At 32.8% G+C, this 72,089-nt stretch overlaps 4 protein-coding genes across 4 annotated transcripts in view; 1 reads left to right on the top strand and 3 right to left on the bottom strand.

Annotated features, from left to right (window-relative positions):
• Nucleotides 1–1,656, bottom strand: part of LOC101205335 (lysosomal Pro-X carboxypeptidase) — a 7,358-nt gene extending 5,702 nt beyond the window's left edge. Inside the window, exons 1-2 of the mRNA XM_031883763.1 lie at nt 1,219–1,656; nt 772–958 (exon numbers count right to left, since the gene is read on the bottom strand). Of these exons, the coding sequence (XP_031739623.1) occupies nt 772–958; nt 1,219–1,608 (577 nt within the window). The 5' untranslated portion in view covers nt 1,609–1,656. The remainder of the gene's footprint in view (nt 1–771; nt 959–1,218) is intronic.
• A 9,831-nt stretch (nt 1,657–11,487) lies between these two features.
• On the bottom strand, nt 11,488–15,832 carry LOC116403170 (crooked neck-like protein 1). Its single transcript, XM_031883668.1, has 5 exons — nt 15,667–15,832; nt 15,363–15,581; nt 12,355–12,574; nt 12,050–12,245; nt 11,488–11,738 (listed from the first exon to the last, which is right to left on the bottom strand). Exons 2-5 carry the CDS (start codon nt 15,381–15,383, stop codon nt 11,630–11,632), a joined length of 546 nt encoding a protein of 181 aa, XP_031739528.1. The 5' UTR covers nt 15,384–15,581; nt 15,667–15,832; the 3' UTR covers nt 11,488–11,629.
• Nucleotides 15,833–34,451: 18,619 nt separating this feature from the next.
• Nucleotides 34,452–35,249, top strand: LOC116403291. Its single transcript, XM_031883904.1, has one exon. The coding sequence runs from the start codon at nt 34,497–34,499 to the stop codon at nt 35,247–35,249; it is 753 nt and encodes a 250-aa protein (XP_031739764.1). The 5' UTR covers nt 34,452–34,496.
• Nucleotides 35,250–54,333: 19,084 nt separating this feature from the next.
• On the bottom strand, nt 54,334–71,649 carry LOC101209162. The gene is given in 14 exon segments (XM_031884834.1): nt 54,334–54,891; nt 55,968–56,135; nt 56,138–56,157; nt 56,265–56,323; nt 59,640–59,749; nt 67,318–67,808; nt 68,404–68,728; nt 68,888–68,998; nt 69,103–69,243; nt 69,811–69,862; nt 70,055–70,152; nt 70,953–71,044; nt 71,114–71,158; nt 71,383–71,649. Coding segments are annotated over 14 exon segments (1,947 nt in total). The 5' UTR covers nt 71,429–71,649; the 3' UTR covers nt 54,334–54,702.
• Nucleotides 71,650–72,089: the final 440 nt, after the last annotated feature.

The raw sequence follows: 72,089 nt of genomic DNA, 5'->3' as shown, positions 1-72,089 counted from the left end.
TAATATGTAACTTTTATCATACATGCATAGAAAATTTTAAAAAATCTTATTTAATCCTTATATATTTTGAAAAGACTTCATTCGGTTTTTTTCGATAACTTATTTTAAATGTCTAAAATAATAGATACAAATAGTTATAAAGGTAGACATATCTAGGTGTTTTGAAGGAATAATTTTATAGGTATTCGAAAGTATTTTGATATTTGTGTTTGTTTTGTAGGACTACTCTTAAAAAGATCTTAAATTTATATAATGATCCAAAAATGCCCTTATTCCTACTTGTTAATTCAATATAATTTGAGATTTACATTAGATGATAGTAGTCTACCAACATATATTTGTTTCAAGAGGGCATAAAGGCATCTTAAGATGCCATGAATCTCCAATTGTCAAGACAATTTATAATACTGCAAAACAAATGTGGCAGTCCATATGCTCATTCCATAAGAATCTAGGATGACTATGAAACCTAATTGGCCCTTTAGTCATATAATTTAACTGTTGTTATACTCTCAAACATTTAAAATCTCCATACGATATCTGATCATGAAGATAGAAATTAAAAGAGCAAATTTGGATAGTGATTCTCGCATCCTAAATTTTTGTAGTTGATGAAATGAAAATTGCATTTAAAATTATAAAATTATATAGTAAACTAATTTGGGTTGTTTAAAAACATGTTTCAAGTGATTTTAATGATTTATAGGAAGAGTGAACTAAATATTTGAAAGGAGAAGAAATACATGGTAAAAGAATATTAGGGTAACTTACTTCCACCATACGAGGCTCCCATAACTATAATTGGTGAAGTATCATATGCAAACATTTTCTTGATGTGCAAAAGCAATTCAGCATAATCTGCTAAGGCTTGAGCTGAATTAAAATACCCTCTAATGCTTCCATTTTTCATAGCCTTCTCTAGTGAACCAAATGGTATTGATTTTCCATAAAATCTATGCTATAAAATTACAACACATATATATATATATATATGTCATATAAACCATAAAATTAGAATGAAATTCAAACTAAAGGGACTATAATTATAATTATAACGATATTCTAACATTTTAACATTTATATTAAGTTATTGCTAGTTCATTCACACGTGAGAATTATTAAAAAACTTGTATGAATCAAAATTTCTATTTCTATGTAGTAGTAGTTTCAATGTGATCAAATTAATTATTAATTCGGTATTTTACTTAGCATGCATACCTCTAAATATACTGACATAGCCTTGTATTGAGAGGCGAAACGAAGAGGAAAACCAACGTAGGGTACGTCATTGTCAATGTCACTTTCGGCACCGAGGTAAGCAAAGATAGGAGTTTTGGGATTGATACCTTCCCAATACTTAAAATCAATGATATATCTTTGATCGAATGTAACGTAACTTTGAGGTTGATAATTGAAATGATCAAGTGGTTGTTTGTAATAGAAAGTCGCAAGTCCATCTGATTGTTGGGGTGTACTTTGGAATGCCCTCCTTTGCACTCCAAGTACTGGGATGTGGCCACGAGCACATGAAGAAATAAAAAGAAGCAGCAGTGGTGGAAGAAATATGGATTGGCTCACAATACAGTCCATGTTATTCTTCCCCCACATCTATCTACTTTAGCTTAGGAGATGTATTTATATAGCTTCGCAAAAATGTTGAGGTACACAAAAATTTTAGGAATAAACACGTAGATTTACCTATTTTTAATAGTATGATATTGTGTCCATTTTAAAAATAAATTATTGTAACTTTACTTTTCGTTCCACATCCAAAATGTTAACTTTGGTTCCATTTCTAACTATTTTCACTCTTTCTACTTGTTACCAAAAGTTTTCTTTCTCCTTTTACTGTTCTAATAAGTTTTTATCGAAAGTTCAAATTCTTTACCCTTCCTTATTTTTTTTTATAAAGATGATAGAAAATATATATACGTGAAAAAAAAAATCAAGTCTAAAAAGCTTCTATCTCTTTGTCGTAGTAGTCTTATCTCCGAAGAGAATAAGCTTCTAAATTTTACCGTTTCTTTTATGCCTTTATATCTTAATGTATAAATGTACTCTTTTTCTATCTCTTTCTACTCTTCCCTTAAATTTAAACGCTTTCTCTTCTTGTTTAGAACAAGAATGCATTAGAACAAGAAATGAAGTAATTTAATGAAGATATGAGTGGTTTGTTACCAATTAAGAGCTAAAAGATTGTGGTTTTTTCTAATAGCTACTTGCTAGATTTAGGTTCATATGACTTCTAATAACGGTTGATTATATAGATTCTTAATATATGATGTAATTTCCCCCCCCCCCCCCCCCCCCCCCCCCCCCCCCCATGTCGTTTAATGGTGAAAAATTATTAGTTTTGAGTTATTTAAACCTCTCCCCATCATGTTTTTTTAGTCAAGGAAATAAATAAAATATTACTTCTTAATTGTTTAATAGATGATTATTGTTTTACCGCGTCAAAATTGAAACCAATTGTGAAAACGAACTTAGCTCAACGGTTATTGACTTGATCTTTCATTCTACAAGTAGGAAGTTCGAATTCCAAACCTCTAATTAATGTAATTGAAAAAAAAAATCCAAAGAAGTTGTGTGCTAGAGTTAGCACGAAGATTAATTAGATTACTATTCAAAATAAGGTTCAATGCTTCTTTGTTCGTGAGAGGTAAACTGTTGGGTGGAAATACGATCGAAGTTTCACATCCTCTTGGTTACCATTTAGTCTCTCTTCTACTTTTAATCTATATTAATTAAATCCTTAAACTTTTACTAAGTAACAACTGAACCTTTAAACTTTATGATTTGCAATGATTTAAGTTTACTAAGTAACAACTGAACCTTTAAACTTTATGATTTACAATGATTTAAGTATCTGTTGACACAAATATTATTAATAATCTAAAGGAAACTTTATAGAGGTTTGAATATTAGCTACCTTAGTCCCTTTAATTTTAGTTTAGTTTTATTTTATTTTGGTTCGTCCTATATTTTCTAAAAGTTTCATATTTATACCTATATTTTCAACTTTTGTTCATTTACGGTTGACTTGGCTTAATTTTGGTTCTTATACTTCTAAAAAATTGACTATTTTGGTATTAACATGTTCATTTTCATTTCTTTTTTATGGTATATCAATTGATTCATTCTTTGAAGGTTCAACGTCTAAACCAAAGTTGAAAGTATATAGAGACTAAAACAAAGATTTTAAAATTAGATGATCAAAATGAAGAAAATCTAAAAGTATAAGAACCAAAACAATATTTATATCATAAAGAATTGTTATTTAATTTTAATGAATATTTTATCATGGAGACTAAAAATTGAAAACCATGTTAAAATATATAGATCGAATTGTTACTTGTTAAAGTTAATAGCTAAATAAATGGTTACAAATTGCCGCTCAACTAGCACCTGTATCTTTCTCTAGACAAGAGGTCTCAGGTTCAAATCTCCACCTTAGCATTTCATTTGCTAAAAAAAAAAGTTACAAATTTGAAAATTCTCACAATTTATAACTTGTTTGGTGAGCATTGGTTTTGTTTTCTCTCTTTCCAAAATCAAAATGCATATTTTTAAATTTAATTTATAACTTGTTTGGTGAGCATTGGTTTTGTTTTCTCTCTTTCCAAAATCAAAATGCATATTTTTAAATTTAATTTATAACTTGTTTGGTGAGCATTGGTTTTGTTTTCTCTCTTTCCAAAATCAAAATGCATATTTTTAAATTTTTTTCTTTTCATTTTCAATTTTCCTACATAATTTTAGAAACGAGTTTCCTCTTTAAAAAAACAAAAAAGTGAATTATTTATCCAACTCATCCAATTTTAAAAAATAATTAAAAAAAATAGAAAACAAATGAGTTATCAAACAAACTATTAACTTTTTAGTTTTTGTTTATAAAAATTAAGTCTATAAGCACTATTTCCACTACCAAATTTCTTCCTTTGTTATCAACTTTTTACCAATTGTTTAATTTTCAAAAGCCAAAAACTAAAAATGAAATAATTACCAACCGGGACCTAAATTACTAGATCGATCAAAGTTGAATTGGTAAGGGTAGTCAAATAAAATTTCCATAATCAATCTAATGGGCCATTAATGGTGTTGGTCAACCATTAATAGAAGCTCCAACCATTTAAAATGATGGATTTAGAGAACATTAGAAATACATGCATCCACCAAGAACCCATCCATATAGTTCCACCCATTCACATTTTAACACTAACTTTTCATACTTTTATCATAGTGGCCATCCATTCTATCCCTTCTTGTACCCCTCTCAATCCTTTCATCACTAAACAAATAAATCTAAAGTAGTTTTATTCTACCATATATGTTTCATTCCATTATATGGTGCGTTTTTCACCTTTTTCCTCATCAAACAAACATATTTGTAGTTGCGGTTTTATTTGACTAGCTATATGTAGAAACGAAGATATCCAACCTTTAAATTCAAGATCCTTTACGATCAAGTTTTAACGCCGTTAATTGAACTATATTTATTTTGATATCATTAAAATTCTTGTACATATTAAAAGTTTACAAATGCTATGTCAGATCTTTGGTGGATATTGGTTTCCATAAGATTAACTAGTCTTAGAAGATTAGGTGTTAATTATTGGAGATGAAAGCTAAATCTACCCTCTCATTAAGTAGTTCATTCTTTTCCATCAAGAAATCTAATCAAGTTTTAAAGAAGGCCAAGTGAGAGAAACAAAATTCCTCAACGATGTGTTATTTTTTTAACTAAATTTAATTTGTAAAATCATCTAGTTCAAAGATATTGATACTTAATTATTGTTATATACAATGTTAGAGTTTTATTGTATAACCATGAAACTAAAGTTTACAAGCTATCGAGGAAAGGCAGGTATCTCTTTTGCCTTAACCGTTGGAGGTCTCTTCTTTTATTACTGTGGTTGAGTCTAATTAAGTTGAGGTGATTGCATCCCCTTGAGATGTAGACTCGGATTTGTCCAAAGTGTGGGTGTTCTTGCGATTCAGCAGCGCATTGGATGGCAAGAGCGCCCCTTCTCTCAGTCTTCAGTTCGTCTTTTTTGGGCTCTCTTTTGCTCCCTCTTTCTATTCTTGGGAAGATTATGGGTATTGTTTTTGGGGAGAGCATATGGTCCTCTCAGGTCTCTCTCTGCTTTTTCTGAGGGGAGTGTTTGTTCTTAGTCTACTTCTTTGTTTCATAACACATGTAATTGAGAGTACTTTTATCTTTTATTCTTTTCTTGTCAAAGGTTTTATTTTGTTTGCTTTTGAACCAAAGCTTAATTATTTTAAGGTGTAATTTTTAAAAGAAATTTAATTATGTTTATGTTTATTTTATGTTGGAGTTTGTTTCTTAATCATGATTTCTATTTTACTTTTAAAATAATTATTATTTTAATTTTCAAACTAGCTATATTTGTTATTCAAGATATTGTATATACATACCTACCTAATCCCTATATCTACCAACTTAGTTACATAAGATTCCATTACATCATACCCACTTTAGCACGTGTTACACATTTAAAGTTATGCCATTCGTATATTAAATTAACAAACTTGCAATAATATAATGATGACTATAAAAAAAATTGTTTACAAACTAGATTGTTAACAAATCGACAAAGATAAATAGAAAATGTAAACAACTGAGAACCAATGTATAGATTTTACTTGGTTTACTAACACTTTTTAATAATTTTATTATTAGAGAAAAAATATTACATTGGATTCATACCGGCTAGTTGAGTTAGATATTATATATCACATCTCTGTATATACCCCATTCAATTCTTCCATCACTACACAAATTATAAATCTATCATAAGCAGTTTTATTTGACCATATATGTTTCATTCCTCCATACTGTGCACTCTTCAATTCTCTAACAAATCTATCCTCAGTCGTTTTATTTGACTATATGTAGAAGTGGAGAAATCAAACCTTTAAATTCAAGGTATACTCATCATGTGATTGTTGGTGTCATTTGACTTAGTCATCGCGTGTTAAGTTTTGAATGTCTTCTTTCTTTATAATTCTTAGCTATAGTGCTCGTGTAATATACTTCTTTTTTGTCATTTCATGCATTCGTAAACACGAAAATTCATAATAAAATAAAATTTTGGATTTTGTAACCATTAATAGGATAATAGAGCTTTTCTCATTAATTTATTCCAAGTTTGGGCCTTTTCAACTCATTTTTTCTTCATTATTCTAAATAAAAAACTACAATATCTTGTATTTCTAAAAGTTATCATTCACCATCGGTAGAAATGCCCTTTAGTTTTGAATGACTAGCTAGTCCATTACATTGTTATTAAAGACTATAAATTTTTAACATGGGTTGCACGTGAAACCTTGTTAATATATATTTTTGCTAAAATAACTAAATAGTACGTAGTGGTAAATTTAAAAAATAACAATATTAAAGATATATCTTAAAGCTTAAATGATTACTTCTTTATATACAATGTTTTTTTTTTGGTTACATTTTTAACATTTAAATTTTTTATAATATTTACCTTTCTCTATAATGTTATTGAACTTTTTGATCAAGTCATTTTATAGACTAATTTGAATCTTTGTTGCTTGAAAAAGAAAACATATTACATTTTTTGGTTGATCGTCCATATTACATAGTCATTTTATAAACTATAAATATGTTTCTTTAAAGCCAAAAGACGTGATGGTATCATTAAACTTAAAATATCATTATTTGGAAGCTTGTTTAAGTCCCATATATTGACTTCCTTAATTTACACATCATATGTTCCTTTCCTTCAACGCATTTTGGTTTATCCATGACACTTCTTCATCTAAATTTTCATTATAAGAGAAATTTTCACATTCGTTTGATGAAGCTTTAGATCATAATGAGCTACTAAAGTCATAATAATTCTTAATGAGTCTTTTTTTCGAGATAGGAGAAAATGTCTCTTTGTAGTCAATATTATCTTTCTGAGTATAACCTTTGGACAACAAGTCTACCCTTGTATCATTCGATATTGCCATTTGAATCACGTTTGATATTAAAGACTCATTTATCCCCAACTATTTTACTTTCTTTAGCCAATTCTACAAGATTCCAGACTTCTTTATCATTCGTAGATTTTAACTATTCTTCATGGTATCTAACCATTTGGCAGAATTATCTCCTTTAATGGCTTGTGAAAACGAAACTGGATCATTATCAATACTTAAGTCAAATTCTGACTGTGCAAATAAACCACACAGTCATCGAAATAGTTGATCTTCTTGATCTTACCGATCTTCTTAACTCTATTTCTTGTGGTCCCTCAAATATAGGTTCATTTGTAATAACATCATTATGTGGTGTTTCACCATTAATTTGTTCGTCTTGTCGATTGTTAATAGAGTCAACAACTATAGGAACAACAACTTGAAAAGAAGTTATAGATAAATGAATTTTCACTCTACCTAATTGAATTTTCACTTTACATGGTTCCAAAATCCACTAATTATGTCATTATCAGTGAACCTTATATTTACATATTCAACTATTCTTGTATTATGGTTAGGACAATAAAATCTATATTCTTTTGATTTTTTTGGATAACCAATGAAGAAACCTCTGGTTGTTCTTGAATCTAATTTTCTTTCGTGTGGATTATAAATTCTTATTTCCACTTGACAACTCTAAACATGTAGGTGTCTTAAACTAGCTTTCCGTCCTGTTCACAGTTCAAAAGGTGTCTTTGGAACTGACTTACTATGAACACTATTTAATAAATATTGAGCATAAACATTAGGCTCAATCTATTTGATTTTTCCCTAGCTTTATAAAAAAATATATATATTCTCATCACTGCTACCAAAAGTAATTGCAACAGGTTTATCACTTAAGATGTTAAATCAAGATCCAAAACTCCAAGATGGAATCGTTTGTTCGCACCAATAAGAGAAATCAAGTCCATTAAACTTAATAATAGACGTAGTATGTGAAATGAAGAGAAACAGAAGCAGATGGTGCAGTTACAAAATAAATATGTTTATACATTATTGCATAATGATAAAACACGAAATCAAATAAAATTAAATAATTGAAGTTCTTCTTTGGAAGATACAACAATGTATAATATTTATACTTGACTAATGCTAGATTTAATTTCACATCACTATAATTTAAATGCTTAAATTAGATACATTAGTTATGTTTGGATATACTAACAATATCTAACCAAACACCTCAATTAACCACAATAAAATTTAAAATTATAAAACTATTGATAATTTGGTCACTTTGATGACTAACATATTATTTATACTATAAATATCAAATAATCACAAACAAATACATGCTTTGAATTATTTGTGATTTAAACATAACACAAAAGGACAATAAAACATAATTTATTATACCAAACTTTATGAAATTTAAACATGAATAATTTATTATATGTTAAATTTAAACAACTCAATCCTGAGAAAAATAGTACCATTAATGGAGTAATTAAATATGAGATAACTTTAAATGCAAGAAAAAAAATTGAATCTTGGAAAACTGTAATCTTGATAGGGTGATTATGTTTAAGTAAATTATCTCTTGATGATATCTTTTTCTTCTTTTTTTTTATTTTCTTTTTCTTTTTCACAACAGGAAGATAAAAGATTTTCAATGATAAGAAGATAAAAGACTTTTCTTTATCATAATAAGAAAATAAAATATTTTTCTTTAATTTCTAAAACTTATTTGTTTTCTCCAATTAAGTTGAATTTGATATCTATATAACATACTAATTTGATCAGTTTTGTGTCTAACATATAGATATCGAAAAACATAATTCTCAAGTGATTTTAATTGTAAAATTTGCAAAAATATTAATATTGCAAATAATTTTATGAAATCTTTCATTCAATCTAAACGATATAATTTAAATCACTGGAATAAGGTAGATACTTTAAAACATAATATATGCATAACACATAAGCTATAAATAATACATAACACATAAGCTATAATTAATACATAATAACTGGTGTTTTGTTATATTTATAAAAATTTACTAATCACATAACCTTCGGTAGAAACTAATAATTGAATAAGCTATTAAGAAAGTTCATAATTTCACCCGAGAAAAATTACTTTGAAGTCATATTACATGCCCCATACATTACATGAAAATAACTCTTTTTAAGTTGCAATTTGATGAAAATAAAATTTTAAGATAAGAATTAATACAATTGATTTTCTTCCACTTCTTTTCATGTACTTTTTAATGTACAAAATTAATACACTTTTTTCCAATTTCTCTTCTTCTTCTTCTTCTTCTTCTTCTTCTTCTTCTTTTTTTTTTTTTTTTTTTTTTTTTTTTGCATTTTAAGATTTTCAATTGTACCCTGATCACATAACAAAATACAAATTGAATTGGTCAAGTTTCAAGAAGCAAGTTGGCCATCTAAAAAAATAATGTCACACCAAGCTCTAAGAAGTTGGCAAAAGTTTGAAATTTGATTGAAGTATACAAAATTTGTCCAATTTTCTAATTGCTCGAAAGTTGCTTTCCTATATAAACCTCCAAATTTCCAAAACATATCAATCTAGGCGTCCACAAAATAAATGATAATAGTCTGCTCTATTAGCTTCAACTAATTATCATGGTTGCTTATAAAATCTGATGTTTTTTTTTTTATGTTTAAACAATAGACTCTAAACCTCCAATCTCTTGGCCAAAGGCTTAATAAAGCTTTAACCAATAGGTTGGCACCTTTGAATAACCCTACCATCTTAATAAATGCATCACCATTCTCCCAAAACTTTTGCTCCTGAAGTCCTTAAGAGCTTTGGATCCTTTGCCTTTTCATCATGTTTAGCTGAAAAAGTTATTCATTACAAGTACATGTTGTGCAATGTTTTCCAGGAAGCCTTTTCGAGTTAACAAAATGAAGTGCAGAAATTGAGCAAAGAAACCATAGAGAAAAAAGTTGAACAGGCACTAGAAAATGGGCTATGGTCAGTCATGCAAATGTTGAATATGCTATGAAATTTATATCAACATAAGCAACAATGGAGAAGGCAATAAGCAAGGTGATTGAATATAGTTCCAAAGTATAAACCATTCAGCTAACAATGCATAACTCATGAACTTCATCTCCAGAATATGCACTCGAAGAATCTATGTGGTTTTTCTTTTTCTTTTTTTTGAAATAGTTGGTAAATCTTTGGTTAAGCTTAACGAAGAAAAAACTCAGCCATTTTTGGTTTCAGAAACAGTTCTTAGTTCTTTTTTTATTATTATTAAAAAAAGAAAAAGAACAGTTTTCACATTGTTGAAAACTTTGAATTCTTATAAAACTGCTTTTGGAATGTGACCAAGAATTCAAACCTTTCATAAAGAAAAGTGAACGTCGTACCATTCAAACAGTGAAGAAACAAGCATAAATTTCAAAAACTAAAAATCAAAATCATTAGAAAACGGAATTTTGAATGTAGACACATTGACGCAGCACAGTCTTTGAAGAAAGAGAATAGATATTTAGTACATGTGCTGTTCATTCTTCATATTCTACTAGGTTTCCTTGTGAGGGTAGACACATCATATATAGTACTGGAACGCTCAAAAAACAAAATTGTACAAAAAGGCAAAAAAATATAGAATCTATAGAACAGATACTTTCAAGTAAGCTGTCAAGAAAAAGGCAATATTTCTCCAGACAAGTTTGAGAAAAACAGATCCTGCTCAAGTTGTCAACAAATTGACAATATTCTCCAGACAAGTTTAGATCCTCATTGAATCTCAAAGCCCTACCTTCCAGAAAGTAAAGAATTGAACCATATACTCATATACAAATTCCTGAGCAAACAGTAGTATAAACACGATTGAATACTATACAGAGAGTGAAGGAGACTATAAATTGAAAGAAAAAAAAATACTTATAAAGAAACAATTGCAAATTAGAGAGATGTAAATTGATTAGCTATTAGCGCTTTCAGATGCATATCGGAAAAAAATAAGAAAGGGAGATATCTCAAACCTCATTCATAGATGTGAATTCCGTGTTCTTCACTTTTCAGATTTAAAATCTGAAAACTTTGAAATAGCCTGACATGTCTATTCTGAAATTAGGCCTTTCTAAGTTAGAAAATCTGAATTTTCTTTTCAAACATGAGCCAAAAAATGTACTCAATTAATCCTCTATATCCATTATATTCAAGAATACAAAGATGAATCAAACATAGCATAGCATACAGGCCCTTCCATCTCCCTACCTCCTACAGGGATATCAAGTAATCTAAAGCTACTCTTGACAAATTGCTACAAGAAAAAACTAACAATTTGTATGTACACCAATTACTAGATTTTTAATTTATAGGTCCAGAGGAGACGATTTAAAATTGTAATTTAGAATTCAGAAACGTATATGTCTTATTCTCATTGAGTCAAAGCAATGTTACATATTTATATAGAGAATAAACTAAACCCTAGAGACTAAGTAAAATTACAATAAAGGACATATGTATATATATATATCATAACAAAAATTACCAGTCACATCAGGCAACTCCATCGCACCAAGAGTATCAGGTGCACTGCCAGTTCTGCAGCGAAGCCCAAAACCTTCTTTCAAAATACACAAGCAAGGACCACTGTGAGGGGCAGGGAATGAAAGAAAGGCCAAATTAATTATCATCAACTTTCTGCTTCTTCCAACGGTAGGCAGCTTCAAGAATCTTGAGATTTGTAGTTTGTGTTTCTTCAGGAAACAAGTAATCTATGTATTCCTCAAACCTGTCAAAGAAAACTTTAACATCAGTAAATGAAATACTTCAAAAGAAACTATGGATAGTATATACGCTACAATAATGCCTCCATACAGTGAATGTGCAACAAAAAGCCATTTGTAGTTTGTATAGAGATGTCAATTTTTCTTTTCCTTTTTACACTGGCTCAGTCCGTTGGGAGGAGATAACAGAAATGGAAAAACAGTTCTCGACTGCAGCATTTTACCCCCAAATTTAAACAGTACAAAGAATCTAACTTGACAATTTGCCAACAAGATAACAATTGACCCTGGAATAAACATCAAGTTAGTCACATACCCTGCGGGACCATCCTCACTAACAATTTGACGCCTCTTCTTAAGCTTCTTTGGAAGCTTAGACTGCACTAAGCTGACATCACCAAGCTCACCAAAACTCGTCTCCATATTCAACCATTCCTCAAGGAGCATAGCTCTCTCCTCTTTCAACTCTGGAGCTGAATTTCTGTAGTAAGTAATAGCTTTTTCGAAGACCCCTGAAGCATGAAACTATGTCAGATTTCAATTCTACTTGAGGAATGACATACCAATACGAAAGATCTCGACAAAATACGATAACATAGGGATAATGTACAGCTTCCTTACTTCTAGCATGTTGAATACATTGTTGCTTCCGTGCATGAAGATATTCCTGCATGTTCTCTTCTGGTAATTCAGAAAGCAGGCTGTCATCCTCCATTGCTGATGCCTCAAATTTGGCATAACTGATCCACACTTTCAAGTGTTTTGTTCTGTCCAGAAGTCTCTCGTATAGCTCTCTTGTTCTTTCAAATTCATGTTCTGATATCTCAAAATCAATGTAGGCCTACATCAAACAATAAAATAAGAATAACACTCGCTGTCACGTCAACCTGTAACATTTACATCATTAAACAATTCTTTTGTTGGAAAACATGCGGATAAGACCAATATGACGTGACCAGTGTTTTTAAATGCCCAAGGCGCACTAAGGCGCAATGGCCCTCTGAAGCCTAGGCGCAAGACGCCCAAAAAAGCATGGTTTTTCTTTTTCTTTTTGCAAGAACGCACTACATTTAAAAATATTACATTAAAAAGAGAAACATAGTTAAAGTGAAAATATGAAGAAAAAAACCTCAAACACAAGAATTTTTGCATTTAGGCTTAGTAAACTTGATTCTTCTAGTTAATAATTACTATTTCTTTAAAAAAATGAAAAAGTCCAAAAGTGCTGAGCTTTGGGCCTTGAGGCTTCACACCTTATTTTGTCAAAGCGAGGCACTAGACCTGTGCCTTGAGCCTAGGTGCACTCCCTAGAGGGCTTTTTAACAAACTGTCTATGACATCATATTACAACTTTCGAGTAAACTCAAAATTTCAAACCGAAAACTACATACCCCAAATTCTTAAAGTTCATCATGATTAAAATTCTCTAGGGTAAGAAATAAAGTGTCATCACGTCATTGTAACATTTTTAATCTAACTTAACAACTCTTCACACATCAGGACACTGTTTCACAGTCATATACTCATGCATTTTTTGTAATCATACTTTTAATATCTTCAAGTCCAAATACCAAGAGATAATTCATTTTTTTATAAGAACAACTTTCATTGAGAGCAAAATAAAAGAATACACGGACATAAAAATACCAAAGCCCACAAAAAAGAACAATCCCTTAACAAGAAAGGACTCCAACTATACAAAATCATGTCCATAGAATAATTACAAAAAAAAACTTCGAGATTGAAGCCTGATGGCAACTAGGATTCACTATAATCTCTCTCAACCCCCCTAAACACCATGTTATTCCTCTCACCCCACAAAACCCAAATAACAGCACAAACACTAACAAGCCAAGGAAAACAATTGTTCTCCTCAAACGGCAGATTAAGAAGGAACTCCTCGATCATATCCCTGGCATCTCTACAACGAGCACACATCATGCCAAATGTCTTGAAAAAAAGTCTCAGACATAGCTCGCGAACTCACACCACCAAAGAATATGGTCCAACTCTTCCTCTGCCTTTCAACAAAGAATACAATAAAAAGGCCCAACCATCGATGACATCTTCCTAACTAAATTGTCTAGTGTAATAATACGGTCGTGAAGAATCAGCAAAGTGAAGTATCTCACCTTTCTAGAAACCTTAATCCTATGCAGCATCGAAAAGACCGACTCACCAAGGGGAGAAGGATCAACCAAACACTAGACAAAAGACTTGCACAAGAACTCTTCCAAAGGATTGGACACGTCAAAAAGGAACACAGCAGCCGGGTGCTCCTTAAATGCCGAATTCAAAGACTACTCAATTCGGGATATTTGTCTCAATTGAACTGCCTTCATTCGGCATTCACCTTAATGGAGGCTATGGCTTTTCTGAAGACCAGTCTTTTCTGTTTTGATTCTTTTCTTCCGTTTAAATTGTCTAATTTGGCTCATTTGTACTGTGTATCTGGTATTTATATGGTCTTTACTTTTTCTTTGGGATATGATGATGGCGCTATGGGATGTCAATCTAGTTGAGATGTCCGAGTGCGCCTCCTTATTCTATCTATCTATTTCTCACTTGGCTTCTGTACTATTCTCATTGTCTAATTCTCTTGTACTTTGAGATTCTATCAATAAAAAAGCTAGTCTCCGTTTCACAAAAAAAAAGGATTGGGGCTCAGAACTCTAATAGCTCTACTCCCAAGACAAAGAGGGAGACTCTCAATAAGATAAAGGAAAGCAACCACATCCGCCATTTCCCTATCAAAAAGAGCACAACAAAACCCGAATGAAAACGAACAAGAGCTCCTTGTCCACACTAGAAAATCAGCCACAAAATGATTAAGTCTGGTTGGCAGTAGCATGTAAAGTAAAGTAGGGTCCCTCAAAACCAAAACAGAAAAGAATTGCAAACTTTCAATTGCCTCAAGTTATCACATGACCAATCTGAACAAACTGATTCTATTTACACAGAACCTATGTGAAGAGAGAACTATCAATCGCTCCAAGCCAACAAAACTGAGTTAAATGAACTGTGCAAGAAAGAAAAGGAGTTAAATTATGAAGCATGTGAGACAAAGAACCCGTATCAATGAAGATGTTTAACAATTCAATGAAGTTCTTCATTTATCTTCACAGTTCTCCCTCTAATCTTCTTCTTCTCCAATCAATCTGAGTCCTTTTCTATTGCATTCAATTGACTATTGTACTTCAAAATCTTTGATGTTGCTTTTTGTCTTGTATTTTGTGCCATTGTCATTAACTTGATATTTTATACTTTTTCATGAATGTAGCGGGTTACATTTAGTATCTTTATGATAGATTTACTTACATTTTAAATTTTTTTAAAGAAAAACAAACACATCTTCAATCATATCAGTATCCTAGTTTTTTAGAAATTGGCATACTGCCGTGCACTCGTGTCCTATCATATCCATATCGTTTTTGTGCTTCATAGAGTCAGAACTGCGGAATAAAGGGGCAAAATAGATCCAGAAGTCCGATAATTTAGACGAGTGAAAGAACATGACAAACATATTTATATGATTCGTCAAAAATTCTATTAAAGTTGACATTTCAGAAGAAATAGTGAACATACACACTAAATAAAACATTCAACGAAAGGAATAGTTACTGAAGTACCTTCCACAATAACTCTGGCATATCCAGTGCAGGCTGTGCAATTGCAAGCTCAAATATAGACCTGGCTCGATCAGTTTCACACAGAGATCTCTCCAACTCTGCATATTTGCTCCAAGCATAACAATTTTCAGGTGACCAGACCAAATACTTCTCATAAAGTTTACGGCATCGATCTATATTTCCCAGTTGCAGCTCTATCTCTATATACTTCTTGAATATCTGTTATTAAATAAAGCAATAAAATGAACCCTCCAACAAATGAGATGAATTTCAGAAAAAGAGAGGAGAAATTTCTACACATTACCTTATCTTTAGGAGCCCTCCCAATGGCATTGCCAAGTATTTGTCGGGCACCTTTGAGGTTCAACTGACGTATTTCAAATTGCGCAGCTAATAGCCATATCTTTGCAAATGAAAACTTCGAATGAGGAATCAAATTTAGACACTCCCTGCCAAAATTAATATTGAATGAAAAAACTCAGTATATTTATGCATTTTTTATTATCAAGAGTCAAGACAGCTATCTACTGTTTTGCTAAACGATTATATTGCATATTGAACTTCTTGTAGAGCAACACAATGTACATTTAAATGCTTAAAACATCGCAATTTACATTGTGCAAGTGAGATATTACAAGGAGGACCTTCCTTGACAAAAAATGATAAGATGCAGTATGGATAGAAATGTGAATTTCGGGTCAACAGAAAAAGGAAACTTTTATCTTTTTAAATATTGTCACCTTGATACAAGTTATCAAGAAATACAGTAAACATGGGTGGCTTCTAACTGCTATTACAAGCAAAAGAAAAATAAAAGAGATACTAAATTGACATTCAATATGAAGATATTACTTGTCATGGACATTAAAAACAAATGGAATCATACAGGCGTAGATGAAATGAAATATAAAATCAATTACAAGTTATAGCAACTTCAACTCTAATGACTTTTTTTATTTTTTAAAAAATTACAAACACTTTGCAACAATAAAAATAAGCCATTAACAAGGCTAATTACAATAATTAGAACAAAAACACTTAATCTTGAGCCAAAATCATAATATATTCATTTTAGTTCAAACCAAAATTTATCTAATAAATATGAACCCACCACATGAAATTGGGTAAAAATGAAGCATGCTCTGATACCACATGATAGAACTAAGTCATGCACAGCGGAAAAAAAATCGAATTTCTACCATAATTGCCACAATTAACATGTAACCATAAACTAATCAAATTAGGGTTTTAAGAAATATTACATTTGAAGCTTTCAAAAGGTTTGATATCTTCTTACCAATTCTAACCGAGACCACCACTAGTACTCAACTGCTATCCTCTAGACAAAGAACCGGGTTGTGGGACCCAATTTTGGTGTAGAAAGTAATGGAGATAAAATGAGATTGGAAGCTTTCTTTTTTTCTTTTGTTGAGATGATGAAAATGATAAAAGAGGCAAAAGTTTTTTCAACATTTGAAAACACCTCTATTTATAACCTAGTTACATGAAAAAATGCATGCAATTCATTTGCCAAATCTCAACACCTAATGTTCCACTAACAATTAGTGGAACTTAGTGGGCTAGGTGTCTATATCTCATATAGCCACATATCCCACTAAGAGTTAGTGGGATTATCCAACAAAATGTTGGATTTTCCCACTAACTTATTCCAAGGGTAAAATGGTCATTAGATATTTCTAGTCAAAAGTCAAACTTTGACTTTTCTAAGTCAAAAATCAACATTTTGACTTTTTACTATATTTTGACCAATTCCATCAATTCCGAGCTTCTTAGTATATATTTGCGTTCATACTTATAGTATGTAAATCATAAAGCTCTATTTCTAATTAGAAGACCGATGACTATATCACTATATTTGTCGGTTTCTCTTTCTTCTTCCAATTCGAACAATTCGACTTATTTCATCACACTGTTCTAAGTTTAATCCATATGAGCTAGCAGGGGAACCTAATGGACCTATAGATCATAGGCTCCAACGATTCAAGATTAACTAGCTAAACTCTTTTAGACCGAGTTAATCAACATTCGTTAACTGACGGGTCATTTCACTAAAAGTCCCGTAGTTGCACTCCCCTCACTATAGATATATTTGTGTCCATTTGATAAAATCATAATCAGTAAGTTAATCCTTCATAGGTTGCTCGTAACCTTGGCTGGGTCAAAATACCGTTTTACCCCCAAGATTACATCTTGCTCCTTAAGTCCCACTAATCCACTATTGAACAATTGGTTTAAGGTTCAACCTATAAACTTAATCCCTCTCAGGCGAATGAGAGGGTGGGGCTCACTGTCCAAGACTTGGATTCAGTGCTTAAGAGAACAACCTATCTACTAACCCTAAAGCGGGTAGGAGTGAATTTCATCTTGTACCCTATGTTCCTAGCTATCCACCCGATCTTACCCCTGAAATGGGAGGCTTATTGGGCCAACACTGATGAGCTGCCCTTACCTATGCAGATCTAAGGATAATCTCGTGTGAACAGGAGTTCATAGTTAACTCAGAATTAAGATTAAGTTACATAGGTCATCAATAATCGAGATAGTCAGTTTTAAACAGTAAACGGTGTTATAACGTAAAAAAGACTAATTCATGGTTCAGTCTTATGTAAACACTTTAAATAGGATGCCCCCACTTTCATGTCTCTACATGAACGATTCAGGATCACCTCGTTTGTACTACAAAGTGGGCCGCATCCATAGTTTCTCTAAATAAGGCGCCCAACCTTTATTCATATACTATAGACTATTTAGGCTATATATACTCGAACTTGATTTACGTTTATGTTTACACATAAAGTTCAAGTTTATTAAAAAAAATAGCCTTGGAACTTGATTTATTGGATTTAGGATTATAATATTTAATTTATGAATAACAATTTTATTGAAACAGAATATGATTACAAACTACGAGTTTTAGGACAAAAAATTCCAACAACAATGACCCTAATTTTGATTATGGGTTGGGTAGATAACATGGCATAAGAAAAAAGAAAAAAAAAAGAAAAAAAAAGAAAAAATTATCTTTTTAGTTTCAAATTTTTTATGAATATATGTTTTTTGGTTACTGAGGTTATGATAGAAGTTGAAGATTATGATTATGATAGAAGATTAGGATAGAAGTTGAAGATTTTATGATAACAATATGTAGAGAAGAAGCAGCGGCAATTTCTTGTGAGTTGGTTAGAATGTTTTATAATGCAATGTCCTTCATGAAAATAGAGGTTAATATCTTAAACTCCCTTCCTTTATTGGATATATTTTTTTCTCTGTGTTTACCTAATTCATCAAGTTTGTTGTTATTTCTCTTTTTACAAGGTTGGCATCCCACATTCTTTTCTAAATAGATTTTTTTTTTTTTTTTTTTTTTTTTTTAAATTTGAAACGTTTGATGTTGAAAACAAGGGTGACTAAGGAGGTGATAGATTTGCCAATAAGTATATTGACGTTCTTAAAAATATGCCTCAATTTAGAATCATTGGTCGTCCATAACGAGGTGATTTTTTTTCTCAAGAATTAAGATATATGAAATACCCTTAGCTTTTATGTTTCGTTCTTTTAATGAGAAGAACTAATTAGATTGCTTATTTCATGAATTTTATATAGATACTTCGGTAGTGACACTATATATATAAATGCAATGAGGAAAAGCCTAAAGAAATGTTAAAAATGCTCCATAAAGAAAATCTATAAAGAAATATGAAAAAAGAGTATTAATAATCAAAATATTAGGATCTATTACATTATTTTAAAAGTACACAAACTAAAAGTCTAACAAGATTTTGAACTTGAACTTACTTGTTGATGGTACAGTTCAATATGCCTATGTATACATATATCCAAGCTAGTGACAAGAAATATTCATTATGTGAGGTTTTCTCAATTCTTGACTATTTGTCAAAGAAAATAAACTACTACATAATTGTGCTATCTATCATATTTGTCTTGTAGGAACTAAGGGCGACATTCAACTTTGGTTAGAATGGTGAGCTTATTTCTTATTTCAGAATAGTTCATATACAAAATTTGATCTTTATATGGTTGGTTTGATGAGTTTCAAATTTCAAAAGTCTACCTAAATCTCTATTGTTTGTTTAGCTCAAAGGTATAAAAGTGTAAAGTCTGTGGACTTGCACTGAACAGAGCCATGGTAAGTTTCTAATTTCAAAAGTCTACTATAAGCTCTATTGTTTGTTGATGGATTTTAATGGAATTTTGAAGGTTTTAGAAGAGATGTACTGGGGGAACCTAGCTTTCTAAAGCATGGAGGATCTAATATGGAACCTGGTTTGTCCATATTATACTTTATAGCTAATCCATAACGAATTCGTATTTCAGTTCTTTTACTTCTTTCCATTATATATATCCACCAACCATTCGACCCTATCCTTTTAGCTTACTTTCTTAAATTTTCTGGGACTGTCTGCTCTATTCATGTTGTACTCTCTTTAAGCGAGTTGTACTCTCTTATCCTGTGATGTATGCTTATATTCATGTTGTCTTTGGTAGGTTCTAGTGGAGCCAACAAAGTTCATGAAATTTCCTTCAAAGAAGCTAATCAGAGGTGAAGAATTACCGATTGTTTTTTTATGCTTGTACAGAAAATCATGTTATATGTATTATGATAATATTTACACTAGTTTTAATTAAGGGTTGTAATTACATACTTGTAAATCGTTCAAACTTAATTAGAAATGTATAAATATTACAAAGTGTATTATAGCGTATATATATTAAAGTGTTGACCATTTGTTTCTATATGGGTGTTATGTATTATAACATTATTGTCATTCAAATAGTTTGTGTAATGGTGGAGCGACAAGAAGAACAGGGAAAAACGGTAGTAATTGAAGAATTTGCAACAGAAAATAAATGTCATAATATATAAATTCGTTGCACTCTATAATTGTCATCAACATTAAAACAATGATATGTTTTTTTATAAGAAAATCTGTCACGAATGTCCTGACAGGAAAAAAATGTCGTCAATAGCAAAACAATGACATTTAATTTCTAAAAAAACAGTCACGATTGATATATCCTTGACATCTAAAAATTGTCATAATAAACAAATTTACAACATTTTTAAACTGTCATTAATACGCAAATGATGACAGTTATTTGTTGTCATAAAATAGTAATTAACGACATTTATTTTCTGTCATGAAAAAACTTACTGTGACAGTTTTCAAAAACTGTCATGGAATTTGTCATGGAATGACTTTCCATGACTTCCGCTTCTATGACTGTAAATAACTGTCACAAATTTTATTTGCAACAGAAAATAACTGTCGTCGTAGGTCACTTTTATTGCAGCGGAGGGACACAAATATGACTTATTTTCATGTCTACCCTTCTAAATTGTGTACAGAATTAATAAGAAATTATGGATACTTCACTTTCTTCATTACCACTCTTATTCTTATTCTTATTCTTATTCTTATTCTCTTGTCTTCTCAAGGCTCCACAAGGATATGCTAATCACAAATGAGAAGTAATAATACATTTTCCTCGTTGCTTTTCTTCTACCACAACTCACCAACTAAATGTCTTCATATCCCATCTTTTTCTTTATTTTTATTATTATTTTTTTATATAATTCTTTTAGTAATTGATTGAGGTGTCAACAATCAATTATTTAATACTTGATGTGGCTAAATGCTAAATAGACAACACCATCATCATAAATACACTAACATTGACTAAAATAAATCCAAAATTATTATTAAAACTAAAAGACACAAATGAAAATGTATCAAATTTATGAGTTAAATAGATACCATAATTTGCTACGTAAAAACTCTTTTTTTGTTTTAAATATTTTTAAATTTTATATGTTGTACTGCCAAAGTGAACTATAAAAATTCTTCCATTTAGTATTTTATACACGTTAATTTTATAATATGTTAATTTTATAATATATTTATTTTGCTATAGAACTTTTACATATAATGATTAAGGGACCCTTTCCAAAAAAAACAATGATAAAACAAGTTATAATAATTAAGTCTATATCACACCTACTTTATTATTTTAAAAAATAAAAAAAACTAAAGTTGAGTATAAAAGCATGGATTTGATTATTTTTGCTATATTTACAAAATCACCCCATATTTACCCTACAATAACAATAGTGAAATTTTTTCCCATCAACCCCTCTTTCAAAATTACAATTTATCTTGCAAGGCAAAATGATTCCATATACAAAGAACAAAATGGTTGGTTAAATGTGGTTGTCTTTGACCAAAACTAAAAGAAAATGTTGGTGTATGTTTGAAATATTTTAAATTTTCTCTTCTATATTTAATGATGTAAAATCATCGTTACGTTTAAGCAATTTCCTCCCATAGTTTCTAGAGTTTTTATCCTCCCTTTTTTCCTTCTTCATGGCGAATGAATCTCTTTCTTTTTGGCCACCATGGGAGGTGTTGCTTCTTGTTGGTGGATTTCTTGACCCCAAAACCCTAGCCATGGCCTCCTGTGTGTGCAAGTCTTGGTTCATTGCCTTGGCCTCCGACCACCTCTGGGAGCCCATTTTAGCCCATAATTTTCCTTCTCTCTTAAATCGCACTGTCTCTTCTACCACCACATCACCATCTACCTCATTTTGTCGCCTCTTCGGCCTTGGCCACAATTCCGCCACCCATTGTTATCCTCCATTATTTATGGCATCGTCTCGGTCCCTCGAAACTCAACCTTTTCTTCTTCGACATTGCCTTCGTCATCGATACGATCTCCTCCCTTGACAAAGACAAAAATTGTTGCCAGATATGTATATAAAAGGCAAAAAGATCTTTTAGGACGCAAAACTCTCTACAATATAATGGTTTGGTATATTGTATATTGACATTTTTTTAATCAGTTGTAGAAATATGGAAAATTTAAATTGCCCCAACTATATCAGTTACAAATTTTCTTTAAATAAAATAAATAAATTAAGTTTTTTTTTCTTTGATTAATACAATTTAATACGAAAATAAAATTGGAAAAATATGTATATTTATAATGGTTAGAATGGAATTTTTTTTCTCAACAAGGATGTGTCTTTATATAATCTAGATTAGAATATGTATATATGTTCTTTTTAATAAGCAATTGAAAAAATATTTGCAAATTTTTAAAAATAGTAAAATTTTTAAAATATTTACGATCTATAGCAAATTCTATCACCGATAATCATTGCTATGTTATACTGATGGAAAATTATCATGGATAGAATCCAAAATTTTGTTATAATTTATAGATATTTTAATTTATTTTGTTATTTTTAAAAACGTCCAAAAAATATATGAGTGTGATTGGATTGCATTTTCAAGTGATTAAATTAAAAATAAGTTGTTTTGAAAAAAAAGATTAATCTTTGGCAACCACCTAAAATAAATTTTGTGAAAATGAATTTGTCAATAATGTGGTTTATGATAAAAAAAAAAAAAAAGCCTAAAACTAACCTTTTGGAAAATAAATTTTGTCTGTTTAATGGTTAATCTCCCTAATTTGTATGAAACAATTTGGTCAACACCTTCAGCTATCATCATCGACCAACCTTCAAAAATAATCTCTATCATCTGTTCTCATCCAAGTTTATTTCACCATTTTTTTCGTGGCCATTGCCTATCAAATTTTTATGCAGTGATGGTTATTTTCCTGTGATTGTTATTGGCTTATTTTTATCAATTGTTTTATGGTAACCATTATTAGTCAACTTTTATCAATCATTTTTATAAGACTGTTATCAACCAATTGCCAATAACTTTTTTTGTATTTTTGTGACTATCATTGTTTTGACTTCGAATGACCATTGTTGGTAACCTTTGATTATCATTTTATAGTGATTGTCCCTCGATCACCTCAAAGCACCATCCTCGATAATCGTTTTTTAACTTCAATCAAATTCTCCAAGGACAAATTATATATATATATATATATATATATATATATATATATATATATTACTCTATTACAAATCAAACAAATTTTTACTCTATTACAAATCAAACAAATTTTTACCTAAGAACGCTTTTGAAGAAAAAAGAAGGTGCCAAATACACATGTTTTTCTTTCAATGATTTTCTAGAAAAAATATTTAAATGAAGATGCATTTTTTAGAAAGAAAAAAATTTGGTTAAATCATTCCAAACAAACTCATATGTACAATGGTTAGAATGGAAATACTTTTGTGAAAAATATTTTTTTAATAATCTAGATTAGAATATGCATATATGTTTATGGGAATTGCTATGGCGATGAATAGCACAAACAAAAAAAAACTATTTATAAAATATGACAAAATTTTAAATGGTTGATAAAGAATTTGATGAATTTTATTATATTTTATCAATATTCTCTGTATTTTGCTATTTTTTAAAATGCTTCTTTTTTTAATAAGAAAATTGAGATATAAATGAAAGATTTTCTTTTCACTAAGTAAGAAGATAGTTCTTTTCAAAAGATATAAAAGTATTTGTATATTTTAAAATTTTAGGATAGAATGTGTTTATGATTTATTTTAATTTTTTAAGTTTTATGAAAAAAATTTGAATAGAAGATTTTTTTTGTGTGTTAATTTTCATAAATATAACAAATCGGTAAAGTACTTATCGCCCGTGTAACAAAATAAAAAAACCCATGAAACTGGCCATTTTTTTAAAAATATTCCAAATTTGTACTTCCTTTTCATCGTCTTTTTTCTCTTCCTCTTTTGCAATTTTCTTTTCTGCTTCTGCAGTTTTTCTTTTATTTTTTCCAAATTGTTATTTGGTTTAAAATCGTATAGTAAATATAAAAGATCTATTTTTTTTTTCAAACTGTTGTTATTTAGTTGTTCCAAATATAAAAGATCGTGAAAGAAAATCGTTGAAATATTAGATAAACAAATCTAAACGATCACCTACAAAAAAATAGGCAAATCTAAACGATCATGTGCAAAGAATATTTAAAAAATCGTTTATATTTGGGTAGTTAAGTCTAAATGATCAAATCTAAAAAATCGTATTCCAAATATAAAAGATCGCGTATCAAATCTAAACGATCGTGTACCAAAAAATCTTGAAAAAAAATCATTAAGATTTGGCTATCCAAATTTAAACGATTAAATCTAAACAATCGTGTTACAAAGTTAACCAATCGTTTTCCAAATATAAATAATCATGTACCAAATAATCTTGAGAAAAAAATCGTTGAGATTTGACTATCCAAATTTAAAAAATCAAATATCTAAACGATCTTGTTCTAAATATAAATGGTATTTTTTTCAAATATAAACGATCATGTACTAAACAACCTAAAAAAAAAAAAAACATTGAGATTTGACTACCCAAATCTAAAGGATCAAATCTAAACAATCGTGTAGGAAAGAATAACCAAATCTAAACATGTTGGATGTCAATTAATTATGGAACATTTTTGGTATTTTCTATTGTGGGCTTGTGGACTTTTTTCGTTTCAAATTTTTATATACCGTGTAAATATTTTGCCACTTTGTTATATTTTTTAAAAGATCCCTTTTTTGCCACAAAAAATTGAAAAGAAAAGTAATGATGAGAAATTGGACTATACAACAAAATTTTAGATTTTGTTTTAAAATATGGCGAAGACGAAAATTTTTCAGAATTATAGCAAGAATTGGTCTCTCTTCAGCTCTTAACTTTGCTTGTTGGTTATACTAAAATATCATTTGCTACATTTTAGATACAATGGAAACATTTGGGGCGTAGAAAGTGTTATTATAATATATAATTATTATTGTATGTGGGTGCAGAGTATTACAATCTAAGTTATATTAGTTTATGTTTGGGGTGTAGAGTATTATAGTTTTGGTTATTGTAGTCTATGTTTAAGGTACAAATTATTATAATCTGTGTTATATCATGTTTATTTGTTTATTATTATTTTTTGGCATACATATATTAGGACAATGAAATACCACTTCTTAAAAACATAGTTTGAATTGTACCTTCCACTATTGTATACAAACTAGTTTATTATTAGTTGAGATGCATGTTCACACGAGATTTCGAAGAACTATATTTCGTGGAATTGAACTTTGATCTATTGATGAATATAGCGGATACAATCTCTAGTATTTACTCTTTTGATGCTTTCTCTCTAATACAAGATAAAAATAAACTTTAGAACTTCTTAGTTTTAGATCTTCAGGATGTTGCAGTTGCAAGTTGATCTGAACTTCGACCTTCTGGAATTCAAGAAAAGTTTAATTTCTAAATCTTCAGTCTTTCAGAAGATGTTGATCTTGAAGTTGATACGGACTCACACATCTTGAGAGCTTGTAAAAGTTTGAATCTTTAATTCTTCAGAGTTTCAGTACTTCAAAGCTTCAATCCCTAATCTCTCAAATGAATGACAAATGTCTCTATTTATAGAAAAATTTCATGGGTTGGTGGGCTTGGGCCCATTTGCTTGTTGGACTTGGGCCCATTTGCATATTGAACTTGGACTTGAGCCTATTTGTTTGTTGGGCTTGGGCTTGAACCCATTTGCTTATTGAACTTAGGCTTAAGCCTATTTGTTTGTTGGGTTTGGCCCATTTGTTTATTGGACCTGAATTGAGTTTAGTTGAATAAACTTAATTATCCAAAATCCAATAAAAAAAACAATAATTATCATAATATTTGTTGTGATGATGTAGCGAAATTTAATTGGCCAAAATTTCATACTCAACAAATGCCCCCTTTTCGAGATTCAAGCACGTGTATGAGTGGATGAATCTCGAAAACAATAAATTGAAACAAAATGCAAGTGATTTGCTTCTGACTTTGGTTCCAGTTAATATGAAAAATTAATTACATTGTGCATGAGTGTGATTAAAATAACGTATGAGATTAAGTGAATTTTGCATTTAATTTTAAAAGAAATTATTTTAAATTTTGTATATATATATATATATATTTCTTTTGTGATTTAATTGGAGGCTAAAGTTGGAAAATTGCCAATGTCCAAATATGTATATATATTTTTAATATTCCACATAAATCACATAAATTTTATTTATTTATTTATTATTTTTTTAAATTGAGATTTGTTAAAACGAATTCTTAATTTCTTAATAGAAATATATTTGAAGATCTCAACTAAAAAGATTCATTCAAAGATCTTAACAAAAAAAATCAACAAAGATTTACTTCATCTTTTATTTCATCTACAATCTACAATTTCTTATCCCTATAAATAGTTGAAACAATAGTTGAAGTGAGAAAGAAAGGAAGCAAGGAAAAAGAAAGAAGAAAGAAGCCATCAAATTTTTTCTTTTACTACTACTAAAAAAAATGTTGTCACCATACTCCGCTGTCACTTTCTTTCCGTCGCTACTCCAGGTCTTTCATCGAATATTTTCACACTTTTAAGTTTAATGCGAGTTGTTAAGTCATAACCCGCCTTTGCCATCAACTTATATGCTTTTGGTTCAAATCCCTTAGTTGTTCGTCTTTCTGGAAGGAATGCCTCTACGCTCTTTTTCTCAAGTCTTTTTTGTTTCTCCTTTGTCTATCTTGGTAAGGGGTGTGGTGAAGCTTTCCTTTAATATTTCGATGCTTCCAATCGTTAAGTTTTCTGAATATTCTATGAACGATGATTCTCCCTTCTTACTTTGAGATAAAGGAACATAGCGTAAAATAGAGGATTTTGTGACTTTCTTTTGGGGGATGGTCATTTTTCACTCTCTGGCATCTCAGACTTAGCCTGGGTTGTCGACTCATCATTATTTTGCCCCTTGAGTGCATCCCCTTCATTTGACTTCTTTGTTGTGATCTTTATTTTCTTGAGCTTATAAGTGCCTTTGGCTACAGGAACTTCAGATGATATGACTTCACTTATATCATCATCTTTTGTATAAAATTTGGCATCAGCAAAGTGCGACTCAATCTTTAAGAATGGCTTAGTGTCAGCATAAATTTTCCTAACTCCTTGTTTGTAAAATTTAAAACATTGATGGAGCGTGGAGGTTACGACTCCATTTTCATGTATCCATGGATGCCCTAACAACATCTTATAAGTGGTCCTCGAATCGATCACATGAAATATTGTGGTTGCCTGCAAATCCCCTATGACAATTTCCAAACGAACAGTGCCTATCGCTCGTTATGCTCCTTGATGAAAGCCGTGAATCACCAATTTACTTCTTCATAACTCCTCAATCGAGATACCTAATTGATTCATGGTTGATTTTGGTAGAACGTTGATGGCAGAACCATTATCGATGAGAATTCGACTAAGCTTTTGCTCTCAAACATATCCAGACACGAATAAGGGTCGGTTATGAAGCTTTGACCCAAGTAACAAGTCCTCATCACTTAATGCTATCGACGTACAACAGGAATCACACGCCTTTGTTTGTGATGCAGAAATAGTCGAGACATCATCATTTTTAACATCTCGAGAATTGTATCCTTGTTTTTTTGCGGGAGTGACAGAAGATCATTTACGCCAAAAGAAGGCAATTCCTCTGACTTGGTGGTTGTTTCCACGGGATATGAGGGAGAAGCGTCATCCTCAGTCGTACTGACCGCATGACATGAAGCTATTTCAATTGGAAAGTTTTCAGGGAAGAAGTCCAACAGAGTTATTGGTTGTCGTGGTCGAGGAAGCTCTTCACTTTCTTCCGTGATTGGTTGAAACTTTCTCGCATTCTTTCTTGTTTTTCTTCTCTAATACTTACTCTTTCTTCTGTACTCGCGGTATGAGCAGGTTTCTTTTGTAGCAGAATTTTGTTTGTACTTCTTTCGACGCGTCACTAGCGTCCATCCCTCATCAACATTATCTACTTGCTTTTCTTCTTCTTCAGAGCCAACAGGTTGGAGGTCATCATTTGTAAGGTCTCCGGTGAAGAATATATGAAGATAGGCTCTAAAGATCCAAATTGGATCAGATTTCTTGCAGCAAGTAATTATCTATCTGAATGAACTGTTACTGCGGCATGATTTGTTTGTGCCACATCATCCAGATCTATCTCAATCTTTTTGTCTAGAGCTAATTGCAAAATCAACTTCTTCAACACAAAACATTTCTCCACGGAATGGCTGATGACCCGATGATATTTGCAGTAATTTGGATCTTTTACCCTTCCCATTTTCGCAGGTCGTTTACATTCAGGAAGTTGAATGAGTTGCTTTTCCAGTAGTTGCTCCAACATATCAGGTAAGTCGGAGTCTGGAAAAAGATAAATTTTTTCTTGTCTTTCTTTCAACGATGGACGTCTTTTTTCGTCTTCTTCTTGACGTTTCTCAAATTTTTTTTCTTTGGAAGTAAACTTCAAAGGGGCCGTGCTGACGACCACTCCTTGGTAGCACCCTTTGATACCTTCTGGGTGCTCTTCACTTCCTTCTTCTCTTTTCTAACTTCTAGAATCAGTAAATTATTGTTCCCTCTATTAGCAATACTTAGCTCCATATCGTGAGCTCTAGTTGCTAACTCTTCGAAGGTGCGGGGTTTTATTCCCTGTAAGATGTATAGGAGTCCCCAATGCATTCCTTGAGTGCACATCTCTACTGCCGAGAATTCAGTTAATCTATCTTTGCAATCAAGGCTTAACGCTCTCCAACAGTTAATATAATTGACGACTGGCTCACCCTTTCGCTGCTTGGTGGCAGTTAGCTCTATCATGCTGATAATACGACGAGTGCTGTAGAAACGGTTGAGAAACTCCCTTTCAAGCTGCTCCCAACTGTCAATGGATTCAGGCTCTAAGTCTGGGTACCAGTCAAAGGCATTTTCTTTGAGAGTTCGGACGAACTCTTTAACCAACAGATCTCCCCGTGTACCAACAGTTTCACATGCTTCAATAAAATGAGCAACATGTTGTTTTGGGTCGCCCTTTCTATCAAATTGTTGGAACTTGGATGGATGGTACCCATTCGGTATTCTCAAGTTGTCGATCCTCTTCGTATACGGCTTGGAATACAAAGAGAAAGTTTGAGCGGATCCACCATATTGAGTTTTGATGGAGTTTGCAATCATCTCCTGCAATTACCGGATAGACAGAGATGCAATTGAAGTCGAGTTTTTGTTGGAATTTTTTGTCCTAAAACTCGTAGTTTGTAATCATATTCTGTTTCAATAAAATTGTTATTCATAAATTAAATATTATAATCCTAAATCCAATAAATCAAGTTCCAAGGCTATTTTTTGAATAAACTTGAACTTTATGTGTAAACATAAACGTGGATCAAGTTCAAGTATATATAGCCTAAATAGTCTATAGTATATGAATAAAGGTTGAGCGCCTTATTTAGAGAAACTATGGATGCGACCCACTTTGTAGTACAAACGAGGTGATCCTGAATCGTTCATGTAGAGACATGAAAGTGGGGGCATCCTATGTAAAGTGTTTGCATAAGACTCAACCATGAATTAGTCTTTTTTACGTTATAACACCGTTTACTGTGTAAAACTGACTATCTCGATTATTGATGACCTAGGTAACTTAATCTTAATCCTGAGTTAACTATGAACTCCTGTTCACACAAGATTATCCTTAGATCTGCATAGGTGAGGGCAGCTCATCAGCGTTGGTCCAATAAGCCTCACATTTCAAAGGTAAGATCGGGTGGATAGCTGGGAACATAGGGTACAAGATGGAATTCACTCCTACCCGCTTTAGATTTAGTAGATTGGTTGTTCTCTTAAGCACTGAATCCAAGTCTTGAACAAGGGGCGTCACCCTCTCATTCGACTGAGAGGGATTAAGTTTATAGGTTGAACCTTAAACCAATTGTTCAATAGTGGATTAGTGGGACTTAAGAAGCAAGATGTAATCTTGGGGGTAAAACGGTATTTTGACCCAGTCCAGGTTACGAGCAACCTGTGAAGGATTAACTTCCTGATTATGGTTTTATCAAATGGACACAAATATATCTATAGTGAGGGGAGTGTAACTACGGGACTTTAGTGAAATGACCCATCAGTTAACGAATGTTGATTAACTCGGTCTAAAAGATTTTAGCTAGTTAATCTTGAATCGTTGGAGCCTATGATCTATAGGTCCATTAGGTTCCCCTGCTAGCTCATATGGATTAAACTTAGAACAGTGTGATGAAATAAGTCGAATTGTTCGAATTAGGAGAAGAAAGAGAAATTGATAAATATAGTGACATAGTCGTCGGTCTTCTAATTAGAAATAGAGCTTTATGTTTTACATACTATAAGTATGAATGCGGATTCATACTAAGAAGCTCGAAATTGATGGAATTGGTCAAAAATAGTAAAAAATCAAAATGTTGACTTTTGACTTTGAAAAGTCAAACTTTGACCGGCCTTATATTCAAATGTGATTTGAATTTTGGAAAAATGAATGCGGATTCATGCTCGGGAGGTTGGAATTAGTCAAGATGGACAAAATGGTAAAAAGTCAAAATATTGACTTTTGACTAAGAAAAGTCAAAGTTTGACTTTTGACTAGAAATATCTAATGACCATTTTACCCTTGGAATAAGTTAGTGGGAAAATCCAACATTTTGTTGGATAATCCCACTAACTCTTAGTGGGATATGTGGCTATATGAGATATAGACACCTAGCCCACTAAGTTCCACTAATTGTTAGTGGAACATTAGGTGTTGAGATTTGGCAAATTAATTACATGCATTTTTGCATGTAATTAGGTTATAAATAGGGAAGATTTCAAGTGGTTGAAAATTTTTGCCTTTTTTGAATATACTCCAAAAATCTCAACAAAAAAAAAAAAAAAAAACTTCTACCTTCCAATTTCCTTTTATCTCCATTACTTTCTACATCAAATTGGGTCCCACAACCCGGTTCTTTGTCCAGATGATAGTAGTTGAGCATTAGTGGTGGTCTCAGTTTGAATTGCTAAGGAGATATCAAAGTTTTTTTAAAGCTTCAAAGGTAATATTTCCTAAAACCCTAATTTGATTAGTTTAGGGTTACTTGTTAATTGTGGCAATTAGGGTAGAATTTCGATTCTTTTTCCGCTGTGCATGTCTTATTTCTATCAGTTTTGTGGTTGACTTTCTTGCATAATTGTCTTGCCTTTGTCAACATTCTTGACAGTATGTGTGTGACTATTCAGCAGCGTCACGACTCTCGGTCTGATTTTTTAAAGATTCAATCTCGTAGTTTCTTTCTTCAAGGGCCTTCATGAGCATGTTGACCCTCTTTTCAAGCTCAGTCATTCTATTTTTGCTTATATCCACGCTAGTCACCATAACTAACATTATGTTTGGATGAGGTACCTTCTCATTCGGGCATTCAGATGATGAGTTGTGTTCATCAATCACAAGATTTTATTTGATTACAATTCCACTTCTTGGTGGACTAGAGATTTGTTCCCAAATATTCTTTGTGACCTCAAAGGGTGGCACATCCTCAGATGAATGAAACTCCCTTGAGCGACTGCAAGTATTTGGTCGCTTGCTAATGTCATCTAGAGCTTTGGAAGTGTTTCCTTGAGATGCCATGATTTCCTTAGAAACGTTCTTCAAAAAGAGAAAGAGATGAAAGGTAGAGATGGTCCCACTGGGCGTGGCAAACTATTCACACGAGATTTCGAATAAATATATTTTGTGGAATTGAACTTTGATCTATTGATGAATATAGCGGATACAATCTCTAGTATTTACTCATTTGATGTTTTCTCTCTAATACAAGATAAAAATAAACTTTAGAACTTCTTAGTTTTCGATCTTCAGGATGTTGCAGTTGCAAGTTGATCTAAACTTCGACCTTCTAGAATTCAAGGAAAGTTTAATTTCCAAATCCCCAGTCTTTCAGAAGATGTTGATCTCGAGGTTAATACAGATTCATACGTCTTGAGAGCTTGTAAAAGTTTGAATCTTCAATTCTTCAGAGCTTCAGTACTTCAAAGCTTCAATCCCCAGATCCCTCAGATGAATGGCAATGGTCTCTATTTATAGAGAAATTTCATGGGTTGGTGGGCCTTGGCCCATTTTCTTGTTGGGCTTGGGCTTAAGCCTATTTGTCTGTTGGGTTTGGGCTCATTTGTTTATTGAACCTAAATTGAGTTTGGTTGAATAAACTTAATTATCCAAAATCCAATAAAAAAACAATAATTATCATAATATTTGTTGTGATGATGTGGCAAAATTTAATTGGTCAAAATTTCATACTCAACAATGCATATCTTCTACAATTTTATATTATGACATATTTTTGTAGATATTAATATTTGATTTAATTAAATCTTGTTAACTATAATCTTCATATATGACTATTAACAAGTTTAGCAAGTAGATAAAATAATTTTGTAAGAAAAAAAGACATAATTAGAAGGGGTCTGTTAGAAAATATAATAACAAAGTGGCAAAACATTTACACCTTATAGAAAAATTTTGAAAACGAAAAAAGCCCGCAGGTCCATAATGGAAAATACCAAAAATACCCTATAATTAATTAGCACCCACCGTGTAATATATTTAGGAAACGATCTTTTATATTTGACTATTCTTTGGGGACCCAAATCAAAATAATTTTTTTTCAAGATTTTTTGGTTTTGATCAATTAATCATTTAAATTTGGGTGGCCAGATCTAAATGATTGTTTTCATAATTTTGTGGTATACAATCATTTAGATTAATCGTTTAAATTTGGATTGCCAAATCTCAACGGTTTTTTTCAACATTTTTTGGTACGCACTTATATTTGGAAAACAATCGTTCAAATTTGAAAAATGATTGTTTCTATTTGGTATATGATCGTTTAAATTTGGCTACCCAAATCAAATTGATTTTTTTAAAGATTCCTTATACACAATTGTTTAGATTTGACTATTGTTTGTTTCAATTATTCAATTAATTTATGTTTTGATGATAACAAATCTGATTTTTTTTTTGACAATTTTATTAATTTGAATAGACAATATCGTAGAGCTTGGAAAAATGATTCTAACGCCTCTTGAATCACCCAAATCGAAGTTCAAATGAAGAAAATATTGCTAAAAGAAGCTTAACGAAAAAATACCCGAGATGGTGACGTGGCGACCAAGCATTCAATTTGAACCAATTAGAGAAAGCCACTTGGAGCAATGAAGGAGTAACAAATGTGGCTTTTTGTTATGTTTTATTGGCTTTTATAAAGAAAATGAATTTAAAAGAAAATGATTTTAATATTATTTTCTTGTGTCTAACGGCTAGTTTTTTTAAAAGAGGGTGAAGTTGCTTTATTGATTTCTTTTTAAACAAAGTATTTTGAAAAGACATATTATTATATTATTATTTGTATTGTGTCTAACGGCTAATTAAGTTTAAATCTCAACCATTCATTTTTCTTTTACTTATATCTAATGACTCAAATGATTTTGAATTTATCTTTTCTCTCTTTTTAAATACTTCACATTTATACAAGATCACAAAATTATTTACAATCCTCAAGCAAAAAGCCAACATTGTTATTCTCTCTAAAGCTTCCAATTTTTATTCTTTTCATCTTATTCTTGAGAGCTTCTTATTGTATTGTGAGGATTAAATTTGTGAGCTTCAAATTGTATACTCACTCTTTTAGAGAGTTTTCTTTTGTGTGATTTAAAAACTTCAACATATTGTAACGGTTGGATCCTAACCCGTGGAAAGGATCGGGTTTGCTCTTGAACCCGAAAAAGGAGCAAGAATCGGTTCGGCTCAAATCCGTGGAAAGAGTCCAAAGAAGATTTTCAATCAAAATCCCAAGAGGTGCTTGGGAAAGTGGATGTAGGTTGAGTTTAACCGAACCACTATAAAATTACGGTGTCTTCTTCTCTAACTCTTTTCTAATTATTTTTTAATTTAATTTTAGTTACATATTCTTATTGGTTGAGTTTGATTGCATACTTCCATTCATATCTTTTTATCAATCTTGTTATTTAACAAAGTTTACAAAGTTCTTTATTTAAATTTAAAAATATCTAATTAGTTGATTTTACTTTTTATTTGTCAAAAAGTTTATTTAAACCCTATTCACCCCCCTCTAGGGTTGCCATACCGATCCAACAATTGGTATCAGAGCAAGGTTGCTCATCTTGAAATTTTAATTTCTTGATAAACTTTATTGTTAGAGCATTATGGCAAACCTATTGGCAAATGGTATTGTTGAAGGTCAATCAACTTCTAGACCTCCTTATTTTGATGGTTCAAATTATGCATATTGGAAAGCTAGAATGAAAATTTATTTGCAATCTATTGACTATAATTTGTGGTTAATTGTTGCTAAAGGTCCTTATGTACCCATGAAAAATGTTGATAATGTTGATACGCCTAAATTAGAAGAAGAGTATGATGAAAATGAAATGAAAAAGTGTTCATTTAATGCTAAGGCTATTAATTGTTTGTATTGTGCCTTGAGTAAAGATGAATTTAATAGAATATCCATGTGTTCTTCCGCTCAAGAAATTTGGAATACTCTTGAAATTACTCATGAAGGAACAAATCAAGTTAAAGAGTCTAAAATTAGCATGTTTGTTCATAATTATGAATTGTTTAAGATGGATGCTAATGAGACTATCACCGATATGTTTACTAGATTTACTAACATCATAAATGCTTTGAAGGGTCTTGGTAAAGTTTATACAACTTCCGAAAATGTTAGAAAAATTCTAAGGTCTCTACCTAAGACTTGGGAAGCTAAGGTAACGGCGATTCAAGAAGCAAAGGATCTCACCAAACTTCCACTAGAGGAGCTTATTGGCTCACTCATGACTCATGAGATCATCATGAAGGAGCACTTGGAGGATGAGTCCAAAAAGAAGAAGAGCATTGCATTAAAGACTATCTCCTTGGAAGTTGATCCCGAAGACGAGGATGGCCTTGATGAAGATGACATTGCTTATTTCTCACGTAAGTACAAAAATTTCATAAAAAGAAAAAAAATATTTCAAGAAACACCTATCAACCCAAAAAGAGTCAAAAGGTGAGAAAAGCAAAAAGGATGAGGTGATTTGTTATGAATGCAAAAGATCGGGTCATATAAGAACGGATTGTCCTCTCCTCAAATCATCTAAGAAATCCAAGAAGAAGGCAATGAAGGCTACATGGGATGATAGTAGTGAAAGTGAAAGTGAAGTTGAAGAAATGGCAAATCTTGGTCTCATGGCTCATAGTGACAAAGATGATGAACATGATGATAAGGTAACTCTAGAACCTCTTTCTATTGATGAATTATTTGAAAATTTTGAAAGCATGCAAAATGACCTAGAAAAACTTAGTTCTAAGTATGTTGTGCTTAAGAAGAAATACAATGTTTTAATTAGTGAAAATAAGTCTTTACTTGATACAATTGCTTGCTTTAAAGAGAATGAAAATTTTGAGCAAATTGAAGAATTGAATGTCTCTAGTGATAAGCATGTTTGTATTGAGAAAGATGCTTTGCTTGATAAAGTTAGATTTCTTGAGCATGATAGTTGTGAAAAAGATAACTTGATTAAAGTGCTTAAAGAAAATGAACTAAGTGTTTTACAAGAACTTGATAAAGCTAAAGAAACTATTAAAAAGTTGACAATAGGTGCTCAAAGATTGGACAAAATTATTGAAGTAGGAAAATCTTATGGTGATAAGAGAGGTTTAGGCTATATTGATGAATCATCTACTCCATCAAGTTCTAAAACTACATTCGTTAAAGCATCACCTATTGTGCCTAAGTTTAACATGTCTAATCATGTGTCTAATCATGTTAAATCTAGTTTTGTACCCATATGTCATAATTGTGGTGTTGAAGGTCACATTAGACCTAAATGCTTTAAATTGAAGTATGCTCAAAATACTTATTCAAGAAGAAATTTTTCGCAAAGAGCAAAGTTTTACATTGCTCCAAGGAAGAATTTCTCCAATAAAAGTAGAGTACATAAATTTGTTATGAAAAATAAATCTTTGCATAATGTTGTTTGTTTTTCTTGTGGCAAGTATGGACATAAAGCTTATTCTTGTTACCTATCTAGATCTAGTGCTTGTAATGTCTATGAAAAAATGAAATGGATCCCTAAATATGTAAATGCTAACATTCTAGGACCCAAACAAGTATGGGTACCAAAGGATCAAACTTGAAATTAGTTGTTTTTAGGTTTGTTTGAAAGCCTCCAAGAAAAACAAATGGTACTTGGATAGTGGTTGCTCAAGACACATGACGGGAGACCGATCCAAGCTTATCTCTTTCTCCAAAAATAATGGAGGCATGGTAACCTTTGGTGACAACAAGAAAGGTAAAATAATTGGTAAGGGTAATATAGGAAATGATTCATCTACTTTGATTGAAAATGTTCATTTGGTTGATGGTTTAAAGCATGATTTGGTTGAAAAAGACAAAGTTTGTGATGCTTGTCAAATGGGTAAGCAAACTAAGTCCTCTTTCAAATCTAAAAATGTGATCTCTACTGCTAGACCCTTACAACTATTACACATGGACTTATTTGGCCTTTCTAGAATTGCTAGTTATGGAGGGAATTATTATGCTTTTGTGATAGTTGATGATTTTTCTAGATTTACTTGGGTTTTGATGATAAAACATAAGGATGATGCTTTGAAAAATTTTATTAGTTTTGCAAAAAGAGTACAAAATGAAAAAGGATTTTTTATTTCCAAAATTAGGAGTGATCACGGAGGAGAATTTGATAATGATGCTTTTAAAGCTTTTTGTGAAGAAAATGGTTTTTCCCATAATTTTTCCTCTCCAAGAACTCCTCAACAAAATGGTGTAGTTGAAAGGAAAAATCGTACTTTGCAAGAATTTGCTAGATCAATGTTGAATGAGTATGGTTTACCTAAATATTTTTGGGCGGAAGCCGTTAACACCGCTTGCTATGTTTCAAATAGAGTTTTAGTTAGACCCTCTTTAGATAAAACTCCTTATGAACTTTGGCATGGAAAAATTCCAAATATTGGGTATTTCAAAGTTTTCGGTTGTAAATGTTTTATTTTGAATAACAAAGAAAAACTTGGAAAATTTGATTCTAAGACGGATGTTGGTATTTTTCTAGGATATTCCTCTACTAGTAAAGCTTATAGAGTTTTCAATAAGAAAACTTTAGTTATTGAGGAATCTATTCATGTTGTATTTGATGAATCTTGGAATAATGTTTCTAATGAGTCTATTTGTAGTGATGATTTAGAAAAAGATTTTGGAGATTTACTTGTTAATGACAAAGGCAAAGAAATTGTTCCAAGTATGCAAGATGTGAACATCATAGAAAAGAAAGAAGAGGGTTCTTCATCCTTGCCTAAAGAGTGGAGATATGCTCTATCCCATCCCAAGGATCTAATTCTTGGCAATCCCGAACAAGGTGTCAAAACTCGTTCTTCTCTTAATTTATTTAGTAATCTTGCTTTTGTGTCTCAAATTGAACCTAGAAGTTTTAAAGATGCCGAATGTGATGAGTTTTGGATTTTAGCTATGCAAGAAGAATTAAATCAATTTGAAAGAAACAAAGTTTGGAAATTAGTCCCTAGGCCTTCTAATGCATCTATAATCGGAACTAAATGGGTTTTTAGAAATAAGATGGATGAAAATGGAAATATCATTAGAAATAAAGCTAGACTTGTAGCTCAAGGTTATTGTCAAGAAGAAGGTATAGATTATGAAGAGACTTTTGCACCGGTTGCTAGATTAGAAGCTATTAGAATGTTGCTTGCTTTTGCTTCTTATAAAAATTTCATTTTGTATCAAATGGATGTAAAAAGTGCTTTTTTAAACGGTTATATTGTGGAGGAAGTTTACGTAGAACAACCTCCGGGCTTTGAAAGTTTTGATTTACCTAATCATGTTTATAAGTTGAAAAAGGCTCTTTATGGCTTAAAACAAGCTCCAAGAGCTTGGTATGATAGACTTAGCAAGTTTTTACTTGAGAATGACTTTAAGATGGGAAAAATTGATAATACTCTATTTATTAAAGTTAAAAATAATGACATGCTTATAGTACAAATTTATGTGGATGATATTATATTTGGTTCTACTAATTCATCTTTGTGTGAAGAATTTTCCAAGTGTATGCATAATGAGTTTGAGATGAGTATGATGGGAGAACTTAGTTTCTTCCTTGGTCTTCAAATCAAACAACTCAAGGATGGCATCTTCATAAGTCAAGAAAAATACACAAGGGATTTGCTCAAGAAATTCAAATTAAATGAAGGTAAAGTTGCAAAAACTCCTATGAGCACTACCACTAAGCTTGACAAAGATGAAAAAGGTAAGTGTGTGGATATAAAGACTTATCGAGGTATGATCGGATCTTTACTTTATTTGACCGCTAGTAGACCCGATATCATGTTTAGTGTATGTCTTTGTGCTAGATTTCAATCTTGTCCTAAAGAATCACATTTCCATGCCGTTAAAAGGATACTTAAATATTTGCTTGGAACTATTGATGTTGGATTATGGTATCCTAGAAATGTTGAGTTTAATTTGGTAGGATATTCCGATGCGGACTTTGCCGGTAGTTTACTTGACCGTAAAAGTACTAGTGGGACTTGTCAATTTCTTGGTAGTTCCTTAGTATCTTGGTTTAGTAAAAAGCAAAATTCGGTTGCCTTATCCACTACCGAAGCGGAATATATTGCGGTTGCTAGTTGTTGTGCACAAATTCTTTGGATGAAACAAACTCTTTGTGATTTTGGATTAAAATTTGATAATGTGCCTATATTTTGTGATAATACTAGTGCCATAAATTTGACTAAGAATCCTATTCATCATTCTAGAACTAAGCATATAGATATTAGGCATCACTTTATTAGAGAGCATGTACAAAATGGTCATATTACTCTTGAGTTTGTAAGTTCCAATAATCAATTAGCGGATATATTTACCAAGCCTTTGAGTGAAGAAAGCTTTTGTAAAAATAGGCTTGAGCTTGGAATTATTCGTTGGGATGCATCTTGATTTTATATCTTACTTGATATTGTTACCGTAATGCATATTGATAGGGGGAGAATTAGACATTTTGTATGTGTTCATGTTTTTTGGGAGAGCTAACTTCATTGGTATTGTTTTTTATGATTCCAAAGGGGGAGAAGTATAAGAAAAATATGTTTTTATCAATTTGTTGCATAATTGTTTCTATTGAATAATGCATATTTTTTTAGAGAAAAAAATTAATTAAGGACAAAGAAGGTTCTCTTATCAATTGTTTTCAAGTATGTTCTTTGTGGTGAAATATATACATGAGCTTTATGGTTATACATCTTGATAATAGAATTACTTGTTGATCATGTGTGTTTCAAGTTATTTTTCTTCAATGATTTGTCATCATCAAAAAAGGGGGAGATTGTTGGCTTTTTGGCCCTTAATCTCAAATTAATTTATTTTAATTATTCAATTAATTTATGTTTTGATGATAACAAATCTGATTTTTTTTTTTGACAATTTTATTAATTTGAATAGACCATATCGTAGAGCTTGGAAAAATGATTCTAACGCCTCTTGAATCACCCAAATCGAAGTTCAAATGAAGAAAATATTGCTAAAAGAAGCTTAACGGAAAAATACCCGAGATGGTGACGTGGCGACCAAGCATTCAATTTGAATCAATTAGAGAAAGTCACTTGGAGCAATGAAGGAGTAACAAATGTGGCTTTTTGTTATGTTTTATTGGCTTTTATAAAGAAAATGAATTTAATAATATTATTTTTCCTTGTGTCTAACGGCTAGTTGTTTAAAAGATGGTGAAGTTGCTTTATTGATTTCTTTTTAAACAAAGTATTTTGAAAAGACATATTATTATATTATTATTTGTATTGTGTCTAACGGCTAATTAAGTTTAAATCTCAACCATTCATTTTTCTTTTACTTATATCTAATGACCCAAATGATTTTGAATTTATCTTTCCTCTCTTTTTAAATACTTCACATTTACACAAGATCACAAAATTCTTTACAATCCTCAAGCAAAAAGCCAACATTGTTATTCTCTCTAAAGCTTCCAATTTTTATTCTTTTCATCTTATTCTTGAGAGCTTCTTATTGTATTGTGAGGATTAAATTTGTGAGCTTCAAATTGTATACTCACTCTTTTAGAGAGTTTTCTTTTGTGTGATTTAAAAACTTCAACATATTGTAACGGTTGGATCCTAACCCGTGGAAAGGATCGGGTTTGCTCTTGAACCCGAAAAAGGAGCAAGAATCGGTTCGGCTCAAATCCGTGGAAAGAGTCCAAAGAAGATTTTCAATCAAAATCCCAAGAGGTGCTTGGGAAAGTGGATGTAGGTTGAGTTTAACCGAACCACTATAAAATTACGGTGTCTTCTTCTCTAACTCTTTTCTAATTATTTTTTAATTTAATTTTAGTTACATACTCTTATTGGTTGAGTTTGATTGCATACTTCCATTCATATATTTTTATCAATCTTGTTATTTAACAAAGTTTACAAAGTTCTTTATTTAAATTTAAAAAGTATCTAATTAGTTGATTTTATTTTTTATTTGTCAAAAAGTTTATTTAAACCCTATTCACCCCCCTCTAGGGTTGCCATACCGATCCAACAAGAGAGATATAGGGAAACTTATGATGCCACCAACAAAGCATCAGAAGAATGAGAGAACTCTCAACGCTTTGTTGGCTGCATTGGGAGTTTTCCTTAAATCAACTCACACTATAAAAAATTGGGATTCTCCTAACGATAAAAGGACATCGACAAAAGGAACGTCAGGAAAGAGGTGTTCCATCTACGTAGTATTCTCTACATCGGTGGAATTGATCACTCTCGACGTTGTGCGTAAAACGTAAAAAATATGGAACACCTGTTTATATTTTCCCAATGTTTTTGTAGTGTAAAGCGAATTACGCAAGTAAAAAATTACGCACGACTAGAAGAGGAATTATGCAGAAAACGTAAACAGGAATTACACATGCGTAATTCCACCAACGTCGTGCGTAATTTTTTATGTTTATATGGAACTCATGTGTAAAGCAAATTCCTCTTCCAGTCGTGCGTAAAACGTCATGCATAACAAAAACGTAAAACGTCAATAAGGGGGTTGGGGAAAAATCTATTATTTACTTGTTACACATTTCCTGATGTTATGCAAAAAAACGTAAAAAATATGGCTTATATTTTCGACGTATTTATCAACAGCGTTGGGGAAAGAAAACATTTTTTTTTCTTTCCCCCGTTGTGCATTGTATAACATCGGGATAGGGGCTAATTATTTCGGACTCCATTAGTAATGTGTCAGTGTTAATGCCCCACAATATCGACGCATTACTAATGGTGTCGGGATTGGGCATATTCTCCCAATGTTTTTGTTATGCGTCAGGAGTTTGCTTATAAATAGAACTATTTCAGTTCTGTAATTCACATAACTGGAAGAGGAAGAAAGAAAACGAGAGAGACCGAAAAGAAGAGTGTAGTTTATCCATCGTGTTGTCATTGTTCCTTTATCATCGTTCGTCGTCGAATGTTGTCGTCATTCCTAACTTTGGTAAGTAGTTTAGTTTTTATTTTTGTTTAGTTTTGGTTTTAAGATTTGTTTTGTTTCTGTTTCAAATTAATTTTAGGATTTAGGGTTTGAATTAGTTTTAGGATTTAGTTTTTGAATTAGTTTTAGGATTGAATTTGATTTTTATGTTTTTTTTATGGATCTGAGAATTAATTTTAAATTTAAGAATTAATTTAGATTATGGATGTTTGTATTGAAAGTTTGAGAAGGGAAAAGTCGAATTTGAGGGGAGGGGTTGTATCCAAAACTTGAGAGGGGTTGTATTCAAAACTTGAGGGGGTTATGTATCAAAGATTTGAAGGGGGTTGTTTATTTTGTAGGAATTATGGGGAGGTTTGAATTGAAAATTTGAGAGGATGGTGTAATGAAAACCTGAGAGAGGGTGGGTTGAATTGAAAATTAAAGGGGGTAGTATTAAATTTGAGAAAGGGGTGTAACGATTTCAATATTTATCTTTGTGAGGTTTGTTATTGTTTTATAATTGATGTAATTTGTGGTTGAGATTTGTTTTGGTTGTCCTGTAGTTATGGTAGGTTTTTTTTTTTATTTCTTAGTAGTTTTGTTTGGTGGAACGGTTAGGTAGTTTGTAAAGATTAAAGTAATTTGTTGTTGATTTATTATGGCTATCCTCTAGTTATGGTAGCATATTCAGTGCAAGTTTATTTTTGAATTTGTTTAGGGTTGTGAAGGTTTGAAGTGTTAGCTAGAATGTAAATATTTAGTTGTTTGTGGTTTGTTTGTTTTGGCTATCCTACAGTTATGGTGGCCTCTGTAGTTTAAACTTAGCTTTAGTGGAAAATTTGGAAGATTAGACATAGCTTATTCATAGAGTAAGTTTAGAGCTTGAGATGAGGAATATACGATTAATCAAACATATTTATGTTTTAAGTTTTTAACGATGGACAAAGGTTGGATGACAGTTAGGAATAAGTTATCATTTGAGTATAGAGAGGGCATGTATCCCAATTTTTAGAGATTGCCAAGTTTCACGTTGATGATTACGGACGAATAAGGTGTCAATGCAAGAAATGTATGAACTCAAATTGAGACTCATTAAAGGGTGTGGAGCAACATCTATTAACCATTGGAATATCCCCCTCTTATACAGAATGAGTGTATCGTGGAGAGCCAGTAAACTTGCATAGAGGTATAGAAAGATTTGATGAATGAACTAGTAGTAACCCTTTTAATGAAGAAGATGAAATGTTTGGTATGCTTAATGATTTACAAGCTTCGATTGAACACAAATAGGAAACAGAGGAAGGTTTGGAGAATGAGATGTCGTTTAATATTGGGGTAGATATAGACCAAGAGACAACAAACATATTTTAGGACTTATTGAATGAAGCACGTAGTGAGCTATACCCTAGTTGTTCTAAAGTTTCCTCCCTTAATTTTTTGGTTAAGATCATGCATGAAAAGGTTCTCAACGGTTGGAGTAACAAGTCCTTCGACATGTTGTTGGAGATATTAAAACATTCATTTCTAATGTGTGGTACTAATATCCATAGTTCCTTCTACGAAGCCAAACGATTCGAGACTATCTTATTTTATACTTATATTTATGCCTTCATAACTTAATTACAAAATTTGTTGTAGAATCAAATGTTGGAACTTCAGTCTCAGCCCACCCAAAGGGTTCTTAGCCACTCTCTAGGGACAAGATATGCGAGACAGTTTTGGATAGACGACTGGGCTACTGAAAAGATCTTCAAAAGGTCTTTTGTTGTGGACCTAAGCCTGTGTTCTGCAAGAGTTGTGCAAGCAATTTTTCTACCTCATGTTTGCAATCTAAGGAGATCGAAAAATCTAATAAAGTCCTGATTGAGAAGCAAAGACTCAAGCATGAAGAAGCTAAACGCATGATTGAAGAGCGGAAAAGGACGTCAGAGCTGCACTCACAACAAATAGAAGAAATGAAATGATTGAAGAAATGACTCGGACACAAAGAAAATTGTGAGGAGCATTTGCGGTTCGTATTTTTCAACTTTTAAGTTGTTTACTTTACATTAGTCAGTGATCTATATATATATCTAATTTTTTTGTCATTGTAGGTGTGGATATAGTAATATGGCATATGTGTACATTAAGAGATAAATGTATTTTTTTTTTGTATGTAATTTCTTTAACACATTCAAAATGGTTGGACAATGTAACATTTAATTATAATATTATTTAATTTTGATTTGCTATTTTCTATAATTTTTTAATAGTTTGTTGCTTATTTTGTTACAATTTTATTCAATTTAAAGGAAACTGGAGCCGTAAAGAATGGTGTGCAATTCAAAAAAGAAAATTTTAATAAATAAAAAAATATATACTTAAAATAATTCCAGATGCAGAGCGTCAGGAAAGATACACGTGGCATAACGTTTTCATGAGCACATTGGGGATACTTTTTAGGACGCAACGTCGGGAGACTCTTTCTCTCGACGTATGATTTAACGTCGTGGGTGAGGTTGTACTGACGATTGTTCTCGTCGCCCAACATAACGTTAGGAAAAGGGAATTCTGGATGTCGTACTAATTGCACGTCGAAAATGGGTCCCCCGACGTGGTTTTACCGACATGCTTCCCGACTGATCATATACGTTGGAAGAGCTACTGCCGATGTCGTTTCCAAACTTTACTGATGCATGTCTGTATCGGGAAAACTTTGACTTGTTGTAGTGCCATCTATAATTCACAGATGTGAGAAGGGGAGAAGAAAAGGTTGCAAAAAAGGGAAAACAAACTACCGACCTCTCCACCGTCGTCCTTGTCAACTGTCGTTTCTCTTTTGGTGTCGTTGTTGTCGTCACCTGCCCTATATTTTTTGGTTTGTAATAAGAGCTAGATTGTATTTTACCCTAAAAATCCCTTTCTTCCCTAAAATGAATGTTATTTCCTATCTTCAACAACTCTAAACCCTAAATGTGCTCAAATATTAAATGTACTACCCATCTTCTTGAATCTCATTCTACAAGTTACTGTTGAACTTCATAGGTTTTCGAGAGAGAGTGAGAGACTAAATGGAGCCAAAATTCCCTCATGTCTTGTGTTTTCTGTTGCGGTAAATTGGAAATTTATGTTTGGTGTGAATGTTTTCTTTTGCTCATAATTTCTGCTTCAGAATTTAGGGCTTTGTAATTGGTTATGTTAGATCTTCATATTTGGATTAGAACAAGTTATAGTTTCTCGATAAGCTTGAGGTCTATAGGGTTGGAGCTTGGGCAGTGGGTTTTTTCTTCCTCTATTATAATTCATTTTAGCAATTGGGGTCCTTTGCTTTCTTTTTATTTTTTATTTTTGGAAATTTTGTTGTATGATTGCTCCATAAGCTTGTGGTTTAGAACTCGAGTGGGAAACATCAATGGTGAAAAAAATTATTTTTTTTGATCTCTCCATCAAGATGATATTCACTGAAGTTCTATGAAGATGGGAAAAGACTTGCATGTTTTTTAGGTTTTTGTCACTGCAGTTACAACATGGGTGATCAACCGAGTTGGCCGTCATCTTCTACTTATTGCGAGTTTCATGTTATTATTCTTGATTCTTTCCATTATTGTATGTCTTTGTTAATTATCTTATAATTTTATTTCACATCTCCTCTACTGGAATGACTCTTAGCCTTTTTAATTTTTATTGTGGCATTCTTTCTGAAGGTAAAATAATTCTTATTGGAAGGTTTAAGGGAAAGAGAGTTGTGTTAGATTTGCATTGAAAGTCTTATTTTTGATATATTAGCATCATAACAATTCTTTGCGTTAGATTTACATATTATCTCAATTTTGTTACCTGCATAATGTTTACCATTGAGATGTTGAACCTCGAAAGCAGTTAATATTGAAATGTCTTATGTCTACATCAGCATACTTCACCAACTTCTTCGCTCTCTGCTTTGCTCTCTTTCCTAAACACTTCAAACATCATATTCATCAATGGCTTGCTTGGAGATTTGTAATGAGGTTTGTACCAAATGAGACAAACTTCTTTTTCCATAACTTTCTTTTGAGTTTACAATCATGTGAATTAGCATTTAAGTTCTTTGGAAGAAAGGTCATGATCATGATCCTAAGATTTTAAGTTGTAAGTGTCTGCGTATTAGTCTCATTTCACCATATCAATGAATATTTATTTTCATAAAGAAAAAGGCTTCGGATCTGTATACAAATTTTATGATCTGGATTTTTAAAATAATAGTTAGATATTTTATCCTTATAGATGACAAAATCAAGGGGTACATTGATGCTTCGAAAGGCTTAGAACAGGGTAATCCCCAATCTTATTTTCTTTTCATTTTACTTGTTCTTTGCGGGCAACTAATAGTTTGAATAGATCTATTTCATGTTTTATCGTTCTTTGATGCTATCTTTGGTAATGAAAGCAAATGTTTGATCTTGTATTTGGTTTATGATCATTCAAAGTTGAACAGGGCTGCTCTAGTGAGGTAGGAGGTTTCCCTTCTTACTTTTAATTTGTCTTTTCTAATTTGCTAGTCGTGGGAATTGCAATGACTAACCTTATGATTTTAATCCAAGTAAACCTCAACCAGAAATCCTCCAAGATAAGTTACCCTTTGGTATACTTATCTTATTTATTTAATCTGTTTTGAGTGTTATGGCAACTTACTTTTTATTTCCTCTTTTTAGGAAGCTTGTAACTTGTTAGTATACTCTAGAAAAGCTTAAAAGAGTTTTCCTTAAAAAAAAAAAAAAAAAGAAGAAAGGATTGAAGAGGAGGAGAAAAATGTCTGTTAATTTTATGTTTGGATTTGAAAAAGATAAGTGGGAGTAAATACTAGATAGGTGAAACAGCTTCTCGCCTGATTTTCTTTATACATAAAAGGATGGGAAAATGAGAAAGAAATAGGAATGGCCTTATTGCTTTACATTTGGCACTACACAATGAGCCAAGTGTTGTAGCCTCCTTGCATTCTACTCTCTCTCCTCCACCTAATTTCAGGCTACACTCAAATCATAATCTTTAGCCAGGAGGAGAGAGAATTAGAGTCCAAATAAAAAAATACCTTTATTTTATTTTAATTTTAGGTTACAAAAATTAAAATAAAATTAAGGTATTTTTTTAAAAAAATAACCAAACTCTCGACGCCAATGTCGTACATGCGACATTAGGAGTTATACGATGGGATCAAGAGTTTGGTTATAATTTCCAACACCTACAACAATGAACTTCCAACGCTTCTTTTTAGGGCGTCGAAAAAACCTCTCCCAACACATTTCACTACATGACTCCCAATGTATTTCATCCGACCCAACTTTCAAAGCTCATTTATGCGTCAAAAACTCCTTTTTCGATGCATTTTGATGTATTTTCTAACGATTTACTACGTCGAAATATCAAAATTTTCTTATAGTGATTGAACTTTTCTCACTGTACATATATTTCTGTATCCACAGGTATAGATCAATAATAGTAAGTTAGTCCTTCATAACCATCTGTAACGCCAATTGGATCAAATTACCATTTTATCCCTAACTTACCTTTAGTCCTTAATACCAATGCTTCTCTAATGAACAACCAGTTTATGGTCCAATCAATAAGCAGAAATGTAACGCGTTATGATATTTGTGTTTAATGAGAAAGAGAAGAGTTGATTTTTATAAAAGATAAAACGAAAAGGAAAAGAAAAGCAAAAATAATAATATTTATAATAATAATATTATTATTATTGATTCTTCTTCTCGTACTGCTAGTAAATAAAAGAAAGGGAAATTGTGCATCTTCTCATCCCTTCTTCACAAATTGGGTGCCTTAGCCACTGTCCAAATTTTTCTTGTCGTCAACACCCTGTTAATCGTTCGTCATGCATGTCGTCTATCGTTCACGTTCGATGAAGCTCAGAGAAGTCCTAGTCGCATCGTGCGAAGTCGTCCGACGCAGTTTGCAAGTTGACATCCTTCTCCGTTTGCGCGTCTTATTTATTCTTCGTTCGTTTAAGATTTGCCTCACTGTCAACTACTTACTACTGTAGTTGTTCGTCATGCTCCGTTCCCCATTCGTCAAAACTACTTAAGCTAAGTCATCGACCATTGCAAAGTTTCCTTGTTGTCCAAGCCGTGTTTGGGAGTTGAAAGTTGTCCCCTCGTCACCGAGCCTCCTCCTTCGTCCAAGTCGCATCCGAGCCATGTCCTCATATTTGAGCATGCCTCTGTTAGCTAGCCAAGCCAAGTCATTTCCTGCCTAAGCCGTTGTCAATCACTCCTTGGTGAGTTTTGATTGGGTTTAGGGTATATCCATCACATATTAAATCTTGGTCTAAAATAAATTTTCTTTGGATTAAAGTTGGATTTTTCCTTGAAGGTTCCAGTGAGGAAGTATCGCTCGAGTTCTTGGAGTTCACAATAAGTTTGGTTTGGGGTTCAATTCTCCATTACTTGGGTAAGTTTGTGGAAGTTAGTTTGTAGAAGTTACATTTAGGTGATTTGAATGGATGAATTTGTTGGCAAAAGTGTTTGATTCTCTGTTTAAGTTTAGGTTGGTTAATTAGACTTTAGTTCGATCAAGAGTTTTTAGTTAATCTCGGGGTAAGAAATTTCTACTACCAAACCCCAAATTAAATTGAGATGTATCGTATGAGACGATTTGACTGATTATGCATAATGTGAACTTTCATATCTTGACTATCTTGATTGGTTATGCATACGTTTGGATGTATTGACGACTCGCTACGCTAATGATTGAATATGTACTAGTATGATTAATTTGATTGCTTATGTGTTGAATTGAAATATTTGGGATAGGTCATAATGAATTTTTAAGTTGACTGTATTGGACTGTTTAGACTGGATTAAAATTATCTAGACTGAGAGAAAAATGTTAGCTTTAGCTATGGGATATTGTACCTTGCAGACACGATGTCCTACGTGATCACTACATATTGTGTATCCTTTTGGATCACTAAACTGATACATGCATCCTTCGAGACCACTAGACCGATACGTTTATCCTTTGAGGTCACTGGACTGATATGTGCATCCTTCAGAATCATTAGACAAATACGTGCATCCTTTAGGATCACTAGACTGATTGGTACATTCTTCAGAATCACTAGACTGATTGGTACATTCTTCAGAATCACTAGACTGATATGTGCATTCTTCAGGATCACTAGACTGATTAGGTGCATCCTACAGATCATATTATTGTTATGATGCAGGGTACCTCCTAATAGGAAGTTAACTGTTTTACCACTAATGGGATTAGTAGTGGGTCTCTTACTTGTACATTTTTATACTCACACTTTCCATATTTAACATTTTCAGGCAAAGGTAATACGAGAGGTAGACCAGGGAGAGACAAGAAGAACTTGTGAACGTCATATATATAAGATTAAAAAGAATATAATATATAAATAAACAAATGAATAAGATTATTGAGTTCTGATTCAATTTAAATCCAATAAAATTTTCAAACGAAACATTTTCAAAATTAATAACTACATTGAAATACCAAAAGTTCAATTTAGAAAATTAGAACATATTTCATAAAGAAAAAATAAGAGTCTTACAATACAATGTTCATTTGAAACAAATACATGCAAAAGGAAAACACTTTATCTCTACGAACAAGTCCACACCTATAATCATAAGAAATTAAAACAATCAACCTACAATTCCATAACAACCCAACAAACTCACTCCAGTTGCAACATGATCAACTTATCCCATAAGAACCCAATGTAACAACTTTTACTCTTTTGTATAAATGTAATAGCATTATAATACAAATTTTTTACACAAAAACGAACTTTGGCATGGTCCACCCAAGGTAACAATACAATAACATTGACTTGGTATTCATGGAGTGTGACATTCATCAACAACCGAACAAGAACATGCATTTTTAAAATGGTGCCTTCCTACTGAATTCAAGGTTGAAAAAGAATTGCAAGCAAACGAAGCTAGGAAAAATGCAGACGATGGAATTGGTTGTGGGCCTAGATTAACTCTTGGAGGATAGCTCTATGTGCACATAGGAGTGTGAATATGGATGACGTGAATATTGTGATCAAGTAACAATTGTTGCAGGTACTGAGTATGTTTGAGCTCAGTTTGGTCGCATGTTTTCTTGAGAATATGGATAATGTGTGTGTTATTCTCGTTGTGTATTCAGTAATTTTACCATAATAGGTTGGAATAAGGTTGTCATGGTTGCAAATACTGAATATATGTGGGCTCAATTTGGCCGCATGCTTCCTTGAGGATATGGATCATGTGTGAGCTATTCTCGACCATGTATTTAGTGCATTCTGCCATGGTAAACCAATATATGGTACAAATTTGTTGGCTATATGCATGAGCTGAGTATGGTCACACATCTCATTGTGGTGATTGAACATGTGTGAACTATGCTTTGTCGTATATTTGTAATAACTAGTAGTGTTTGAATTAAAAATGGACGGTCTTAGTGTATTTCTGAAGAACTTATAAATAGTAGTAATATGTGATTATGGAGTCCCATTTATGGTTTTACTGTCAAAATTATATTTAAATGTTTCTTATTGAAAATATGTTTTATAAGTTTTATTCTATTATAACTTACCATTCACGGGCTTTAGCTCATACTTTTAAATGCTTTTCTCTTCCCCTCCAAGTAGTGATAAAGTTTTGGGTTTCTTTTGTACACACCATAGCATTGTATGTTTACTTATTTCTTGAGTTCATCATTAGGATAGTTATGAGTAGTGGAAGTCATGCTAGGGGTGTCTGTTTTGAGTACATTGCAGTTGATTGTAGCCTCGTTATTTCTATTTTTCATTATCTACTTAAAAATTAGTTTGAGACTCTAGATGATTTTGATGAGTGTTTGGTAGGACATAGTCAATATTGATTTTGAAGTTATGAATTTAGAAGTGTGAATTTTTTTTTTCAGGTGTTCATTTTTAAAAGGAGATGTTGTCGAAGTGTTTTACTAGTCTTTTAGTTTTGAGAGAGACGTTTTCAAAGAGTAGTCTCAGCTTTGATCTAGATTAGAAGGTTAATCTGGTCTAGACGTGACATATCTTTTAGAAAAATTCAACAACTATGATAAAAAAATCTGCAAAAACTTTTGGTTTTACAACCATTGAAGGAGTATTTTTTTTTTCTTCTCAAAATCCTTTTGCAACCATATTAAAAAAGCATCAAAAATCAAAATAGAAAAAAAAAATATGAAAATCCGAAGAAAGAAACAAAATGATTATTTGAAAAAAAAATCATGTTTTATTTTGATAATTTAAAAAAAAAATGCATTTGATTCTATAATTGAAAAGAGGGGAGATATAGTTTAGAGAAAAAACAACGGAAAAAAATTAGTTACACTCGTAATTGAAGATTGCTATGGAGGGTTTACCGAAAGTCCTCTCGTGGGCTACCGAATGGAATATCCATATGACCTACAATAGTCTTTATTTCTAGGAAGAATGTCTACAAATATATCGAACTTAAAAATACTCGAAAAATTAGACAACCAAGCCATCTAAATTGTGCTTGATCTATAGTATTTAAGCTAAACGTACCAATAATTCTCGTAGTGATATTATGGAGACGTGAAAGCAAGAGAAACAAACAAAATTTGGAAAGTTTCTTTGGGCTTGATGTCATGGTAATCAATGGTACATCTTTACGGAATAGATATGAAACTTCATAAACAAAAAATCTAACTAAAGTGATTAATACCATTCATGTGGTGTGGATTTGGGAAGCTTGGCTCTACCTCTTTCACAGTGGCTTGAGAAGTCAATTTTTGAGTCCTTCATCTTTGCATCATCAACAAAATTTCCAATTTAAGTTGACGATCAAGTTGGGGATCAACCTATTTTGCAGTGGAGAATGCAAAGTGTAGTTTGAGAAACCCACCCAAACATTAAAAAAAAAAAAAAATTCTTTAACTCATATAGCCAAATTACTAATAAATTTTACAAAAGTCCTAAATAGACTAGTATATTACATAAATGTTATTTTAATACTCACTTCTATTATTTAATTGATTTATAACAAATATCTAAATGGAAAAAATCATGGGATATAGTTTTGGAAATAAATGGAAAACCTTTCATGCTTTCCTTCTACGAAAACCATTGTCTACTCCTTCCAAAGTGGATTACGATTTTTACTTCGAAATTTTAGAGAGTTCGGAGGTGAAGAAGAAGACATTCGACGGCTGACAAATACAAAACTTCTCGAACATAATCTAGTTAAAAATTTCGAGGTTAGTATTGTATATATTCAACACATATGGAACATTGGGTATATTAGGTATATTTTAGATATTCATTTAGATAGGCAATCAAATAAAAATGTAGTTTTGAATGTGATACATTTTAGGGTTTATTGAGATTTCGACGGTAAATAAGAAAACTTTCGATGGCTGACAAATACAAAACTTATCCGACAGAATCTAACTAGAAATTTCGTACTTAATATTGTATATATTCAAAACATATGAAACATTTGGTATATTAGGTATATTTTAGATTATATTCAAAACATATGAAACATTTGATATATTAGGTATATTTTAGATATTCGATCAAATAGGCAAACAAACGAAGATCTAGTTTTGAATGTGATACATTCTAGAGTTTATTGAGAATTCAAGAAGAACTACATTTTGGCCATCCTATCAAAAAATAATAGAATTATGTCGGTATATAGTATTATTGTATATAATATGGGGTATATATATACTAAAACACAGAACATAACTATTATAGATTGCAGATATATTAAAGTATAATGTAATCAAATACATTTATAAAGGAAAAATATGTATGTATGATCATGTCGTTTATTACTGTTTTAGTAATATTTACTGCTACAAACAAAAAGTTTAAACACAAATTCTATAGAAATTTTGTATAAGGTATTATTGTATATAATATGAAGTATATATACTAAATAACATATATAAATTCAAACTTCTTACTATGCATAATTATATACCCGTAAAATATAATAATATGTATGTATTCACACCATATATTATAGATACATTGTGAATATGTAGTTTACTACAATTTTAGTAATGTTTACTATATAAACATCTATTCTAATCCAAAATTCTATCAAGATGATGTAGTTCACCGTATATTTATTGTAAATAATATGGGTATATATATAATAAATCACATAAACGAACTATTATATTTTACAAATATATTAAATTATATATTGTTAATTTAAAAATATAAAAAGTGATAATAACTATGTAAGAATTTTATAGTTTACTATTGTTTTAATCATCTTTACTAAATAAACATATTTTAAAATCAATTTCATAAGGAATGATGTAGTCTACGTGTAAGAATGAAAATTAAAAAAACTTATTTTATACAATTACACGATTACAATTAATTAGTATATTATTTCATATTAGAAAAGATATTACTTTGTACTTAATTAAAAAAATATTTCTAATTTATTTCTATAATAAAGGTACACATTTAAATAAGGAAGTTATCACAATCATAATAAATTGAATGTAAAGTGAACAAGAAAATAATTTAAATTTAATTTCAAATATTATATATAATTAATAATGATGATAAAGTTATAATTGTCCAAAAAAATATATGAATTTCTATTTAAGAAAATAAATTTTAGTTTAAGACATTTATGAAATTTTTTAAGTCTTTTTACCTAAATTTTTCTACAAAAAATTGAAATACAAAAATAAAAGTAGAATAACGATGAAATTTTGAAAAATGAAAATTTGGATAAAGTAAAATTTGAAAATAAAGATTTGATACAAATCCAATATTTGGAAGAAAAAAAAGTGTGTTAAGATAATGTAGGAGAAAATCAATATTTATGTTAAAATTTTGCATATTTCAAAATTAGTTACCGTTTAACTAAAAAGCAGGCGAGGAGATTTTCGAGTTAATGAAAATTCAAAACACGGGAAATGCTCTCTCAATTACTTTACTCATTTATTTGTTCTTTGTGTGGGAGATATTTGAAATGGAGATGAAGATCAAAATGAAAGAGAGATTATGCATAAACTGTCAGAAGCACACAGAAAAATTGAAAATAAATTGAAAAGAAGAGAGAGATAAGGGAGAAATATTCCTTTCCTTTCCTTTTCAAAGTGAATTGCAAAGAAATTTTCTCAAATTGAAAAGAAATGAGAAATATACAAAGTCAGCCACGGCTTCTTCAGTTTTCGTCTCCCTCTCTTCTATTATTAAAATAAATAAATAAAATATCACAACCCCACTTAACACAAACTATTTACTCCAACTTTTTAAACTACAAATTTAATTTCTCAACTTTTAAACTATTTTAAACTTACAAATCTACTTTATTCATTTCTTCAGATTTATATCTAACAAATAAAAAATCAAAATTTATAGACACTTAAAACATAAAATTGAAAGACCTATTAAACAATTGAAAGGTTTAAGAGGTAACTAGACAAACTTTAAAAGTTCTATGGAAAAGAATATTTTGTTTAACTATTACGGTAATTAATTTTGAAAATATGTTATTTTAGAAAAACTACAAGTGTTTGACAACTCTTTCAAAGCTACTGAAATACTCTCAAATTGTATTTTAAGCAATTTTAATAAAAAGAAAGTCTACATCAAAAAATTATCCTTTTTAAAGGAACATTTTTTCTCTAATCACTCCAATGGAACTCAAACACGTACTTCAAGTTAATTCTGGTATCCAAGAATCAGTCTCATCTAACATAAACAATAACATTCAACTTGATAAAACTTCATTACCTCATTTTTACAATTCCCAAAGTTACTAAATGAAGGACCATTCCTAAAACATACTTACATCCAACTTTCTCCATGAATAAACTTATCGTCTTTTATGTACTGATGAATATAGAGATGGAGCGATCAGAGTTTGTTTATGTACCAAATTAGAGTGAGTTGAGAAAAGAGTGGATTTACACAAGGACGAAATGGTTGGTTGCTGCTTGTTCAAAACTGAAAGTTAGGGTGATCTTGTTTCTCACAGAGACTCAGCAAATTGAGGGGCCTCCAGGTCTACTTCTTGTCTCATTATACATGCCATTAGCCATTCAGCGTTGAAAGTCCATATCCCTTTTTCTACGGCCACCAAGGCTTCCTCCACGTCTTCCTCACAAGCCACAAAGATCGTCTTCCATACGTTGTTTACTTTATCTAGCTCATGAATCACCTAAATTTTCAAGCATAATGAATTTGCCAAATGAGAGAAAAAATTATGTATATACTACAAGGAAATTGCAAGAATTCACCCTATCAAAAGATATTAAACAAATTCTTGTTCTAGTCCCTAAAATTTTTCATCTTTTCCCAACTTTCAAAATGATTCCTATGAGATATATTCCAATCACATATAGCAGAAATGACCGATGAGTATTGGATAAATGAATATTAATTGATAAAATAATTTACAAAATACTAAAACCGTTAGTTGGCTACGTTTTGGAAGCTCGATGACTAAAATGGATGTTTTGAAAGTTCTAAGGCTAAAATGGAATTTAAATCAACATAATAGTAAGTTCAAGATCAAAGACAAGCTAAACAATAAAATGTTGCAAGCAGAAAACAATCTAATCATAATTAGAAACATGGATGTATGTATTTGTACACCAAAATCACAAAAAATAACTCCAGATTTCGATCTAGAGACAATTAAAAACTTGAACAAATTTGATAACTAAAGAAACACGGAGATGGCCATATAACCCCTTGTGCATGGACTTTTTACATTACATGCTCAGTTCCTAGGATCAAAACAAACATAAATATTAAAGACTTAAGAAGCACATACACTCAAGTTTATGGAACACTCGGAGAACACGTGTTGAACACTAGTTAGTTCAGTAGATATGTTAGACAAGTATTCCAATGCAATAAAGGTCCAGATTGGTCACACACACATATTAAACTCTTGGCTTTGAATAAGTTTTGAGTGAAGGACAAGCTTATTTTTAAGCATATAAATACATAAACTTATTGACTTTGAATTTCTATATAAATATGATACATACTTTTTAAATTATATATATTAAAACTGTGTTCTAGCACTATCCTATATTTTTTAGAAAAAAATGACACGTCACCATGTCTATGATTTATTGACCCATGTCTAGAATTCGTATACGTGCTTGTTTGTTGAGAACTTCACGTCTTCATTAGATGGGAGGATAGCCATATTATAGTGGTTGTATATGTAATATAGAGAACCAAACCTAGTACTCGAGATTTGTACAATAACAGAGAACTTACATTTCCACCGGCTGACTTGACTATCAGGGATAGAGTTTTAGGTGGTGGTTGAGCGTGAGCTGATATGCAAACATCATACCCTTCAAATAAAGCTCCAGAACATGCTTTTGCCCTGAGAACTGCAGCTTTTAGGCTGGCTCGATACTTCGATATGTAGTCATCATCATCATTAGTATGTAAGGCAACTCGTCTGCAGATCAATAAGGAATTAATCAATCACAAAAATTAGGTAGGATGAAAAACATAAGTGGAAGAAAATACATTACGCTTTGATACTAGCAAGCCATTCGAACTTACCAACAAATCTGCCTTCCCGGTAGCTTTCCTTTAACCAACTGGAGGAGAAAATCCAAGCTCTGAGTAATTTGCAATTAACTTGCAATTTTAGTAACAAGATATAGTAAAAATTATGAGCAAGAGCACACTGACACGCTTGAAGCCACATGGTAATGCATATGCTCGATAATCATTGAGAACATTAACAGGAGAAAATAAAGTTAAGAACAGTAGCTTGAAGAACAAAAAACATTCTACAACATAAAATCTTCAAAAACACATTGCTTAAAATCAAGTTTACTAATATAAAAGGTAAGATATTACGTTCCACTCTCCACACTACTGAAGTTCAACATTTCACATGAAAGAAATGAAATACTACTCTCAAATATAACTGAAAAAAGCATAAATGGGTAAAGAAAAAGCATAGAGAAATGCAAAAGAATCCTTGGCTTTGATATATTGAAAGGTAAAGAATATCAACCATAGATGCCCGGGAGAAGAACTCCTACAAATACACACTTAACGCAGATTATCATTCGCTAACATGAGACCTTCTAGAGGAATTCTGTTAGGATACTTCCTAACAAGAACAAGATCTTAATTTATTATAATGAACTATAAGAAAATACAAGATAAAACCAAGTATAAGGCACTTGGAACCTCCCTCTTGAGTACTCTCACCCAAGCCCTAGATCACTCCCCAGAATTCTCCCCTCACTTACCCTCCCTCCATTTATAATAAGATGTAACCACACTTACATAATAACTACTAGTAACTTTCTAAATATCTAATTACCCTTATACCCCTAACCTTATACTAATCTAGGTATCTAACATTACCCGATCCTTCAAAACACCTTGTCCTCAAGGTGTGCTTACAAACATGATCAAGGCCCCTTTTCTCTTTTTTTCTCTTTTTAATTGCAAACAATCCCCAGCATTCTGCTCTTCAATGTTGAAAAAGAAATCCTCCCCTTCGGCTTTGAAAAACTCTCGATTCCAATAAGGTCCATTGACTTCAGCCCACAAAGCAGCCCAATGTACTTGAATTTTCCTTTTCCAAAACACATTGTCTTAGTTAACCCTTTGCATATCACCAACAAGTGTTTAATTTTCAAACTCTTCATCTCTAGTGGGCTAGGCCATAATCAAAGTGTTGCGTCAAGACCAAAATCATACTGCCGCCGGTTTCATTCCTAGGACCCACCTACATACACGTTTTTCTTCCCTCCTATTTTTGGAACTCTCCACCCACTTCATCTACAAAATGATGTGCCCCCAATGTTTTATTTAGAATAAGTTGAAGCTCATTTAGAGTAAGTTGAAGCCCACTTGAAATAGTAAAACCCAAGATTGTTCCTTTTGTCCTAATCCTCTTTCCTACCAATTTCTACCACGTCATTGGCACCATCACGTGTGCAACAACTTCTTTCCTCGTCACGTGATTCACCCCTATTCCAGACCACCTTCTCGAGCCTCTGTAGACCGGTAACTGTCGGCTTCTTCTTTCTCCATTGCAACCAGCCATTTTGTGTTTCTTTGAGCAACAAATTTTTCTTCACTCGAGTCTTCATTTCGAGCCTCACAGGTAATCCTCGTCGACCTTCCTCTATAGTTTCTTCTTGGTCACTCTTTGCCATCCTCTTCACCTTCGTTGTATAACCGTTGCAATCGCGTTTTCCTCGATTCTTCTATGGATTTAGCAACTTCTTGGAATCCATCGATTTATGGACCTGAAGATTCCAATCCGTTCTAAATAAACACAAATCCAGATCAGTGCCACTGAACACAGGCATTTCAACCTTCTTGAATTTGCTATGATCGTTCGAGTTTTCATCCCTTTCAAACTTGTTTGTTTTACCTTCTACCTTGATTTCCTTCAATGTCTTACCTCCACCTTCGATGATACTCTCAATCGTTGGTCCTTTGCTCAACGATCCTTCCATTCTTCCGAAGATTGTTGAATTATCCTTCTGCTATTCGTTCGATGCATTTAGCAACCGTTCTTGTTTTTCCAACTAGATGACCAGTCTTTCGATGCTTTTTAGCAAGGATAACAAGTTTTCTTCAATTGCCAGCAACTTGTGTAACTCCACTTATATCCTCGAGATTTCCTTATCAGAGGTCTCCAACTTCTCTTCGATCCGTTTTTGTGCTGCTCATCGTTCTCCCAAGTAAAAACGCTCTGATACCAATTTGTTAAGATACTGTAAATATACGGCAAGTGTATCTTACTTTATTGAATTACCTCAACGAATTACAGTATAGAGAATAAAAAATCACTCACATCTACTTCCTAAAGGCACACTCCAGTGAGGATCACAACAAAGAACAAGAAAAACTAAGAACAAACCGCAACCATGAAAATGACCAAAACAAACAATAAAAAGAACTTGACTTGGACCCTCTACTTCTCCCGAGCACGAAAGACGGCAGCCTCTACTTCTTTGGAATATTTTGTCCCCTTTCTCCCTCCTCTTTCCTCCCTTTTATTTTGCTTTACTAACAAACTAATGGGAAAGATCTCCTCCGATATTCTCTCCTCCTATAATCTCTCCTATATTCTCGTGTGGGTCAATATTACCCTTTTAATTCTTCTACTGTATTTAAATAATATTGGAGACATATACTTCCTAACAAGAACAAGATCTGAATTTATTATAATGTAACTATAAGAAAATACAAGATAAAACCAAGTATAAAGCACTTGGAACCCTCCCTCTTGAGTACTCTCACCCAAGCCTTATATCACTCCCCAGAATTCTCCCCACTTACCCTCCCTCCATTTATAATAACATGTAACCACCCTAGTTACCACACTTACATAATAACTACTAGTAACCACACTTACACAATAACTACTAGTAACTTACTAAATATCTAATTACCCTTATACCCCAACCCTATACTAATCTAGGTATCTAACAAATTCCATAACATAATGTATTAGGGGAAGAAGGAAATCGAGGATAAAAACACTAGCTAGCCAACAAATATCTTTCATTAGTGAGCTTGAGCCATTTTACACGTAAAATGGGAAAAAGTAAGCCTGAAACCCAAATTAGCCTAATGGTTGTCTTAACAACCACTACCCACCATCACGATAGAAACAACTGAAAAGGAAGAGCATGATACAATCCAACTCAAACATAAGAATTGATTTTGATGTTTAACTAAAAGTAAACAGGCAGTAGAATAAGAAACTATGCCCTTTTAGATCTAGAAGGTTCACAACAATTTCCAGCCTAAGCACAACTACGAGGCAATGGAAGAATAACGACAAAGGCCTTGTGTGCATGGAATCGCTAACTTTGGTGCAAATGAGATGATTATCGGTATTCAAAGGCCAAAAGGACACATAGAAGAGTGTTCGTCTAAGGTTGCAAGACTAACCCTGAACAGAGAGCAATACAAAAATTTAGAGTTTTCCGCACTTTTCCTGTAAGGACATGAGTGCTTGTACTCCCATCAGCAGTGAGAGAACCACCAAGCTCCTCAATCACCTGAATCAGAAAACAACTGCACATTAGAGTAGTCGTAATTTGGAATAAATAGAACTTTTTATTGTTAGAATCTTAGAATATTTATGAAAAGTTTATGGGAATATTTTTCTTAATTCCTAAATATTTTCCTTTTTTATTCCTCTGTATATTCTATTTATTCTCCCTTGTACCTATTGTATTTTTCATCAGAAAATAATAAGAAAAATATAGTGGTTTTTCTCCTGGTACACAGGTTTCCACGTAAAGTTGTGTGTTTGTTTGTCTCCCTTTCAATATGGTATCCGAGCAGGTGGTCCAAGAAGGCCTTGTGTTCAAGCCCCGCATTGTTGTTTCCTCCCCAATTAAAATCCATTTCCAGTTGTTGGGCCTTTCAAATATTTCAAGCCCACAAGTGAGGAGAGTGTTGGTGATATATAAATTGAATTTTCTTTCTTTTTTATAAACAGGATACAAGTCTCACTATTATTAATATAAAGAAAGAGACAAAGCTCAATGTACATGAGGATTATACGAAGAGCAAAAGGGGAGAGGGAAGATCAACGGCGCATCCGGGCATCTCAAACTAGGTTGACACCCCCTTAGTGCCCTCAAAACATCCAAAAAGCGACAACACAAGATCAAAACAAAAAGCCACAAAAACAAAGACAAACAAAATGATAAAAAGAATCTTTCCAAAGATAAATCATAATCAAAGGCAGCATGCTGAGAACAAAAAAGAATAAGCCTTGATTGATTGAGCAAAAACTGTTTGAAGCAGAGGGCTGATCCAAAAGTCCTGATCATCAAAGACTGAGTGGGAATGCTGTAAAGGCTGGCCAATATGTTAGACCACCCATCATACACCAATACAGTAGGAGAAAGAATAGGAAAGAGAAGCAGGAGAGGGAGTTAGTTATGTAACCAACTGTAGGTGGGGACCACAAATGAGTGGAGCGACGCACGATACAAGAGGGACCACTGTAGGTGGGGGGAGTGAATATAAATAAGGGAGAGAAAGAGAGAACGGGTAGCTTTTGTTTTTGGTAGTAAAGAATCCTACTGTTTTATTCTTGAAAGATAGGATAGCAGGAGAGGGAAAGGAATCCATCGAATGGGCTCATAACCAATTCGGTGAGAGTGTTCTGTATTTTTTCTGCAATTTTCGTCTTAGTAATATCGAGTATCCTTCATCTTTCTATATTGAAAGTGGGAATAGCTGGTGTCCCAACACAATATAACACAATATCCTACGTCGAAGATCTTCTTTTGCATTACATTTTCTAAAATTTTCAATCCACTCTGTTAAAGGCCTTTTCAAGGTCTAATTTAATGATCCATCTTTTCTTTTTTCGAATACTATAGACCTCCACAGTTTCTTTTGCTATTAAAATAGGATCCAAGATTTGGCGCTCTTCCAGAAAGCCACATTGTAATGGAGAAGTATGTTAGGATTCTAACAATAAAGCACAAAATATCCTAACCAAATGGCTAAACAGAGGCAGCACTCTGTAATTCTTTATTTATGTATAAGCCAAAACACATTCAACAGTAGTATATATGAAAAATAAAGGAAGAACAACATAGAAAACTTACCCAGCTCCTTTATACGGGGCTGGATACCCTCAGGCTACAACAGCCTTTACTCTCCTTGAAAGAACCAAAAAAAGACCTAGCCTCCCCTACCCCAACATTACATATTTATACCTCTCTCTCTCATCCCTCCTGGCGGGCCCCACCTGCACGATCCTCTCCCATTATTCTCTCACCATTGGTTGCTAAGGAATTTCCCTTTCTACCCTTCCTTTTATAGGTATAGATAATAGGAGGTCTTACAATACCCCTCGATTCTAAGTCCACCTTGTCCTCAAGGTGAAACGTGGGAAATTGCTGATTCATTTGATAAACCGACTCCCAAGTGGCTTCACTATCTGCTAATCCCTTCCATTTCACGAGTCATTCATTAGCTCCCAGATCTGTATTCAAGCCTATGCCCAGCACTGTTTTTGGATACAATTGCAATTCAAAGTCTTCAGTTAGGCTGGGATGTTGAAGTTGTACCTCTTGCCGCTCGCCAAGTTTCAATTTCAGTTAGGAGATGTGGAAGACGTTATGGATATGAGCTTCTGGTGGTAACTGAAGTCGGTATGCTACTTCTCCAATCCCTTTTATTGTGGTATACGGTCCATAATATTTGGGTGCCAGCTTCTCACATTTCTTCCGGGCGAGAGATCGTTGCTTGTAGGGTCTTAGTTTCAAGTAAACCTTATCTCCCACCTTAAACTTCAATTCTCTGCTTTTCAGATCAGCCATTTTTTTCATTCTATTCTGAACTGTATACAAGTGTTCCTTCAAGGCGCTAAGTGCCAAGTCTCTCTCCTGTAATAGAGTTTCGACTTCGTTGTTAGGGGTCTTCTTATGTCTGTAGGATAACAGAGGAGGAGGAGGTCTGCCATATACTGCTTGGAATGTAGTTGTTTTGGTGGAGGCGTGGAACGTTGTGTTATACCATAATTCTGCCCAAGGAATGAACTTGTCCCATTTGTGAGGTTGTTCATTACAAAAACATCTCAGATAAGTTTCCAAACATCTATTCACTCTTTCAGTTTGCCCATCTGCTTGGGGATGGAAGGTTGTGCTCCTCTTGAGGTTTGTACCCATGGTTCCGAATAATTCCCTCCAAAAGTTACTAAGGAAAACTTGTCACGATCCGAGATGATGGATTTAGGAATTCCATGTTTTCTGACAACCCTGTCAATGAATACGTCAGCCACTTGCTTTGCAAAAAAAGGGTGTTTCAAGGTTACAAAGTAGGAGTATTTACTCAACCGGTCTACTACCACCATTATAACATTAACTCCTCCGGCCAAAGGTAACCCTTCTATAAAGTCCATAGACCAATCTTCCAAAATTAGATCAGGAATTGGAATGGGCTGTAACACGCCTGCAGGTTTGGTGGCCTCAAATTTATTCCTTTGGCATGGGTCACATGTTTCTACATATTTCTTCACCTCTTCCTTCATTCCGTCCCAGTACAATTCTCCACTCATTCTCTTATAAGTCCTTAAAAATCCGAAATGACTGCCCAAGATGGAATCATGGAAAGTGTGTAACAAGGTGGGAATCAGAGAGGAAGTCTTCGATAGAACTACTCTTCCTTTGTAAAACAATCTCCCCCCACTCCATTGGTACTTCACGTGTTTCCCGGTATCTCTCTTCGATTCTGTTATGATCTTCTGAAGTTCATCATCCCTTTCTACCTTTAATGACAACTTCCATATCAACAATTCCAGTGGTCGTTATCGTGTTCAGTTCCACAAGTGGTTCCATCCTTGAAAGGGCATCGGCAGCCTTATTTTGAAGTCCCGATTGGTAGAGAATTTCAAAATCATACCCTAACAATTTTGTTAGCCATTTCTGAAATTGTGGCTGCACTTCCCTTTGTTCCAACAAAAATTTCAAGGCCTTCTGGTCTGAAATAATGGTGAATTTTCTCCCCAAAAGATAGTGTCTCCATTTTTGTACTGATAGCACCACAGTCATAAGCTCCCTTTCATAAATAGATTTCAATTGAGCCCTTGGGGATAGTTTATGGATAAAGAAAGCAATCGGATGTCCATTTTGGGAGATCACGGCTTCTAAACCAACTCCAGATGCGTCAGTTTCGATGATGAAAGGAAGAGACCAATCTGGTAGAGCCAATACTGGAATAGTAGTCATTGCTCTCTTCAACCTCTCGAAGGCTACCAAAGCTTCTTCATCCCATTTAAATGCGTTATTCTGTAACAGCCTGGTTAGGGGTGCTGCAATCTCTCCATATCCTTTTACAAATCTCCGATAATACCCATTCAGGCCTAGGAATCCTCTGAGTTCAGTTACCCCTTTCGGTTGAGCCCAATTTACCACACTATGGATTTTATCACTATCTGCCTCCACTCCTTTCTTAGATATTTGATGACCCAGGTATTGAATTTGAGAATGTGCTATGACACATTTCTTTTTGTTGGCAAAGAGTTGGTTGTCTCTCAGAACCGCAAAGACCATTCCCAAATGTTTTTCATGCTCTACAATGTCGGTACTATAGACAAGTATATCATCAAAGAAAACTAACACTCGTCGTCTTAGGAAGGGTTTAAATATCTGGTTCATTAAAGATTGGAAGGTGGCAGGTGCATTAGTGAGGCCGAAAGGCATTACCAAGAGTTCGTAATGTCCCTCGTGGGTACGAAATGCAATCTTCTCAATATCTTCCCCCCTCATTCTGATCTGATGGTACCCTGATTTCAGATCCAACTTCGAGAAAATTGTTGCCCCATTCAATTCATCCAATAACTCTTCAATGATAAATTCCCTATACCAGTCTGTTAGGATCTAACAATAAAACACAAAATATCCTAACCAAATGGCTAAACAGAGGAAGCATTGTGTAATTCTTTATTTATGTAAAAGCCAAAACACATTCAACAGTAGTAGATATGAAAAATAAAGGAAGAACAACATAGAAAATTTACCCAGCTCCTTTATACGGGGCTGGATACCCTCAGGCTACAGCAGTCTTTACTCTCCTTGAAATAACCAAAAAAAGACCTAGCCTCCCCTACCCCAACATTACATATTTATACCTCTCTCTCTCATCCCTCCTGACGGGCTCCACCTGCACGATCCTCTCCCATTATTCTCTCATCATTGGTTGCTAAGGAATTTCCCTTTCTACCCTTCCTTTTATAGGTATAGATAATAGGTCTTACAAAGTAATACTTGGCATGACTTTCTTTAATCTTTCTGCGATAACCTTTCCAAACAACTTATAAATTAATGTTGAAACAACTTATAAGGCACACTGTAATGACCTTCCTTCTCTTGACCGAACTTCAATAATCGACAACTTATATTTATCCACATAATCAGCAAAACTCCTAATCTGCCACTAGCTTCAAACAAAGACCCAACCAATTCCTTTTGAACTCCATAGTGCCTTTATAATACAACTGGCAATCTCTTCTCTTTTGGTCTCCTGAATCAATGCTCTATCTGGACTAGCTTTCTTCAAAAGATTTTTAATAGCCAATTGTTTCGAATTGCCCATGAATCCTCTAGTGTTCCATGATATAATCTCCATCTTTGCTACCTCTACCTTATATCAATTCAATTTCACATGCTGCCAAGAAAGGAACCAACTCTTGAAGGGGAAGAATACTTGCTGACCTGCACAAAATTTCTTTTTCTGGGGAGGAAAACAATTTAATAAAATCTGGGCCGAGAGAGTCACTGTCCTCTTATTTCTCTGTCTCTGATTGAATTATTTCTTCCTCAACTGGTTCAAATTCTGCACTACTTACACTGGTGACTGATTCAACTTCCATGAATTCATCTTCTAGGTTCTCAACTTTTTTGAGACAAGAAGTATCTTGCACAAAATTAAAGAATGAACCAGAAAGTTTGGAGGAGGATTGAGAAAATTTATTACTTAAGGAGGAAGGCAGTACTGACCTTTTGCCAACTGAATTTGGAATTTGTATCTTCACACAACTTTCCTCTAATAAATCAGAATTAGCCAAGCTCGTCCAAATGTTGCGAAAAGAAGTTCTCCCTTTGGTATAGGTCTTGAGGTGCTTAGAAAAATTTCTGGCATGAAATGGAATAGCTTTCTTTGCAGAGGATTTTTTAGTCTTGGGAGAGGCTGGTAATTTTGGTTGAGAACTGAAAACATGGGATGGCCCGCAAGTGAAGTTCCTTGATGGAGGAGAGGACTGATTCTTCCTCTAATTCGTCATGATACCAAAAGCCATTGGAATTCTGATTAATAAAATTCTTGGGGCCTACCATCTGTGTGTCAGCTTTTAAAATGTCTGCAGATACATTAAGTTGGAAAAAATCTGGTTGGGGAGGGCTAGGTGAGCTGTTTTTTGAGATAATAAAATGTTGGCTGGCTGCCTTTTCTTCTTTCGAGGTCTGTTTTTCTCTCTTTTCTGTTGAAGTCTTTTCCCCTTCTAAGTACGTGGAGATGCCAGCTATACCCAAATTTGAATTTTGCCTTCTGAAAATTATTTTTACCGGCGAGGATTCAAGGGCTGAAACTCTTTCCGGCCGGAGAAGGTTTTCTTCTTCATCACCCAACTTCCTAAGTGCTTCGAAAGGATTTCTTGAGATGGATGGGGCATTCTGTTTGAGAAAATTCAGGTATCTGGGAGACCATCACTTTGGAGCCCTTCATCTAAAATCACTGAATTTATTCTACATAAATCAATAGGATTGGAAAAATCACTTTGAAATAGATCAGATTGGATTATTACAGGAGCTTCAAAGGGTTCAAAATCCCCAAAATTAAGGAAAAAAATTCCTCAGTTCTCACTCTTTAATTCTATAGTTGCTGGTAAGAATCCACAAAGATTTTTCCGAACTTTAATTCTTGCTTCAGAGCACTTGATCAGATTGAGTGTTTCTAAGATTATACTTTCTAGTCCACCAAAGTAGCTTAAGCTTAAGGCTATAATTGAATTTTCTTTCAACCACCAGCTTAAACTTTTTGGTGAATCGGTGGTTTAATATTTATATTAATATTTTATAAAAAAAGTATACAGCTAATGCCATATAAAATAAATACAGAAATACTATAAAATCTACATCCATAAAATATGCATGTGAACACATATCAGAAGATGGATATTCGTAAGTTAGAAAGACCGATAACAAAATGTCATAATTAAACAACAGCATTAATATTATGGGTAGTTTCAAGCTTCATTTGTCTATTCTAGGTAGGGATATTGAATAACTCTTAAAAGTAATATAAAGATTGAATCCCTAAACTTCACGTGCTTGCTAGTATACAACCTAAAAGTTCAACAGTTAAAGAAACTAATTAATCATTTTTGGCAAGATGGCAGACTCGCCTTTCGAAATCCTACATGAGTAGAGCCAGCCAAATAAGCCAAGCAAAATATGCCTCTTAAGGAATATGGAGAAGTTCAATGACTGGGTATGTATATGATAAGCCTTAGCCTCAATTTTATTTATCAATAATGGAGGGAAGGAATCAGAAGCTTCTCTAGCTCTCCCAATTATTCTAAGAAACCTGATACAAGCTATGCCAAAACATACCCTCCCCAAACAATCATAACAGCATTTATATGAAAGTATAAAAGACTCATGGCCCCCTTAACTAGCAACATTCAGACCAACAAATACAGCTTCCCATCCTCCTCTCCTGAATCCTTTCTTGTGCCTACGGGTGTACACCTTCACTACCATGGGCCTATCAGTATTTAGAGATCGTAGAGGCTGTATGAGCCAAGGAGCTGGAAGAGTAGGATTAGGGAAGTGTGGAGTTTTCCGCTCTTTGTTTGGCCAAAAGTGTTTGTGGACTCCCGACAAGAAAATTTCAATTTTATGCCTTATTGACTTCGTATGTCCTAGGCCCTAAGAGTTCAAAACTTTCTAGATTTCACAACTTCTTGGACCACTCCTTGTGCCAAACACCGCTTTAAAGAATACTTAGCCAAGGATATAAAACTTCAATACCATCAATAGAAAATCTCATAAAAGAAACATGAATGATGAATATTTTAGAAGACTATAAATTGGTACCGTACCTTCATGAGCTGAGTTTTCTTAGTTTCGTCTGCAATGTTCATCAGCATAATTTTAAATGATTTTCCTAATGTGTTCTCTTCAGAATTGAGGTCCTCTGATGCCACATTTACACTTCCAAATTCTTGACAGAAATTTTGTGTACACTGATTGGTTGGATTTTTAGGATAAATACTTGATAAAATCTCATGCTTTGAATTGGCTAAAGAGCATGCTTGAGAGCAGGTATCGTATACATCACTTTTAGGATCAAGATTTTTGTTAGAGTGGGAATGGAAATGGTCCAGATTGACTCCTTTTTTTTTCTTTGACTTCAGCGAAGAAAGTGATGCTTCCCAAATTCTCTTTGCGCTATGTTTAGAGCAACAATGTGTCTCATCCAAATTACCAAGAGTATTGGATAATTCTGCAATACTAGCTGTCGTGTTGTTCTCTACTTCTGCAAAAGAAACCGGACCGTTGCTGTCATGCACTGCATCCTGGTTCTGAGGTTCTGTTAGCACAAACCAGGTTCTAAACAATGTGATTAACGTTAGAAAAAAAATTAAGAAAAACAAAACAAACAAAACAAAGCAAACTTTACATCGAATGAGACAATCAGGTAGTGGACAAAAAATCAGATCAATCTTAAATGATTGAGATAGATTCAGCCCAAACTACTTTGTATCATATCGCCTAGTCACTTTTAGATGTAGATATCAAGTAGGTTCAAATAATGACAAAACTGAAGTGGCTACTTCACCTGCCCAAGTTGCATACATCTTGATCAATTTTACAAAACAACTGCACCAACCTGCTACATTTAGTTGCCAAAAAAACTCACAAGATATAAAATTTAAGAAGGTGACCACATGGCTTGAGCTTATTCCCTCTAAACCCTTTATCTACTTAGAGTGGTTTTTATTAGCCAGTATTTCAATCTATAGTGATACTCTAGGATCTTCACACCTGTTATTACTTACTATTTCATGTTATGGTTCATTCATGAACATAATGGTTTAAATAAACCGTTATGAGATAATTAAGCAACATATGGAGAATAATTTAAATTGTACTATCTTGTGGAACAAGACCTGAATTACACATACCCTGAATTTCATTTTCTTCTCCAATGGGCACTAAAGTTACAAACTCGTCAGGTTGAAAATTCAAATTTTGAATGGTATGCTGATCAGTTGCATTTGAAACGTTGCAACCTCGATTGGCAACACTGATTCTTGCAGCATACGGGGCTTCAGGCTTTAGTAGAGAAGGTAACTTTGGAAAGTCAGCCGAACACATTGAAATTCCCTTAATGTGCGAAATCATGAGAGTAGAACCACCAGGAAAGCATAACGCTCTACGAATGTCGGCTCTAACAGGTATTCTTCGAACTTTACCCTTGGTGTCCACTTCTGCTATGGACAAAAAGCCCTGCATTCACTTCAAATATTAGGAATTATCCAAATTGCATATAAAGTAATGTGTTTTCAGAAGATAAGTAAAAATTGTGTGATGCAAATTTTGTTTCAACAGACAAAAAAATCTACACCATGTTTATTAATCATAACAGATGAGTACAATCACTATTACCTGTTTGGACCAAAACCCTTCAGATTCCTTGTCTCCCCAACAGAATATTGTACGGATGCCAACACTTTGAAGTCTTTTTCTAAGTTCCATGTATAGAATGTGCCCAAAACCCTGAAAGAGGCTAGTACACTAAAATGTAAGTTTCAAATCTCCAATGAATCCAAAAGTAGGGTGAATTACTTCCATTATGCGTTATTCAAAACCAAACAAAGCACCTGACCCTTCCTCCCGTGGGAGAGGGGGGTAGAGGGAACGAGAGAGACCTTGTGTTGGTAAGCTAAACTGACAGCAGCAAGAGGAATCTCAGCATATTGTGTGTCGGCAGGGACTATTTGGTAGGTAATTGCAGCGATGACCTATAAGAAGGGAGAAATGGGAATTAGAAATCTTTAAAAATTAAAAAAATAAATAAAGCCATTTATTCTTTAACAAGAAATAATTCATTTCAGTTACAGGATGTCTTTGCATAAGATTTTTTTATCTCAATCATACAAATCATCAAATATTTGACCTTTTCAAACCCTATTATCTCAGGAAAAAGAAAAGATGCCAATGAGACATACAACCACAAGAACGTAAAGATGTAAATAGAGAAACTTTCAACTATGTGGTGATAAAGATCTACATTGATATAGACTTGTTAAGGGGGAACATGAATATTGAATATAAAAACAGATACATAGTAAGCCTAAGCCCTGAAAAGTGTACGAATTCTTTACTGTACACAAGGTCATGAAACAGTTTCGAAAATGGTTCCATAAAAAATGCATCAACACAGGAACTTTGAGAACTGGCAATTGAATATTTATATAATTGATATAACAGCGATAGTTATCCTGAAAATATGGCATGCCTTTGTTTCTTTATGCAAGGAAAAATGGCAATCAATTGGTAGTAACAACAGAAAATGTGCAAAAGCTTACCAATCCTGGATTAACCTCAGATTTGGATTCCAAGAGCAATGTACAATATTTCCTGCAGGAAACAGAGCTGATCATCAGAACTCATAGTAGAGTACTACATTTAAACATCATCAACAAAATAACTTTAGACTGGAAAGATTAACTTTGAGTGGTATCAAATATATATCATCATTAATCACGAGTGCACACACCATAACAAACAATGCAATTGAAACAAGGAAAGGGCAAGGAACAAACTGTATACCCATTAGATACACATTTTTCCATAAAAGTTGATTGTTTTCCAGTATTTGCAGCATAAGCCATTGTGGGTAATTCCCTTTTGTACAATTGTAATACGTCCTGTAAAAACCAGCACAAAAAAGTTTGAAAGTGACCAAGAAAAGGCCAAAAGTAACTTTATCGGGATTAAAATCAGAAGTGCCATAGAAAATAGTAATATCAATTAGCTTTGGTGATAAATGAAAATCTGTAAATAGTATAATTCTCTGATTTTGTTTAAAATCTTTGTACAAATTCAAAATATAAGGATAGAAGTAGTGAAAGTTGCAAAGTACAGTCCACAAGTAGATAACTTAATTAAAGGGTTTCCCTACAATATAAAGATAGACTCATCAAGGACTTCTTTTGATCATGAGCAATTGGAATGTCTTTCTCTAAACTCTTTTGAGCTAACTTTTTGTTCGTGAAAGAATAACTCATCTTCCCTTCATCTTCTGTAATCTTTTGGGTGTCAATTTATGTTTCGTATGTTTAACAAAACAAATGGTTTTCTTTATGATATACAATATACAGCTCTTATGTAATACTAGACCATCGAGTGCAGGCCCAATTACTCTCCTTGTGTTGTATCATCCACCCCTACCCCCAATTTTTTAAGTAAAACTGAATATTTCAGAACATAGAAACTTTGTTAAATGGTAACTAATGCATCTCTAATTGCATCAAGCCAGAAGACAGTTGTTTATTATGCTCTAATCTTCCATTGAGATTTCAGTGCAAAGCAAAATGGGGGTTAGCCCATTACAATTCATGTGATTTGGCTCTGTTTTCTTTAATTAATACCCGTAACAAAGCAAAAGAAAAAAAAAAAAAAAGGTGAACACTGAAACCAACACCAAAAAATAGGCACAGATATCTACCTGAAGATAAGATTTACTATGACTATCAAAATCATTCGGATTAATGAGCACAAACGAGTACTCCCCTTGAGAGCGACACTTTTCTCCAACACCTAAACAAACCAAAATTAGAAAACAGAAAAATGAATTTGTACATTTATTCAAGCATCGTTTCTTATTACCTTTTCCAACGCACTCATGATGATTAACATCATGTCCCTCCTTCCCTACTAGCCCAAATCAACATACAAAAGAAGAAAATTACATACTAAAAAAGTGGCATCAGAAACAATAACTTCATCAACCTTCAACCATTAAAAACTTAATCCGAAAACCCTAATCCTCGTTAAGCAATTCCAGTAGTGGAGCAACGGAACAGAGAATGAAAGAAGCGACAACATCATGGAGAGAGTCTACAGAAGAACAAGGATTTGATTGTGAAGATGCTTACCGATGAGGATTGAAGAGCGATGTGTAGGTTTCTTTCTCGGAGCCATTGTTGTGGGATTCCGCTTAGCTTCTTGTGAAAGTTTTGGAGCGCAGAGAAGTATAATTTCAATTGGGCGGGAAGAAGAACAGTTTTGTGTGTATATATATAATAAGTATCGGCGGCAAATCAAAGAATCTCGATCCGCTATGAATTTAATAAATAAATATATGGAGAAAGATAGATTGCACAAGACGTCAAATTAAAGAGATATTTAAAATGTGTCTATCCCCTTGCAATTTGCAAATATGGAAATTTTAAAGTATCAAGGTTATATAGAGAAAGGTATTAACTGTGCATCAATAATATGTGGAGCGTACATGAGTGGTGTATTCAACACTTGGGACGAACATGTACTCGACATATTCACACCTAAACGATGAAACAAACTCAGCACTACCAGCTAACTAGGGTGGGCACACTCACAAAACTAACGCCAAGGTAAGTAACACTCGAACATTCAATTGCTCGACTTTGCTTTAGCTTGAATATGAGAGCAAACTCACACATCCATTCATTTCACTCTAGTGAATGCATCTAACACCAAAGATGATCTTGGCCTAGGTGGACACGTACTCAACGTTTGCCTTGTCTTGTCCTCATATGTGCACATGGAAACAACCTCGTAAAATTGGGTTAGAACTAATGGTTTGAAAACATTTTATTCAAAG

This window comes from Cucumis sativus, chromosome 4 (assembly GCF_000004075.3).
Source record: "Cucumis sativus cultivar 9930 chromosome 4, Cucumber_9930_V3, whole genome shotgun sequence".
Classification (NCBI taxonomy): domain Eukaryota; kingdom Viridiplantae; phylum Streptophyta; class Magnoliopsida; order Cucurbitales; family Cucurbitaceae; genus Cucumis; species Cucumis sativus.
This window is presented reverse-complemented; position numbering and strand designations above follow the sequence as displayed.

Coding starts and splice junctions, on each gene's coding strand:
- LOC116403170 (XM_031883668.1), bottom strand. CDS start 15,383: ATGCCAGAGTTATTGTGGAAG. Junction 12,246..12,354: donor ATGTATTCAACATGCTAGAA/GTAAGGAAGCTG, acceptor TTCATGCTTCAG/GGGTCTTCGAAAAAGCTATT. Junction 11,739..12,049: donor AGTGAGGATGGTCCCGCAGG/GTATGTGACTAA, acceptor TTTCTTTGACAG/GTTTGAGGAATACATAGATT.
- LOC116403291 (XM_031883904.1), top strand. CDS start 34,497: ATGAAAATTTATTTGCAATCTATTGACTATAATTTGTGGTTAATTGTT.